Raw genomic sequence first — 72,089 nt, 5'->3', positions numbered from 1 at the left:
ACCCCCACGTCTGATGTCAGACGCGTGGGGTGTTATTTTGCTTCCAAACGGGGCCCCGGGGCCCCGTTTGAGAGTAAAATTGGCCCAAGCTGCATTGGTAGCACGGCTAGAGTGACTCTCCCTGCCTTTTAAAGGCAGGGAGAGCCACGCCTGGCCTTGCTGCCAATTCAGCGGGGCTGATCTTCCTTCCAAATGGGTCCACGCAGCCCTGTTTGGGAGGGAGACCTCGCCCTCCTGTGTGATGTCGGATGGGAAATGGCAAGCTGGCCCCCGGTGTCTGACGTCAGGCATGGGGGGCAGAGCCAGGGGGGAGTGATGGCAGCCGAATACAGGTCGCCACTAGCCTCCCTTCACCACCTCAGTCACTACTAATTTAGCAACCATGAACATAAGCTTGAGACCAATGAATCTGGATAGCAAGGAGTTTTGAATAATCTGAAGAAATTCCATTTCTGTATCACCAAATTACAATTCACAATTATGTGCCATGAGCAGATGTAACTTCATGTATGCACATCTATCTGTCATGGCAATGGAGAGGGAGAGAACCTAAGCAGAATGGTTAAAACAACAAAAGAGTAATACTGTCTACTTCTTCACATTTATATGTACAATGACCCAATTTTACAGATCATGAGCATACTTATGGAAGTTTAGCAAACAATTACAGGCTCTCAGCATCATTTACAGCTGAACCATAATTAGAAGTCCTCCCATTTTTTTCCTTCTTAAGAAATAACATTAATTGCTGCTATATCAAAAGCAACTTCAGTGGACACTGCCAAACATATCACCACAACATGTTTTATAAGAACCAGGACTAATCTATATATTTTGGACACAATCCTGCATATCTTGATGCACCTATAATTCCCAAGGAAACATTTTTAACATGCAGTATCAGCGGGGAAATGCTTGAGTAACAAGCAGAAGGTTGCCGGTTCGAATCCCCACTTGTACTACATTGGGCAGCAGCAATATAGGAAGATGCTGAAAGGCATTATCTCATACCGTATGGGAGGAGGCAATGGTAAACCCCTCCTGTATTCTACCAAAGAAAACCACAGGGCTCTGTGGGCGTCAGGAGTAGAAATCGACTTGACGGCACACTATCACAGACATTGGGTTTCAATATTCACAACTTTTAAATGGAATTAATTGTAAAAGGAATAGTAGGTACTGTATGTATATATTTTACAGGTACTGTATAATATGTAAATATTATATAGAATATTATATTTTCTTTATTTAGCAGGGGGAGAGTAACTGGCCCTATCCACCCCCAGCACAGTACCTCCAGTGACTATTGCTGGTATCTATCTTAAGTTTCTTTTTAGATTGTGAGCCCTTTGGGGACAGGGTTCCATATTGTTTGTTTGTTATTTCTCTGTGTAAACCACCCTGAGCCATTTTTGGAAGGGCAGTGTAGAAATAAAATAATAATAATAATAATAATAATAATAATACAACATGGATTTTGGCTTAAACACCTAACAAGCCTTCATAAACAACTATCAAAACAGTTCAATCACATTTTGCAAGGAGGTGATATTGAACAATGGCTAACAACTGGGAAACTCATCTCATTATGAAAGACCCAGCAAAAGGTGCAGTTCCAAGTAATTATAGACAGATAACCTGTCTGCCAACCATGTTCAAATTATTAACTGGAATAATAGCAGATGAAGTGATGCAACACTTATTAACTAACAAACAGCTTCTAGTTGAACAGAAAGGAAATTGCCCGAACACCAGAGGCACAAAAGACCAGCTGCTGATTGACAAAATGATTTTAGAAAATTGCAAGAGGAGAAAAACCAATCTAAGTGTTGCATGGATTGACTACAAGAAAGCCTTCGATTCATTGCCTCACACATGGATACTAAAATGTTTAGAAACAACTGATGTCAGCAAAAACATTCAGATATTTATTTAAAAAAGCAATGAGCATGTGGAGTACACAGTTAACAATCAATGGTGAGACACTTGGACAGGTTAGCATTAGAAGAGGCATTTTCCAAGGGTACTCACTATCCCCTCTGTTGTTTGTAATCGCCATGACCCCACTTTCACAAATACTCAACAAAACAGGCCTCAGATACCAAACATCTAAAACATCAAGTAAAATCAACCATCTGCTGTACATGGACGATCTAAAGTTGTATAGAAAGTCCCAGTCAGAAATTGAATCACGGCTAAACACTGTCCGTATATTCAGTAGCAATATAGCAATGGAGTTTGGACTAGACAAGGGTGCTGCATTAATAATGAACAGAGTAAAAATAACAAAAACAGAAGGAATAGAACTGCCGAATGGAAGCAAGGTCAAGAACCTGGAAGAGAAAGAACCTTACAAATTCTTGGACATTCTCCAGGCTGATAACATTGCACACACTGAAGTTAAAGGAAAAATTGGAAGTGAATATATCAGGAGAGTTAGAAAAATCCTCAAGTCCAAACTCAATGGTGGGAACACCATACAAGCCATCAACACTTGGGCTATACCTGTTATCAGATACACTGCAGGAATAATAGACTGGACCCAGGCAGAGCTAGAGATGCTAGATCGTAAGACCAGGAAAATCATGACCAACAATCATGCTCTGCACCCCCGCAGTGATGTCGATAGGCTATACCTCCCTCGCAGCTCAGGTGGAAGAGGAATGCTGCAAGTCTATCAAACAGTAGAGGAGGAGAAAAGAGGCCTTGAAGAATATATCAAGGACAGTGAAGAAGATGCACTTCAAATGGTCAATAATGCGAAACTATTCAACACCAATGAAAGAAAGCAGGCCTACAAGAAAGAACAAGTCAAGAACCGAGCAGAAAAATGGAAAAATAAGCCCCTGCATGGTCAATATTTGCACAATATAAGTGGAAAATCAGACATCACCAAGACCTGGCAATGGCTTAAGAATGGCACCTTGAAGAAAGAAACAGAGGGTTTAATACTGGCTGCACAAGAACAGGCAATAAGAGCAAAAGTAGAAAAATCCACCACAAACAGCAAGTGCCGCCTTTGTAAAGAAGCAGATGAAACAGTGGACCACCTGATCAGCTGTTGTAAAAAGATCGCACAGACTGACTACAAACAAAGGCATGACAAGGTAGCAGGGATGATACACTGGAACATCTGCAAAAAATACAAGCTACCTGTAGCCAAGAATTGGTGGGACCATAAAATTGAAAAAGTTGAAGAAAATGAAGATGTAAAAATATTATGGGACTTCCGACTACAAACAGACAAACATCTGCCACACAATACACCAGATATAACTGTAGCTGAGTAGAAAGAAAAACAAGTCAAAATAATCGATATAGCAATACCAGGGGATAGCAGAATAGAAGAAGAAAAAATAGAAAAGATCACCAAATACAAAGATCTACAAATTGAAATTGAAAGGCTGTGGCAGAAAAAGACCAAAATAATCCCAGTGGTAATTGGCGCCCTGGGTGCAGTTCCAAAAGACCTTGAAGAGCACCTCAACACCATAGGGGCCACAGAAATCACCATCAGCCAATTACAAAAAGCAACTTTACTGGGAACAGCCTACATTCTGCGACGATATCTATAATAACTGCAACCACATTGATAATAAAATTCAGTCATCCCAGGTCCTTGGGAAGGACTCGATGCCTGGATAAAACAAACCAGTCAATAACACCTGTCTGACTGTGTAAACAAGAAATAATAATAATAAATACAAATTATTATTTTTAAATGAGCATTTTATATTATGAGTGACTGTTAAGGATGATGTCAGAGCAAAACATTCTTTTGTATGTAAAATAGCATCAGCTTGAAGTCATATCATGTGTTCTGAACTCACTAAATTTGGACAGCTTATAACTCAGTTAGGCAGCCTTATACTTCTCTAATGTGGAATGGAATATAGGTCGAGAAATCCATACTATAAAGAATCTGGTTGCTTTCTTATAAAATCACCATTTTTTTTGCAGAGGGGAATTCTAGTGCACTCCTGAAAGAAACACAGTACTTTATAATGCAATGCAAAGCAATAATTCCCATGGCTCCATAAAATATAGCTCAGTTCTTTAACCTATACCATAACTTAGAGGATTATAGGATAGTTTTCAGAAGTATAAAAGGGTAGATGGAGATTGATGTTGTTGAGGGAAATATACTTTGTGCAAAAAATGGGCAATCAGGCTTTCAGCCAGGAAAGTAGATCTAGGACCCGGAGAATTCCAAATAAGTCAGAGAATTCTATCTAATGAACTCTACAAGCTGCACTCCAACAATGCTCTACCTGCTGTTTTCAGCTGTTTGTGAAGGCTATGGAATTGCTCTACCTCTTCATATGTAATATGAGACATTTCTCTTTGGAAATGTTCCCTTGTATAAATAAGTATACTCTCAAAAGGCCGGGAGGCAGATATTTTTATCTTAACTACATTCATTATGACTTGGGTCTCTCTGTGTTTCTGAGTGTTCCTTCAGTAGCAAACAGAAACTAGTCCTTTTGTTTATTTTAATAAGAATTGCTTAGTCTATTTTAATAGCAGCCAGCCAGAAACTATCGGAAATAAATTTCTTTTTGTATACCTACAGCTATGTGAGTATTTTAAACAACATTTTTGAATGTAGTTAATATTTAAAACAATCTGCCTCCGTATCTTTTTGAGAATGTACTTATTTGTGCAAGGCAACATGTTCTAAGAAAACATGTTATGTATGAAGAATAATACCATTTAGTCACCCAGGCGGGTGATCTGTGCTGAGAGAAAGACGGGAAAGTGTGATCCTGCTTATTCTCTTGGGCCTCTTTGTGGCTTTTGGTACCATTGTTCATGGCGTCCTTCTGGACTGTCTGGTTAATTGTGGACTCCGTTTTTTCCATTCTCATCTGACAAACTGATTCCAGAAGGTAGACATGGAGGCTGTTGCTCTGAGCCATAGCATTTATGCCACAGGGTTCTTCATGACTTTATTTTGCCCCCAATGTTTTTCAACATTTACATGAAACCATTGAGAGAGATCATTTATAGATTTGCAGTGAAATGCCATCGGTATACTTATGACACCCAACTCTATTTCTTCTCTTCATCAGAGTCAGGTGAAACTGTGAAAGTGAAGGATGGGTGCCTCTAGAGTCAGGAATGCACAGCATAGGGCTAATAAACTGAAGCTTAGTTCTGTTGTTGGCTGAATCCCAAGAAGGTGGTGCTCTGGATGGGTTGCATTCCTCAAGGATCACATTTTCAGTTTAAGAGTGCTGTTACGTACAGCTCAAGTTGTGTCAGTGACATGAAGCACTTTTCAACAACTTAGGCTGGTGGAATCCTTACTGGATTCCCCTTTACATGTATACCCCTCGAACCAGTTTGCGAGCAGGCTCGGGGGGCTTGATGGTCAGAATGGACAGGGGCCAGCTTGATTGTGCCCGAGCCCAAGCCTCCTGGTTCAGTTCGAATTCAAACTGAACTGGGATTTCCAGTTTTGCACACATCGCTAATAGATAACATTTAACTAGTATTAAAACAGTTTTACTGAATTCCCAATCATTTCTGAGTTAACCTATAACTCACAACTAACCTATAGGAATTAAGCCTATAAACCTATATTATTATTATTATTTATTATTATTATTAATTCGATTATTAATTAATTTGATTATTATTAATTCAATATGTGGCTGTAAATCAGAATATCATAAATACCTCTTATTCCTGTATGAACCTGTCCACACTTTGAAATCTCCCATGAGGCTTTTGAAGGCACACTTTGAAATCCGCTGTGAGCTTATTTTATTTTATTTTATTTTATTTTATCACATTTCTATACCACCCAAAACTTATGTCTCTGGGCAGTTTACAAGAAGTAAACAAAAAATTAAAACATTAGTTAAAATAAATGACAACATCAACAAAAAAAACCCTTAAAACAGTAGTTAAAACAAAATAAATGACATAGTAAAAGTTAAAACATTACAACAATTTAAAATTTTAAAACAACATTTTAAAACAATGATAAAACTGTTAAAACAATATTTAATTAAAAGCCTTGGTGAACAGGTGTGTCATTAAAGACTTTTTAAAAGGTGTCAGAGATGGGGAGGCTCTTATTTCAGTAGGGAGCGTGTTCCAAATCCTGGGGCAGCAGAGGAGAAGGCCCGTCCCTGAGTAGCCACCAGACGAGCCGGTGGCAACTGCAGACGGACCTCTCCTGATTATCTCCATGGGTCGTGGGGTTCATAACGAAGAAGATGTTCACTTAAATACCCAGGGCCCAAGCCGTTCAGGGCTTTATAGGTTATAAACAGCACTTTGTATTTTGCCTGGAAACTTATCGGCAGCCAGTGTAGATCTTTAAACACAGGGGTAATATGGTCTCTTTGAGATGACCCAGAGACCAATCTGGGTGCCACATTCTGAACCAGCTGTAGTTTGTGGACTACACAAAAGGGCAGCCTCACATAGAGCATGTTACAGTAGTCCAGACTCGAAGTTCCCAACATATGTACGACTGTTCTGAGGTTGTTTATCTCAAGAGATGGATGCAGCTGGCATATCAGCCGAAGCTGATAGAAGGCACCTCTGGCCACTGCCTCAACCTAGGAGACCAGGGAGAGGCTTGGATCCAGAAGTACCCCCAGACTGCGTACCTGTTCCTTCTGGGGAAGTGTAACCCCATCCAGAACAGGCAGATCAAACTTATCTCCCGAGTTTTGACTTCGCACAATGAGTACCTCCATCTTATCTGGATTCAGTCTCAGTTTGTTATCCCTCATCCAGCCCATTACCTCCTCCAGACAGGCATTTAGGGAGGTTATGCCCCCTCCCGATGATGTTGACATGGAGAAGTAGATTTGGGTGTCATCAGCATACTGATAGCACCCTGCACCAAATCTCCGGATGATCTCTCCCAGCGGTTTCATGTGGATGTTAAACAACATTGGAAACAATACAGAGTCCTGAGGGACACCATACAAAAGTCCAGATTCCGGAGAACAACAGTCTCCAAGGGACACCATTTGGAATCTGCCCGAGAGGCAGAAGCGGAACCACCACAAAGCAGTGACTTAGACTCCCAACCCCTTCAGACGTTCCAGAAGGATACTATGGTCGATAGTAACGAAAGCCGCCAAGAGGTCCAAAAGGACCAACAGAGTCACACTTTCTCTGTCAATTCCCAATTGGAGATCATCCATCAGGCCAACCAAGACAGTCTCCACCCCATAGCCTGCCCAAAAGCCAGTTTGAAATGGATCTAGATAATCAGTTTCCTCCAAGACTGTCTGGAGCTGGGAGGCCATCATCCTCTCAATTATCTTGTCCAGCCACGGAAGGTTGTAAACAGGCCTCCGATGGGTCCAATGTAGGCTTATTCAAAAGCGGTCTAATAATTGCCTCCTTAAGGCAAGGAGGCATCCTGCCTTCCCTCAAAGATGCATTTATAATCTTTACCGGGCCTTCTACAACAACTCCCCTAACAGATAGTATAAGCCATGTCGGGCAAGGGTCAAGAGAACAGGTGGTAGGCTGCACCGTTCCAATCAGCTTGTCCACATCCTCAGGAGTCACAAACTGGAACTGATCCAACTTAACCACACAAGAGGAGTCACTGGGCACCTCCACATCAGACACTGAAGTAATTGTGGAGATGGAATCTAAGTTGGCCCAAATACGAGAGATTTTTCGAACAAAGAATTCATTGAACACATCACAGCGGGAAATCGATGGTTCCAGATTCTGATTCAAGGGAGGAGAATATACATAAGAACATAAGAACAGCCCTGCTGGATCAGGCCCAAGGCAAATCTAGTCCAGTATCCTGTTTCACACAGTGGCCCACCAGATGCCACTGGAAGCCTACATCAGGAGTTGAGGGCATGCCCTCTCTCCTGCTGTTCCTCCCCTGCAACTGGTACCCAGAGGCATCCCGCCTTTGAGGCTAGAAGTGGCCTGTAGCCCTCGGACTAGTAGCTGTTGATAGACCTCTCCTCCATGAAGTTGTCCAAACCCCTCTTAAAGCCATCCAGGCTGTTGGCTGTCACCACATCTTGTGGCAGAGAATTCCACAAGTTGATCATGCTTTGTGTAAAAAAAAAAAAAAAAAGCCTCCGTTTGTTGGTCCTAGATTTCCTGGCAATCAATTTCATGGGATGACCCCTGGTTCTAGTATTATGTGAGAGGGAGAAGGATTTCTCTCTATTCACTTCCTCCACTCCATGCATGATTTTATAGACCTCTATCATGTCTCTCAGCAGTCGTCTTTTTTCTAAACTAAGCAGCCCCAGGTGTTGTAGCCTTGCCTCATAAGAAAGGTTCTCTAGGCCCCTGATCATCTTGGTTGCCCTCTTCTGCACCTTTTCCAGTTCTACAATGTCCTTTTTTAGATGTGGTGACCAGAATTGTATGCAGTACTCCAAGTGTGGCTGCACCATAGTTTTGTATAAGGGTATTATAATATTAGCAGTTTTATTTTCAATCCCCTTCCTAATGATCCCTAGCATGGAATTGACCCTTTTCACTGCTGCCACACATTGAATTGACACTTTTTCAATGAGCTGTTCACCACGACCCCAAGATCCCTCTCTTGATTAGTCACTGACTGCTCAGATCCCATCAACGTATACTTGAAGTTGCAGTTTTTCGTCCCATCGTGTATCATGCCAAAGGTTTGTGAGGCAAGATTTACCTTTGCGGAAGCCATGCTGGTTCTCTTCCAGTAGGGCTTGTTCTTCCATGTGCTTTCCAATTTTATCCTTGAGGATGCTTTCCATCAATTTGCCTGGAACGGACGTTAAGCTAACTGGCCTGTAATTTCCTGGATCACTCCTGGATCCCTTTTGGAAATTGGTGTTACATTTGCTACTCTCCAGTCCTCTGGCACAGAGCCCGATTGCAGGGATAAGTTATATATTTTAGCAAGGAGGTCAGCAATTTCACAATTGATAGTTCTTTGAGGACTCTTGTATGGATGCCATCCGGCCCTGGAGATTTGCTAGTTTTCAGTTCTTCCAGACAGTTTAGAACATAATCTCTTGTTACTGCTGTCTGACTCAGTTCTTTAGCCTCCATTCCTAAAAAGCCTGTTTCAGGAACAGGTATATGCTCAGTATCCTCTGCCATTAAGACAGACGCAAAGAACTCATTTAGTTTCTCTGCAACCTCCATATCCTCTTTAATAATCCCTTTCACTCCCTCATTATCCAAAGGTCCAACCACCTCCCTGGCAGGTTTCCTGCATCTGATGTATTTAAAGAAGTTTTTGTAATTCCCCTTGCTGCTTTTAGCTAAATGTTCCTCAAACTCTCTTTTCGCCTCCCTTATTGTCATCCTGTATTTCTTTTGCCAGAGCTTGTGCTCCTTTCTGTTCTCCTCATTTGGGCAGGCCTTCCAATATCTGAAGGAAGTCTTCTTCCCTTTTATGGCTTCCTTGACATTACCTGTTATCCATGCTAGCAACCTCCTGGACTTAGTGGTACCTTTCCTCCTTTTGGGTATGCAATCTAACTGGGCTTCTAGTATTGTGATTTTGTGTAAACTCCATGCATTCTGGAGCGAAGTGACTCTCCTGATTTTCCCTTTCAGCTTTCTTTTCACCATACTCCTCATTTTGGAGAAGTTTCCTCTTCTGAAATTCAAAGTGTCTGTGTTAGACTTCCTTGGTAATTCTCTCCCCACATGTATGCTGAATTTGATCGCATTATGGTCACTGTTCCCTAAAGGGTTGATGGCACTGCCATCACGCACCAGGTCTGGGGTGCCACTCAGGATTAAGTCCAAGGTCACCTTCTCTCTGGTTGGTTCAAAGACCAACTGTTCTAGGGCACAGTCATTCAGCGTACCTAGAAATCTGACCTCTTTGTCATTACCTGACTGTGAATTTACCCAGACTATGGGGCACATACTAGCCCTCTCAGAACGCTAAACAGCTCTGCCAGATGTGAGCTTGCAGATGCAATACGGGCAGAAAAGAATCGCTTCATTGCCACATGTATCGCATGAATATAGATCTTCAAATGCACTCTATGTTGTAATCTGTCAGATTTGAGTCGAGTCTTTCTCCACTTGTGCTTCAGTCATCTACCTCACCGCTACAGCCCTCGTAGTTCTTCCATATACCAAGGGGCCAATTTTGAAGCAGGTTGGAAAGGATTCTTAGGAGCGATCATGTCTACTGCCCCGGTGAGTTTGCTGTTTCAGTTTCCCACCAGGGCATCAACAGGATCGCCGGCAGAGCCAACACTAAATCCCTCCAAGACTTTTTAAAATCCTATTGGATCCAATAATCTTCCCAGGTGGACCATCCTAATAGGTCCCTCACCCCTGTGAAGGTGGGAAGTGACTGTAAGTCCAACCTTAACCAGATGGTAGTCCGTCGATGACAATGGGGAAATCACAGGAGTTCCCACCCACAGAACAACACCATGATCAGAGTGAAAGACTAAATCAAGCATGTGACCTGCAATGTGTGTTGGTCCCGAGACCACTTGAGATAGGCCCATCATTGTCATGGCCGCTATGAACTCCTAAGCCACCCTGGACAACTTGGTCCCGAAATGAACACTGAAGTCCCCCAGCGCCACAAGCCTGGGGGATTGCAACACCAAGCCGGAGATCAAGTCTGTCAGCTCAGTTAGGGACTCCATTGAGCAGTGGGGTGATCAGTACAGCAACAGAAATTCCAGTCTCTTCCTGGTCTCCAAACTTAAGCACACACATTCGATATGGTCCGACACCTCCCTGCCCACAGTCCCTCACCTGCTCCTCAACAGAGTACCCTGGAGGGAGAAGCTGGGACCAGACCAGGACCCCAGCCTCCCCCAGCCAGGTCTCTGTAATGTATTACCAGGTTGTCACCTTCATCCAGAATGAAATCATGGATAGTTTCTGGTTTGTTCTGGACTGACCTGGCATTACAGAGGAGCAAGACGGGGCTCTGTGGGTGGTTAGCATTGCTTTCCATGGTCAAAGAGCTGGCAGGACAGCCAGAAGGGGAGACAGCAATTAAGTTTTTGATTTCCTTTCCCCTGCAATGGCCCACTAACCTGCCAATGTTACTTCTTCTGTTCCCTACTTTCACTGGAATTGCTGCCCCACAGTCAGTGGACATGCCCCCTGTCTCCCCATCTCCAGGTAAGCCTAGACAATCAATCACACCCAGTACTAATTAAAACAGATGCCCCACTATTAAATGCCCCCCCATACAAATACCTGGACCAGGAGGTCTGGCCCTCACTGTCCCCTGAAGTGGCTGCCCCAAAAGGGCAACCCCTTTGGTGGTGACCCCTTTGGTGGTGGGCCCACCACCACTGGCAGCAGTCTAAATAGCCCTGAGCAGCAAGCTCCAGCAGATGGAACCCAGGAAACTGCCAAGTCTCCCCCTGTGAGCCCCAGTCCTGCAAAGCCTCACCACAGTCCAGCAGCCTGTCCTGGGGGGCAGATAGTAAGGGGGGGGCAGAACCAGAAGGAGACAGGGGTCTGCCTGGGGGCAGATGTTTCTCCTTCTCTCTCTTCTCTCCTGCAGGCTTCTGGAAATTGAGCTATGAAACTGAGCTATGGGCAGAAGTCACTAGGGAGCACAAGTCCACAGCCTGGATTTTCCACAGCCAGGGACACATACGAGGCCACAGGTAACTAGGGAAAATGGTGCCTAGGGCAAGCACTGAAATTGTGCCCCCCCCCCCCATGCTAATGTTGTCATCTGAGCTAGATACTGAGCTTTAATACTGAGCTAGATGTACCTATGGTCTGACCCAGTATATGGCAGCGTCCTATGTTTCTATGTGGGCCTACCAAGACTGGGGGCAGAGCAGAGACACTCTTATCCCTAGACTTCAGGGCCAAAGTCCAGGACTTTCACACCTCCTGGGGATGCCCACATTTTCTTTAGTGTGTCCTGAGTGGTGTGATTGCCACACCATGGCGCTGGCCCATGATGTGCCGGGTGGCCAAGCACAATTGTGAACTGCACTGGGTGATTTAGAGACAGAGGGAGGAGTGGGGAAATAAATATGTGGGACTAGGACTGATTCTCACAATCAGCTCCATAGAGCTCACTAATCCTGACTGACTATTTAACCAGGATCCTTACAGTTGTGAAGATGCAGCCAGAGTTACATTTTACTGGTATAGCAGATCATCATACAATATATATGTTTAACCAAAAGAGCAAACACCCTCTTTGCTTTTAAATCAGTGGAAGGCTGGACTTTTGCAGAATAGAATGTTACAAGCACGTCTCACTACAAGCATTTTTATTTATTATATTTATTTTTACATTTTATATCCCGCTCTTCCTCCAAGAAGCCCAAAGCGGTGTACTACATATTTAAGTTTCTCCTTACAACAACCCTGTGAAGTAGGTTAGACTGAGAGAGAAGGGACTGGCCCAGAGTCACCCAGCTAGTATCATGGCTGAATGGGGATTTGAACTCGGGTCTCCCTGGTCCTAGTCCAGCACTCTAACCACTATACCACGCTGGCTCTTTGTGAAATAGTGGAAGGTCTGCAGCATGGATTCTTAGTTGGCTAGGTCTGATTTTAACAACTGAAACCTCCAATATTCTCCCATTTGTTCTGGTACATCATTGTTTTACTTCTGATTACAAGCATACATATATATTGAGTCATGATGCTTATTTTTTGTTTTGTTCATGTATTTATGCTTTGTTTTATGTTATGAATTCAAAGTTAGAAAAACGATAAAAGGGCCATTTTAGAGAAGATATGCACTGCCTAAGTTGCAAATCCTGCTTTTTTGAGATTCCCTGCAATTGAATAAAACTATAATATACACCTTTGCTATTTAAATTGGTTGGAGATTATTTATGTCAATAAAAAATGAAATGGCATTTCAGATGCAACATTGGTTGCCTAAGACCACTCAGATTTAACTAATCTTCATCACAATAAAATCACATTGGCAAAGAGAACAATTAAAACTAAAATCCATGACTAAAAACAAACCACTTTGGTATTGTTTTTAATGAAAGGCGGTATATAAATTTAACAATAAACAATAAAAGTCACCATTTTGTAGGAAGTCACAAAGGGAATGGTATAATTATGGTCACCATTGTTCCTAATGTGGACTACATCAGCTGCCTGATTTTTGTTTGCTTTAATCAAAACTTGATTCCTCAAAGACTGGACATTCAGTTATTTATCACTCCCTCTCTGCTACACACACACTTTTAATCAGCTGCAAGGATTTATTTATGATATTTAGAGGGCGTCAGAATATCAACAGAAAAATGTAACATTCACTTGGCATTGAATCCCTGCAGTTTAATCTATTTGTTGGAAGCTGTTAAAGCAGAGAGCCACCATGCCCTCGCTAGGCTTACATGTGAAGACAACCTGAAACACCCACAAAGTTTGCTCACTGTGGGCAGAGTTTGATGCAAGGAAATGGGAGCCCGTATTCTGCAGATCCAGCTTAAAACATTGTGTTTGTATAACTGGCTCTAGGGAAACTGGCTCACCAGGGGGCAGGCTTCGGCTCTTCTGGCATGGCGAGCCAAGAGAAAAAGAACCTCTCTCTCTTGCCAGGGAAGAAAAGAAAGGCAGGCTCTCTGCAGCCGCCACCGCACCTCTTTGCAACTTTACAACAATACAGAGTTAAGTGCAGAGAAGTGCAAAGGGTGCGTGCCGGGTGGATGGGGGGGGGGAGGGAATCATGGCCATCTGTGGGATTTGCGAGTGAGTGACCAAGGAAGGATATGCAATGTTAGGAGAGCAATTTGTGTACTGCTGAGGACAGGCAAATATGCACAACACCAACCAGTTTTAAAAGGGGGAAAACAAACTCCAAACACTGTCATACAGTATTAAGCAAGTCCACATAAGACTCCCTCCACGCCAACAGTGATTACTCTTTACTCAGCTGCCTACCCGCCCCCTGGCCCCTGACCACTCAGCCCGTCTCACTCTCAGGAATCATGGAAAACATCCATTTTGAGAGTGGTTGCGCGCCCACCCTCCCACAGCTTGGAGCAAGCACGTGGTGTGTAAAAAGGAAATTTAAAAAGAGAAGACACTCATGCTGCGCACACACACACCTTGGAATTGCTTCTTTAGGCTTGTCTTCTCTTGTGAGTGAGAAGCGACAGCGGGAGAAGCAAGGCTGGGCTCGCGCCGCCGCTCCCTCGATCCTCCCGACCTCCGCAGCTCGAAGCAGAGCAAAGCAGGCAGCACAGTAGCAAACAACCAGACGCACTCTCGCCAGCAGCCTCCCCTCGCGAGTCTTGAGTTGAGACAGTGTGAAGCATGCAGTGCACGTGGGGCACATCACATGACATGACATTGCTCTGGCTGTGAAATCTTGCACAAGCACAAGTGTGGCGGTGGGGGGGAGATCCATTTGACCAATGGCAGCAGAGCAGGGTGTAGTCAGCGCACCGGTGGCCGGGTAGGTGCCTGGTGGTCAGAGCAGAGGCGAGGTGCCGCCCGAGGTCTGCTGAAGCTAGGATTTTGTGGGGGAGGGGGGCAGTGGCATTTTTGGCACCCTCCTTGAGTGGCGCCTAGGGCACGTGCCCTGCCTGCCCCCCCAGGTTATGCATCCGCGAGGCCATGCCAAGTGGATAGTCAGGAGCCAGGAGGGTCAAGACAGGAGCCAAGAGCCAATAACACACCAGAGGTCAAACCAGATTAATGGTCAGGAGCCAAGAGCCAGGAAAACACCACAGGGCAAACTGCATAGTCATCAGAAGGTCAGCTTAGAGCCAGGAGTCAGGAAGGCACGCAAAGTAATCAGACAAAGTAATCAGAAACCACAGGGTCAGACAGAAGCAGCAAGTCAGAAGGAAGCCAAGGACCACACAAAGGAAACCATCAGGAGCAAGACAGCATAAGAGAACCTTGATACTAAGGCAAAGCCTTCTCTCAACCAGGAAGCCATTTATACTTCCTACTAGAGAGAAATGCCAGTGCAAAGGAAGCCTGTCTGAAGCCTGTCAAGGGCTTCAAAAGCCTAGAGGTCTGCTGTAATGTAGCAGTCTGACACAAGTAGCAGCATCACATATGGCCACAGGGCAGGCAGAGCATTTGCTTTAAGCTGTAATTTTAATTTGTTATATCTTCCATGCATTTTTAAAAAGATGATGATGATGATGATGATGATGATGAAAGCATCATCATCATCATCTGCTACAGTGTTGTTTTAGCTGGTTTAGATCTTGCTATTTTATCTGATGCTGTCTTTAGCTAATTTACAACTGATTATTTTATTAACAATATACAAGTATTATTACTGTTTTATTCTTATGGTAAGCCACCTTTAATTATCCGGGGGAGATGGGGTATACATTATTAAATAAGAGAAGAAGTTATCTTTACAAGCCATCTTTACAAACCAATTGCCTTGATTTATTCTTCTGTTTCTCTTATTGGTACATAATACCTGCTGCAGATATTTTCCCATGAGGAACTTATTTTTAAAAAAACATTCAGATACTATCATTTCTCATGATGTTACATTTGTAATGAATGCTTATTGGCTTGATCAAATACTCTGTCAACAAACTGGTGCCACAGGACTAGAAAAAATGCCTTAAAGGCCCCAAAGAAGAAATCTCGATGGCTCATTGTCTATCCACCTACACTGCTCTTTTTCAAGGTTAATAATCAGATTAAGTACAGACATAGCATCAGCCCTCTAGAAGGTCTCCATGTCTTGCTGAGATTTGGATATTTATTTATTGCTTTCAGCAGTCACCCTAGATCCCTCTCTTAGCAGAGTACACAGAAAAACAAACTACAAAATACAGAAGACTCAAATTATGAGGTTGTTCACACAACCAGGTGGGCAGGGTGGTGGGTGGATTGCGAAAGGCTGGCCAAACTCACCTTCCTGCTGGATGATGGCTTCAAAGTTGCTGAGATTCGCAAAAAAAAAATCTCAATCAATAAATAAATTGTATCACCCCATAGGGAACAATGGGAAACTTGAATCACCCTATTGTTCCCCATGGGTAGTTCACAGGGATTCCAAAGTAGATTGGGTGGTAGGACATGGCCCAAACTACCTACCACCCAACCCACAAAACAATCGGGCTATCAGGCAATTTTTAAATGATTTTTCAATTTTATCTGGGTTAGTAAGACAAGTGTCTGTGTCTGGATAACACACCATGTCCTTAGATTGGTGCTGGGCCCCAGCTGACAGCCTGAAACATGGGTTGGGGGCACCTGTCCTTATCTCATCATCGGCCATGGTGGTGGATTGAATGTGTGTCTGCATTGAATGGGGTGATTCAAGTTCCCTATTGTTCTCTATGGGAGAAACAAGAGTGACACATTTTTGCAACCCTGCCTTGCAAAACAAAACAAAACAAAACAAAAAACCAGCACTACAGAACAGAAGTACACACAGTTTCTACCAACACAGAACACCACATTTTGCCAAACACACAGTCCAAATATGGACAAAAAAGAAACACTGACCCAGAAATCACTGACCCAGAATCAACTACCAGCCACAGTGCCTGAGGCATACTTCAGTAACATCACAAGTTGCTCTCTCAAACAGAATTATAATTCCTTACAACAGCTGCCACAGCAGCACCCTTAGCAGCCATCAACTAAACTCAACTAGAACAACGTCTTCAGCTAGGGGTGTGCATGGAACCATCTGGCCCGGTTTGTTTCTAGGCTGGACCGGCCTCGAACAGAACCGGGCCAGTTCAGTCCGGCCCCCCATCGAACCCCCCACCCCAGTCCAGTCCTGGACCAGTCCGCGAATTTTTTGGTTTTTTTGTTTTAAATTAAAGTAGCTTTTAAGTACCTTTAGCCCCTTAGAGAGGCTTGCAGAAGCTGCAGTGGGGGGTCCACGTGGGTTCCCTCTCTCCCCACCGGCCTTCCTCATCACTGCCATGGCCCGCTGCAGCTGGGTAACTGAGCATTTTTGGCCCTTTCGGGCCTCCATATGAGCTTGCGGCTGCCATTTTGGCGGCTGCCACGCATGTGCCAATGCCCTCTGTGAGGCCACGCTCGCAGAGGGCATTGATGCATGTGCGGCAGCCACCAAAATGGGGTTCGCACGCTCGTACAGAAGCCTGAAAGGGCTGAAAATGCTCAGTTACCTGACCATGGCGGGCCACGGCGGTGATGAGGAAGGCTGGTGCGGGGAGAGGGAACCCGTCCAGACCCCCCCCCATGGCTTCAGCAAGCCCCCCGAAGGGTCTAAAAGTACTTAAAAGCTAATTTATTTATTTATTTTAATTCGCAGACTGGCCAGACCGGACCTGGTGGTCTGGTTCTGGTCCAACGGAACTGGGATGGTGGTGGTTTGGTTTGACCCTGAACCCCTGCACCAGACTGCCGCACCGGTCCACACATCCCTATCTTCAGCCATATTTTGACTGAACTTGCAATGCAAAATGCAGATTGCAGAGCTCAGCAGGCCAGTCCAGAGCTATGAGTGATTCACAACTTACTCTCAAGGTCAGACATGGAGATCATCTCTTACCATGATGAGAAGTCTTCTTTCTTCTCTTCTTCTCCCGTGTAAGTGTACACCCCTGCCTGCCTGACTACCTGTGTCTGGCCATGGTGTTAGCATGCGTGCATGTCTGTAGCGTGTCAGGTTTTGGGTTGGCCAGGGTGAGGTGAGCTGCCAGTAGTGTTGCAGTGGGTGGGGGTGACCATGAGTCACTCATCCTCCATGGCCAGCTAGGCATAGCCTAGCAAGGGGAGACCAACTGCTCCACCTGTCATGCCCTCACCCATGGAAAGTGAAGAGAAGGGGGAAGTTGGCAACCCTCCATCAGAGGAAGAAGAGCTCAACAGTTGGGCTCCAGGAGATGGCTGAGACAGGCCAAGATGAAGCTTCAGCTCCAGAGGGGCTGCTGGAAGCAAAAGAGATGGGACGGGGGTGAAAAATCAGATCCTGAGCTGGAATAACCATTTACCCCTCAAGAGTGAAGGCATGCCAAATGCCGCCACTAGCTACAGCCATTGAGGCGAAGTCAGCATCTTTTTAACAGACGAGATAGACTCTGAAATCTCCAACGGCTGGCTGGGGAAGGAGAGCCATTAGCCAAGCACTATAAATTAGCCAGCAGACAATGTCCAAGCTGTGGGAAAGCAACACATAGCTTGAGCTTGTTGCAGACCAGCCTTCGGCTGCTTGGATTTCCCAGCTCCTTGTTCGGACCTTTGAGACCCTGACTTCTGCTACTTGAAACCTGATTCCTGAGCCAGACATCGGTCTGCTTCACCTCACCTTAAGACCTCCCTTGGACACGTCATGGACCTTGGGCTCAGGACTCTTGGAATCCAGGTGAACATGATTCTTGTTAGTGAGTTGTTTCTCTTGTGCTTTGTTTCAGACGCAGGAGGATCCCTGAGCTACCGGCTTCTTTGACGGTGACCTTGGACCAGCTGGACGAGCTCATGACACCACCATCTCAGCACCCAAGCAAGAGCAATGGGGTGTCATTATGGCCCCGGCCATGAAGACACCCTCTCACGCTAGATGCTGGCTGGCAGGTATGAGAGGAACTGTCCAGCCAAGTCCAGCCAGTCTTAGTGACACATTGCAAAACTGGATTGGCTCCAGCTCATGGTCTGCCACCAGCTCCTGCAAGTACTGCAGCACACACTACTCAGCATCACTGCATGACTTGGTGGTCTATTCCCGTACCCCAGGCAAGGCACCAAGGAATTCCTCCATGATGGTAGTACTGCTGCCAGGGGTGGAATGCACTGTAGCAGTAGGTGCTCCAGCCCCCTCCTCCTGGTTGCGCCCCAGCCTCCTCTCTTCTGCTCCCCTAATCTCTGCAACCAGGATGTCCCTCCACCTGGGCAGCTGGTCAGAATGACTGAATTGCCCTTCATCCTTGGATCACGTAGGGAGGACAAAACATGTTTTGCTGATTTACTCAAGGGTGCCCTGAGCTGATCCACCACTCCAGTCCTCAGCTGACCTGCCAAGGCGATTCCTTCCTCACTGGTCAGCATGGTCTGGAGCTCACCCATCATCTTCATGAGAAGAGGAGAGGTGGGCAAAGCCTGGCTCAGTGTTGCAGTCTCAACATGCAAACTGTAAGTGTCGATGTAGAACAACTCAAGTGCCAAGACAACCTCATAAAGCAGTGCCCAATGGGTGGAAGCTACAAACCAGATTTCAAAGAAATTGGGGAAAGGGATGATTTTTAACATTTTTTTGAAGTTGGCATGACTTTGTGGCAGATTCAGGGCAGAAAAGGGGTTCCAGGGGCAGAAGAGTGGAGTGGATGATAGTGCCCCAGTGGGTGCCTACTACCACCCAGATTTCAAAGAAATTGGCTAAGCGGGCTTGCTGCCAAGATGTTGCCAGGAGCCACATGGTTCCCATTGTTGCACACGGACAGCAGAAACCGGGCTGGGCTCCATTAGCCTGGATCCTACTTCTCATGAGAATAGCTTCTCTGTCTCTCAACTCACTGCTGGGCCAGGCAGGGAGACAGACCTAGACCACAGTCTCTCTGTCCTCCTCAGTGGTGCTGTGCTGCTGCAGTCTCTCTCTGTCTCTGTCAGAGTTCTCTCTTCTTCTGAGGCACGAAAGCACTGGATCTCTCTGCCTCCAAGCAGCCCCTTATATACATTTTGAAACTTCCTCCTTTGGCCTCCCCTTCCCTGCTCCCTCCCCCCAGCCAATAGGTGCACAGGTGCCCATGCCAACACTTAATTTGAAAGACAACAAGCTAACCAAGCAGCAAGGAGATCTCATGCCAATTGGAAGCCAGTGCCAGGAGACCAATCAGCGATTGAAAAACATGGAGACAAAATGGCATCCGCTAAGCAAATTGCTAGCGAATCAATTCGCACTAATTGGGGATTATTTGATTCACAGTTGTATCAGCTCCTTTATTTAAGGGGCAATTTGATTTGTGAATGAATCAATGAAAATACCCCCAATTTATGATGAATTGATTTGTTAGCAAATTGAATTTCACACCCCTACTCTAAATACTTTGCCATTTCACTTCTTGGGGCCAATGTTTCAATGTGCTGATTTCCACATGCCTATGTCTGGTATCTCCAAAGCAGTGAGACATCTAGCAAAAAGTGGCTTCAACCCTATTTATTATACTAGAAGTGCAGCATGCTCTTTTAAAAATGTATTCAGGCCAAATCAAGAGCACTTCCTTATTAAATGTTCCAATGATTTTTCACAAGATTCTGGCTGACATACAGAACAAGGAGCACCAGTGTAGAGAGAGAGAGAGAGAACAGTCTGGCAGAACTTCCCAACTAACTGCAGCAGTGCAACACAGAAGGGATAATTTTTAACACCCTTCCCTTCCCCCCAGAAAGCCCTCTGTGTCACCCAAAAAAATGTCCCCAAGGGCTGCAGAACCCTCAGGGATATTTTTGGTTGGCACAAAAGGTTTTCTGGTGAAGGGGATGGTATCAAAAATGATCCCTTCTTTGATGCTAGTTGGGGGATTCTGTTAGGCTGCTTTCTTGCTATACTGGTGCATCCCTGCTCTGTATGTTAGCCTCTATTCCATATCATAAATCTGTGGCTATAGAGTAAAATTCACTTGCTGCTTTTTGCAAAGAAGCCTTGCAGTTGTGCCAAGAAATACAACATTTCTTAATGTCTCCATGATTATAAACCTTATTTTTCTAAAGGAATATCATCAACTTACAAAGCCTAATTAGTATCTATAAAAGTACTTTCTGTCACTAATTGATTTCCTAACATCCCAGTCTATTGAGAGTATTTAATGAACTTCTGAGAAGACAGTGATAACACATCGGATAAGACAGCATGGATCCCTTCTCACATGAGCAGGCCAGTTGCATCAAATGCTAAGTGAGGACATAAGTGGCTAATGGTAACATATGAATTTCCCCTTAGCTATCATCCAAACATCGCTAGAAGTCACTCAAATACACAGCTTCTTTCAATTAAATTTCAATTTCCTAACCCGTGTTTCAGTAAGGAAGTAGTATTTTTAGTTTAATTACAGCTGCCAAGAATGAAGGAGAAAACACTGCTTTCCATTACTTCATTTTTCTTTTGCCTTTTTATGCACCATAGCTGTCTTGACCACTTAATTAAATTCTAAAGCCTATTGGCTGACAACCTGCGGTCAAACCTTAATGGCAAGATAAGAATTTTCAAGTTTGGTCCCCTCTTTTCTGTAGTAAGAGACTGCCAAAGTGCTTCCTTTCTTCCATTTGCCACATGCCATAATCAGATGATCTGAAAGAGTGAAAGAGGAAATGTTTCTGTTAACTTTGCTTTTCAAAATAATTGAGGGTTTTTAAAACTGAATGACATAGAGAGTTTGTTCACACCTCAAATACAATCACGGATTTAAAAAAAGAAAGAAAGAAAGCAACCCCTTGCTTGCTTCTGAATCTACCATGCCTGCTGCTGTGGAATGGCAAAAAATAAAAAATAAAAAATGAAAGGAACAATACTGGGGCATACAGGCACCTCTTAAAATAACCCTACCCATTGTAGTCCACCAAGTCAAACACAGCCCACCAACCATAAATGATGTCCTACCAGGGCTGGAGATGCTGCTGAATTCTGCCATAGTGGTAAAAGTACAATTTTGTCTGAAGTGAAACACCTAAATGGGCTGGAATCTTGTAAGAGACCTTCTGTATGTTTCACTCATTGCAGTACCAGGATATCAAGGGGAACCTGGTCAGAAGATCCACTGGCTTTTCAGCTAACAAATTCAGATCCACCTAATTTTCTGGAGGCCAGGACAGGCTTATTGTTTATTCTCTTCTAACAGATGAAATAAAATGCAATCTAACAAGCTTCATAAGATCATATAAATTCTAGAATAAATTCTATCCAAATGTCAATTAGGTGAACTTGCCAGCAGCCTCCAATATTCATATAGGAGAAGACAAAGCAGCCATCATCCTGACTAAGGAAGGACTCCCACAACAAATGCACAGTGCACACTCTAGGGGGAAGGGTGATTTTCATTGTTCTCTCCTTCCCTCTGAAGCTGACTGTGACTCCCCAAAAATATGTCCCTGAAGGCTGTGCAACTGTCAGGGTCACATTTTCAGAGATTACAGCCTGATTCAGAAAGATGTGATGAGTGACTGACATTACCCCACCCCAGAGCTCTTACTGTATGGAGCAATGTTGCACCAGTCTTTTGTTAGCCTTGATGTTGGCCATTGCCATGAGATAAATGGAGAAACTGCTCTGGATTATTTGAATTCCTAGCATTTGTCTAGTTCAGCTGTTGCATTAAGTATGATGAGAATCCACTACAACTTTTAATTTTTCTCTCCAGACCTTTATGTATAGCCGGGGTGCTTGGCTAGCCAGTGTACCTGGCTTGGGGGATGGGGGAGAAGGAGGAGGAAGGGATGTGGACCAAACAAATAAATGTGTAGAATGCTCCAGATGGCGGGAACCATTCAAAAGGAGAGAGGAGGGAGGCTGGTAACAGTTAGGAGACCAATGATCACTTTGAAGAGGGGGGGAAACAGAGAGAGAAGCAAAGAGAAGGAAAGGAAGAGAGAAAAGAAGAGGAGAGGAAGAAAGGAAACGAGTAGTAAAGGAAAGAGAAGATGGGAGAGGAGGAAGATAAGGAGAAGCCAGGAGAAACAACAGAAAGCAGTGAGTCTTTCTTCCTGTTTATTACTGAGGACATCTGGGCTGGTCATAATGTGTCTTAAAGTGAACACCTTTAACAGAGACAAGAGTCATCATATCACTGTTAATGCTTATAACCCAAATTTCATAGCAAACTGGGGAATGCTTATAATTTTAATGTACATTTCCTTATTATCTCCCATTTATTCGAGTTACCTCCCTTATTATTGCCCTATATGCTTTATTTTAATGCATTAATTTAACTAATAAATTTATTTATATTATTGTTTGTATTCAGTTTGTTTCTATATTGTATTACCTTATATTGAGACCAGAGAAATTATAAATGAGCAGGGCCTAGGAGAAATATTTATTCCCCCACTCCCTGATTACAGAACTAAATAGGCTCATTCTTCAAAAAAGGGCTACATTACGTTTTAACATTTTAAGCATTTATTAGTAGAATTTGTACCTTGCCTTTCTAATCTAAGACAGATACATTAAGGTGGCTTACATATAAAATGAATAAAAAGATAATTCTTTTTATATGCTTTTCTTGAACATACAATCAGAACATATAATAGCAAGTTCAAATGCAAAACCCATTGAGATGGTTTTCCGTCTACAAGCACATGTGCTTGCTTGTGAAGATGCCTATTCAAGTGTCTTGCTGCAGCTATTCAAGTATGCTGAACAGCAGGAGTCTGCCAGTTAAGACTGAAGTGTCATTGGAGAGCTTTATGCTGTCACGTGAACGCATTACCTACTGAAGCAGGTTCCTTTCCCATTACTCTCCTATGAACTAAACATAGACTGGACATTTAAAGAACGGCAACGCCAAGAAGTGCACATAGAGAAGGGAATCTCCCAGTGGTGTACGGAGGGTGGCGGCAACCCCTTCCCAGCCTGCTGGCGGCAGCCCTCATCACCCTCGCCACGCCGCCTGTGGCTGATGTCAGATGCAGGAGGTGTGGTCACGCTAGCCGTGCGTCCCATTTGGAAGGAAAATTCCGGCCAGCACTGCCTTCACAGTGTGTCTGGGATGGCTTCTCCCTGCTTGCAAAAGCTTCTCCTTGCCAGGCTGGGAGCCCAGAGCTGGTTGAAACCTCTTAAAACTGGAGCTGCAAAAAACCTCTTAAAAACAGAGCCTCTCCTGTTTGCTAGCATGGCCACCACCCAGTGTCTGGTGTTAGATGCAAGGGGTGTGGCGGTGGTGTGAGGCACAGCCCCAGAGTGGCCTAGGTTCTTTGAACCCCCCTGTGCAATGGTGGCTCCACCCCTGGCATCTCCAAAATGTGGAGGCTCTTCCTGGGCACAAGCATCTTCTAGTGACCTCAGAATTGATTGCACAGATTTATGGTGTTTTTGGTTAATCCATTCCTTGATCCAGGTCAGCTTCTGAATGGTGCTTTAGTTACTTTTATTCCAGTCCTGGACCTGGAGTAGAAGCGGGGCTAACAAATAGCCAGCAACAAGAGCACAGAAAAGCAGTCTGCACTTGCCTCTGTACATAATAACAATTTCAGTAAACAATTACTATTCCTGATTCCACTCCATTGCCTTGTCCTTGCATACCACAACTCTTTCTCTTGGATTCTACACTGGCGAGGAAGTTTCTGCACCCTTTTCACTGCTCTGCCCCCCGCCCCCCGCCCTTGAGCTCAGCATTATTCTATCTGCAGGCAGATCCAAGCACTTCTCTCGATTGTTGCAGAGCTCCCAGTCACTGACACACAAGGTAGAAGGCATGAAGCACAAGAATATAGAAGGATTATATGTTCTGACAAGTGTGTGTCAGATGAAAAAGAAGAAAATAGGAATTAATGATGCATATCTATAAGAAAAGGAAGGGCAAGATTCAGTGGCAGATTGTCTGCTTTGAATGCACAAAGTTCCAGGTGTAATATCTGGCATATTGAGTTAGAAGGATCTCAGGTGCCTTTGAAGAAGCATTGCTTGATGGACCAATAGATTGACACAGTAGGAGGAGGAGATTCATATGTTCAAATACGGTGCTTTGGTTTTTTGGACCTCCTTAGTAATAGCAGCATCCAATTAACCATGTCTGAAAACCATGAGAACAGAAATATTAGTTGCTGTGACACAGCATTCCTACCGCTAGCTACTTCCTACCGGTTCGAGAGTGCCATTATGACTTTCTGCAACTGAGAACATCTGCAACTTGTGTTAATCTTGGATAACTGCAGGAGCAGCGAGGATTCTTGTTGGGTAACTTTTAAAAGATGGGGGTGCACACACTGCATTTCACAAGAATTCCTATCAGAAGACAGAATGTCGAAATGGTAACATGCACATCTGCCTAGGAAAGAAGATGGGCCTCCAAAGAAGATCTTAAGGTCTGGTTCAGGACACATGGGGCAAGGTGTTCTCTCAGGCAATCTGGCCCCAAGCTGTTTAGTGCTTTAAAGGTTAAAACCAGCACTTTGGATTGGGCCCAGAAATGGACTGGGAGCCAGTGCAGTTGATGAAGCACTGGCATAATATGATCAAAATGCCCAGGCCCACTTTATTATAATAATAAGAGCCCTGCTGAATCAGGCCTATCCAGTCCCACATCCAAGGGCTATCCAGTCCCACATCCTATTCTCACAGTAGCCAACCAAATGCCTCTTGGGACTTAAAGCAAGAAATAAAGCAATGATGCTCCTATCATTGCTCCCCTGCAACTGGTATCATTCTGGAGGAATCTTGCCTCTGAACGGGTAGGTTGCATATAGCCATCAAGACTAGTAGTTATTGATAGACCTGTCCTCCATGCATTTATCTAAGCCGCTTTTAAAGCCATCTAAGCTAGTGATCATCACCACATCTTGTGACAGGGAATTCCATAGATTAATTATGCACTGTGTGAAGAAGTACTTCCTAAATTTCATGACATGTCCATCCTTAATAGCATGCCTATATCCAAAGCCAGTGGTCTGAAAAGGTCAACTTGGATTTTTTAAAAAAATTGGAAAAGGGCTGAACAAACCCCTTGTGATGTTTTCAAGGATGGTCTGCTGTCATTAAGCCATTGCTTCAATTTAATTGAAAAGTGTCTTGTAAAAAAAAAAAAAAAAAAAAGACTGCCTTCAGAATTTGTTCAGAGTGTTTGCCTGTCCTGAGTCAAAAAAAGAAAGAAAGAAACACCATAAAACTCTACACAAGGGTAGGGGGAATAATCCTTGCAATTGCTTATTGAGTGTTATTTTGCTTTGACATATCCAAGGGTCATGCACACAGCCTTCCAATCACTCTGGGTCAAATCTCATTTCTGTTTTGGTAAAACATATAGAGTGTGACTTTGCTGCATGTTGCAACCTGTCCGACACCTGCACTTCGTCAGGCATCTCAATGAAAGAACAAGCCCCGAGAATGCTTCAACAACGCTTCTGCCATGTATTATTTCCACCATTCCACAAAAGCATCCATTTCTTCCTGCTCAATATGGGAGGAATAAAGGCTCCTTAGGCAGAATGGGAAACAGCAAGAGCAATATTCACATATTCTTGAGATTTGCTCCATGCAGAAGAAAACAGCTCACCTCTCCTTCCCCCCAAATAAAACATTTAATTATCATGCTGTATCTTCAGCAGCACCTAATACTTCTATTTAGTGGATAATATGCATGCAGTGGCTGGGGCGGGGCGGGGGGTTAAATCAAGATTTTTTAAAAAATAAACAAATCCCAGTAGGTCTATGGAGATCTGCTTGCATTCTAAACATGCTAGCACTTGCTTTCTCGCTCCTTCCCACCCATCACACACTCAAGTAATGGAGAGAGATAATGAGAGGAGGAATGGGCAGCTCTTCCCCATTTGGGAGACTAATGAGGCTCTTCATTTGGTCTCATTATAAATGTGCCACCTCTGGCACTGGTCTTTGGTTCAGCTCCTGGTTACATCAGCAGCAATTTCCAGGCACACTGATGCATTACTAACATCTTCAGAAGCCAGATCTCTTTTCTTTGCCCTCCCCCATGTTGTTGCGCTAGCCAAGGCCTTCCACTTTGCATTTTGAGCCCCCCCCCTCCGAATGGCACACCAGTTTCGGTAGAAAGTAATGAGACTATTAATTAGAGTCTCTCTAACAGAGGGCAGTTCTGCCTGGGTGTTGTCTATGTCTGCCTCTCTCTTTGTTCCAGACATTTTCAGTGAGATTAATTCCTGTTTACTCAGATTAAACAAGAAGAATATCTCCAGCTGAGCAAGATAATAAATGCTAGTCTAAATAACCTGGTTCCACCCCACCCACCACCCACACCTTATGAGGCACCTATAGTGTGAAGATTTGATTTCTTTTTTGTCTGTTCTGGGCATTCGAACTACCTGAAAGGTGACCCTCACCTTAAATTTCTATTAATGGGAGGCACAAAAAGAGAAAGAATTGGGGAGCTAAACAGGAAATATTAAACTGATATAATGTTTGTCTTTTGTTAAGGCTTTTAAATGAGGTTAAGGGAGCGAGCCAGCACTGGAACATTGATGGGAGCCTGCCCATTGCTGGGAGGAGCCCATAATGCACCATGCATTCATGAGGTGCATTGTGGGATTTCCAGGGGTGGGATGATGTGCCCTGACCCCTGCGTTACAGGCCTCCAAACAGGTTCGAACACTGGGGGGTGGGGTGAGTGGGTTTCAAAGTTTGAAGGCGGGGGTGTCTCACTTTAAGGGCGGGGGAGGGTACACTTACCCCTCCCTCCGCTTTCCCCCCGCCAGCGCCCGGTATTTTACAAGTCCTACAGGGTGGCAGTGTACTTCCCTGCTGTCCCATTTGCTCTTCAGCCAGAAGTGGCTGGAAGTCGCTGGCGTGCATGCGCCCACTGGGTGCTCCCTCCCCTGCCCTTAAAGTGAAACACACCCTGCCATCGAGCCACCCGCACCTGGTTCCATGCACATCCCTGCTCTGCGTTGCTCATGGCAGCCTCAGACTGTCTGTGTGTGTGGTTTGCACACCCAGCAACTCCATGTTTGTCTGCAGGGAAGGAGAGCTTCTGCTGCCTTCCCTGCCTCCCGCCCTCAAGTCTTCTCACTCAGTTGTAAGATAGAGCTCAATTACTAATATTCTAACTTATGATGCATCCATACTTGGAGGGGCTATCGAGGCATGACAGCACTCCTTGCTCAATGTCCCCCTGTATGAGTTCAGTTGTGCATGCGTCTTCAGACTCTTTTCGTAACTGTGGTTTCTAACATTTTAGCACTTACATTAGCACTTACATTTATATACCGCTCTATAGCCGGAGCTCTCTAAGCAGTTTACAATGATTTAGCATATTGCCCCCAACATTCTGGGTACTCATTTTACCGACCTCGGGAGGATGGAAGGCTGAGTCAACCTTGAGCCCCTGGTCAGGATCGAACTTGTAACCTTCTGGTTACAGGGCGGCAGTTTTACCACTGCGCCACCAGGGGCTCATGGAAGACTCATGGAAGTCATGGTTCCATTTTATCAGCTAATAGGGATTTCCTTCCTTCCTTCCTTCCTTCCTTCCTTCCTTCCTTCCTTCCTTCCTTCCTTCCACTAAATTATAGTGAAACTGGGAGCCTAGTCCTCTCACGCTCTCACACTCATCTTGCGGGGTCTAGCTTGCTGCCATGTTTTTCGGACTGTGTGCAGACACTGCCAATTTAAGCCACCTAAAACAGAGCTGCACTGCATAAATGTTGTTTGCCTATCCCCTTCTCCTCGGATTTGCTGTTCTCCATGTCAAGCAACACTCCACTTGTCCATGAAACTAACCCTATATTGCATTGCCAAGCTAGCAGCTATTTCAACACCAAGGATTCTTGCTAGGAGTCTTGTCTTCTAAAACTCAGTGGTCCCATTTGTCTCAATTGCACCGTTGGAATGTATTGTTTTTCTGAAGGTAACATTTCTTGCAGGTGAATCTGCTCTATCAAATTCCCCACATAAATGATTTATTTTGCTAATTCTCTAATCAGATTGTACATTTTAATTTCTACCTAATGAATGTCAGATGTTTTGCATTAAAAGCATGTTTCCCTCATTTGCATCACTCATGCGCCTATGTACAGTTTAGCCATTCCAAAGACCCTTTAGCTAGGGATGTGCACGGAACCAGTTCAGCGCTCCTTTTGTGGAGCACCGAACTAGTTCCGTCAACTGGCATTTCTCTCCCCAAAAGTGTGGGTGAGGGGCTGAACAGGTCCACAACGAGGAATGCTGCAGGCCCGTGGCCATGCTTTTTGGGAGAGCATCGGTGGGGGGAAAGTGGCAGGGCAGGGATGGGTAGGTAGGAGGCACCCTCCCTGCCCTTTAAAGTAACCCCCTGTCCTGGGAGTACATGGTACTGGTTCCGTGCACATCCCTACCCTTAGCAGGACACGGGCGTCTAGCCCATGTGTTGTTGTAATCATTCGCTCGCCCCATTCAGTCCACACTATTCATACTTTTATAAATACCCACCAGGTTTTCCCCACATCTTTTTTTTCAAAATTAACAGGTCCCGATTCTCAAACATTTCATCATAAAGAAGACACTTCATTCCCCAAATCATTTTAATTGCTTACCACATGTCACCTGCTCTTCATTAGCCTTATGGGTTCACTACATATATTAATGTCATACTTAAATATATCTCCCATACTCATAATGTGTGGCACCATTAGAAGGCCTGTTTGGCTAGGCTCACAAGGTGGCATCATTCATACTATGAACACAACTTCCATTATTTGCTCAAATGTGACAGGCCTTTTTGAATTGCTGTGATCATGCAAATCATAACAGCCAATCACACATGCAATTGCCATGTGGTGGTTGCCAGTTCAAATGGCATTGTTGCACTCTGCAGAGCAGTGCAGGTTACCATGTGGATCGTATATATTGGATGTGTGATCTGAACTTCACACAGTATTCCTAGCGTGGGTGCACCAGCAATCTATGCATCAATAGATTAGCCTTTTTGCAGCAGAGACAAATGGCTGACATTCTCTGATCAGTGCTCCCTCTAACAGGGATTTCCAGATGTTGTTGACTACAATTCCCATAATCTCCAAGCCAAAGTCATTACATCTGAGGATTCTGGGAGTTGTAGTCAACAACATCTGGGAATGCCTGTTAGAGGGAACACTGATCTGATAGCAAAGCACAGTAGAAAAAGGGGCTGCAGGGTTGTGATTGGGGCTTGTGTGCAACTCCCCCCATTCCTCTACACATGTAGAGTGAAACATCCTCTAACGTTCCTCTACAAGATGGTGAAACATCCCCGCGCTGCCAAAACTCCTGAAGTGATGTAGAAGAGAGGAAACACACCGCTGACCTCGTTGATGTATTTCCTCTCTTCCAGCTCACTTCAAGAGTGCTGGCACAGTGAGGACATTTCACCCACTTGTACAATAGTGCATGAGTAGCAGGATTGGGGCAATTGTGTGAGAGCCCCAGTCAGGTCTCCACAGTCCCTCTTTATATGTGCCCTTTGGTAGTCAGTATGTGAGCCACTGATCTGATGTGTTCCCTGAGCTTTGAATTCTGATATCATAGTTATGATATAAATTCCATGCTAGGGATCCTTAGAAAGGGGATTAAAAATAAAACTGCTAATATTATAATGCCTTTATACAGAACTATGGAGCGGCCACACTTGGAGTACTGCGTACAGTTTGGGTCACCACATCTAAAGAAGGACATTGTAGAACTGGAAAAGGTGCAGAAGAGGGCAACCAAGATGATCAGGGGCCTAGAGCACCTTCCTTTGGAGGCAAGACTACAATACATGGGACTTTTTAGTTCAGAAAAAAGATGACTGCAGGGAGACATTATAGAAGTCTATAAAATCATGCATGGTGTGGAGAAAGTGGAGAAAGAAAATTTCCTCCCTCTCCCATAACAGTAGAACCAGGGGTCATCCCATGAAATTGATTGCTAGGAAATTTAGGACCCACAAACAGAATTACTTTTTCACATAACACATAATCAATGTGTGGAATTCTCTACCACAAGATGTGGTGAGAGCCAACAACCTGGATGGCTTTAAGAGGGGTCTGGATAACTTTATGGAGGAGAGGTCTATCAACAGCTACTAGTTGGAGGGCTATGGCCACCTCCAGCCTCAAAGGCAGGATGCGTCTGAGTATCAGTTGCAGGGAAGAAAGGGCATACTTGTAGGCTCCCAGTGGCATCTGTTGGGCCACGGTGTGAAACAGGATGCTGGACTAGATGGGGCTTGGGCCTGATCCAGCAGGGCTGTTCTTAAGTTCTTATGTAGTTTTTCTATAAGTGCCTAAAGTCATTTTAGACCCCTCTCCCTTGCTGTATATGTCACATCATTTATTGTCCTGTATAGTCTTGCCCTGTGTGGTCCCTTTTCTTGATAACAACATTTATTGTGCCAATGTGCATAACTTTGTATTTATTTACAAATAATCTCATCTGCCATTCAGTAACTCTGTTCAACATTTTGAAGAGATCATTGTAGAAGTCTTCTGCATGGGATATTCTTAGCAGTCATAGCCTTGGCTGCTTCACCATTCATTGCTTGACTACAGATAAATTATGAATATGTTCAGTAGCATAAGTCCCAGTTCAGATCTTTTGGAAACCCCACTTTGTTAACATTCCTTCCATTGTGGAGAAATGAAATAGAATCCTCAGCACTGCCTAATATTTTGCAAAGACAATCAGTTTCTCCTGTGTTATTTGGCTTTAGAATATCAAAGAATTTGCCGGAGACATATTTCAAGAGAGTCCTCCCTTCCATCTCTTCTCCATACTGAAATGTGCTGTTCAGACCATTCTGATAGGTTTTGTATAAAGATCAAGTGGTATTTCATTGGGATGTGCACAGAATGGAATTTGCATTCAATTCCCAGATCAGAATGGAATGCAAATGACTAGAACGTTCCGTCGGTACAACTGGTTTAGTTGGTTGTTCCAGCAGAACAAGCTCAGAAGTTCTGAGTGTTCTGAGTGCTATTTTGGAGCTGTGTTTCCCCCTTGCTGACTGGTTTTGACACTGGCTTCCAATAGGCTTGTTATCTCCTTGCTTCTTGGTTGACTTGTTTTCATCCAAAGCAATTTGATTTGTATGATAACAAGCCAACCAGGAAGCATGGAGATCACAAGCCAATCAGAAGCCAGTGCCAAAACCAGTCAGCAAGGGAAAGACACACCTCCAAAATGGCACTCAGAACACTCGGAATGTTCCGAGTCAGAATGGGGTCGTTCTTTTCTGAGCTCAAAACAAGCCCTTCATTTGAAAAGCGTTCTGTTTACAGCTTGAAACACTCAAAATGGCCCATTTCAAGTTGGAACATTTCAAGCTCAAAACGTTCTGCACATCCCTAATATTTCAAGTCACATAGGGATCATATATAAACACTTTTGGTGATGCCAGGAAAACTTATACAACTTTGCAGTTTCTGTTGGCTTCATGCAGTGTCTGTTTCAGCTTGACACTCTCACCTGTCTGTGTGTACACTTACTAGCCAAGTCATCACACTGGCACATAAGTAATTAATAGGAGATTACACATTCTAGAGACAGGAAATGCTAAAATGGCAGATAGCCACTGATCTTTACCCTTTGGCACTATTGCTTTTTTCCCTGCCTACTAAAGAAATTTTAGACTTTAAGTACTCCATTGCAATTTTAAAAAAATGTGTTGCCTTAAGTTTAACTCCTGCCTCCCCTTCAAATGAGAGCTATCCAGGCTTGTTTGCAACGTTCAATGACATGATTCACTGGAAGCATAATTGTCAACATTGGAAGCAATCCTCTCTCATGATGCTGGGGCAGATGCTTGGGGATGTGTGAGCTTCTCTTTGGTTCAGCATCTTTTCAGTTTTTTTGTGAACAATGGATCAGGCCAGAAGGTAAAATGCTCAGCTGCCCACCAGCTCAGTCAGTTGAACCTAAACTATTAGGCAGCTTCTTCCCTCTTACACCATTCATTTAAATAGAGAAATGTACAGGACTATGTAGGCCATTATCCTTACCTGGATAGCATACTATTGTCCTGCAGACCAGAGCCAATGAGGTCTGGAAAGAGGTGCAGAGGGACAAGTTGAAGCACCACAGACAGCTCCGTGGGACATGTTGATCCAACAGCAGACAGAAATAAACTGACATCATAAATGTCTCTGAGCTAAGGCTACCTTCTCAACATCACCTCTCTGCCTGGAGAGTGGGAGCCTGTAAGGGGCAACCTTCTGGATTCTGGCACTCCTCCTCTTCTCCATTTAATACTGTTTAGCTTATTTCTGGTGCTGGTATGGAGCTACAGGGCACTCTCAGGTTCTGAGGAGTTGTTGAGGCTGTTTGTGGCTCTGGCTTAGTGTTGAGGCCCAGAACTAGGCCTAGTGCTGGTCATGCCTCCACAGTTCTGACTCATTTCATATGCCAGACAGGACAGTATGTATTTGGAAGACTTTTCTCTCCCATATAAACCTGTCCCTGGCTTTAGATGATCAGGTGAGGCTCTGCTCTATGTCAGTCTCTACCAGGTATCTACCAGGACCTTTTCTTTGTAACACTCTGGTTGTGGACCGCCCCCACCACCACCCCAATGCATGCTTGCCTGGTCCATCTTTAATATTTTTAATGCCTCAAGCAAAAACGTAAACCTTCGGTGGATCTTAATTATTTCTAGTCTTAATTTATTTGCTGTTATGCTGCTGCTTGTCTGTTTTGGATTGGCTTAGTGTATGTTTTGCATGAGTTTTGTATTGTTTTATGATTAATTTTATGAAAGCCACCTTGGACACTAATTTAATGGAGCAGGATATAAATGAAATAAATTAACGAAATCAATAAACTAAACTAGCTAATAAATGGAGTTTTTCAGAGCACTATGATAGGAGACAACATAATTCCCTGAAATTTACTTTGGCTAAATCATTATATTTGGTGAAATACCTCTCAATTTATTTTCTGCAAGCACGCAGTACAGTAGCTCTTCCTAAAAGGACGCAGATGTTTTGGACTTCCTTACTGGAAACTGGTATAGTACAAAATGTTGTACTGGGGTCTTGTTCGTGCAACAGTACATCATTGCACAATGATAGGTTATAGGAAGAAACTAAATACTGTACGAGCAAATGATGAGAGAAAAACCTAAGAAGCTTTGGGTGGGCTAAGCTAAGCTTCAATTAAAACCAAATGTTGTGACATTTTCCCATCCTGTAATAAAATATACCTTTGACAACTAACTTAATATCTGGCAATAACTGCTCTGAATACTTATAAACAAGACATAAAGGATTATCCAGTCTCGGGCTACAAAATATCTTGTTTTTTTATTCAGTTTTGTCTTGGAAAGGTCATTGTAAATCCAGTGGAAGGTCTTGCTAAGGTTGGATGCTCTGTCCATAACCAGTTGGCCTGCTCCAGGTACAACTAGATGCGATGCAGGTTGGCATGATTCAGGTGCAATGAGGTGCCAGATATTTATCCTGTGGATCTCTAGCAGGGTATTCTGTTCTTTCCTAGCACCAAGGAGGAGCACAGAGATTGGATCAAGGTCACAGAGCTGAAGGAGTACTTTTTAATCTTTCCCCCATAGGTATTGTATCATTTCTCCTGGGAGCCAGAGAGCTTCAGCAGGGAGATTCTAGCCTTCAATCTTCAACACACTAACGAGGGAGAAAACTTAGAGTGGGACATTCTTCTGTAAAAACATTCATAGGACTATGCCGTGTACATAGTGTAGTACATAGTGCTAAAAGTTATTTATATATATATATATATCGAGAGAGAGAGAGAGAGAAAGAGAGAGAGAGAGAGAGAGAGAGAGAGAGAGAGAGACTTAGCATGATTTCCCCTGCCCTTATGGCTGCTATATTCTTTCTTTCTTTTAATCATGGGAAATTCTTATGATGAATTTTTTGTGTCATGTCTAATTTGGCCAAGCAGTATCAAGTCGTATTGACAGGATAGGTTACTGTCTAGCATTGACCAGATCAGAGTCTATGGCTGTTCACATGCATATACAGTACGCATTTCCCCAAAGTGTACTTCTGGTCATTTATGCCTGATGATGTATTTACACTTAACATGCTTCTGAAAGGCAGCATAACTAAAGCCACTGACTTACTGAATGCTTATCCAATGCTGCCCTCAGATTAAACTTGTTTGTGAACATGTCCACTAATATATTATAGTCTAACACAGGCAAAAGAATATAAAATGTGCTCAGGACAATGTGAACACACCAGGAGCTGGCAAATATTTAAGCAACTAGAATATTATTTTGACATTTGTCCTGCAGAAAATTCAAAGCTCTGACTCAGTCTATGCTATGTCTTAACCAGCTTGACATTAATCTAATTTTGCCAACACACCTTGATCCAGATATGATATGGGAGATTCATGATCAAGAACAGCTCCTGGTGGAAGCTTTCTTTTTTGACTCTATTATCTTTTGTATTTCTATTGTGTTTGATATTTTATGTGACAAGAACCTATTTTCCCCTAAATTCTGCATCCTGATTAGGATGTTGAACATACTGTGTAAAAATAAAAAATAAAAAATAAAGATTTGCTGTATATGCATATGTGTACATAAAACACTTCAAAGCAGGTTATATGTAATATTCTACATTTGAGGGAAAATATAAAATTAGAAGCTTGATGAGCACATCTGTCTCTCCCAGTTAGCATTTCTTGTAATTTCATTTCTACCACAATGTAAGCTGAGCATTAGACTGTTTTTGCTAGCATGGACTTCAAATCAGACTTAGACATTTAAAAAATCAGTATGGTTATTATCTGCTAGAAATCACTTTCCCCTAAGCTGCAATTCACCTTAGCAGCAGCCGCCGCCGCAGTCACGTTCCAATTGACTTGGTGTGATGAATGTTATTTACACTTCGGTTTGCAACTTTTTGTACGATCTCATAAGAGAATAAATCCACACTTCCATGGAGGGCTGTGCATGAGGAAATCTGTGGCTGTTAAGCAAAGGTGTTAGACACATATGGGAATGTATTAGTAAGGGTCACACCTATATTTCTACGATTTCCAAGTGACTGTGAGAATGTGTGTGTGACAGAGAAATAGAGCAGGACAGTGAAAAAAGAGAAATTCCATGTGATTTTGCAGTGTGGAGGAGAGTATTTTTTTAAAAGTGTAACAAATGTACAGAAGCCAAATTTCTCTTGTGGATAACCTGCATTTTGGGGGTGAGGGTGGAATATCATGGTTTCCTTGCTCTCTTCAATTGCAGTATGTTGTTATGAAAATTGTATTGTTTCCTCCAGTGAAGAGTCATAATACATTTCTGTGCTCTCCAGAATATGGCTGCATTATTGTCACTGGCACTCAATGAATAGTGTCGATAACATCAGTGGTGACATATGGCATGACTCCACCCCCTCCTGTGACCATAAGCAGCTTTCAGCTGGCAAAGAGAAGACTCAAAGTAGATCTAAACCCAGGAGCCTCAAGGCAAGAGGTGTAGAGAAGCTCCTTGTCAGAAACATGTCTGACAGCAAGTTTTCTGCCTTTGTCATAAGTTATATTGTTTGCTGACCAGGAAGGTGACAATTGAGAATGTAACCAAGGATTTCTAAGTTCAGACTTTGTCTTGCTACTTATCATTTACAGTTTCTTTGATACAGTAATCACATACATCATCACATTGTTAAAAGGCGGTAAAGAACATTAGAATAGCTGTCCCCCCACCCGCACCCGTAACAAGGCTACACCTTTTCATCACTGATGGATTGTATGTTGTCAATTGCCTTTGAATCCAAACTGTACAGAACTATTCCATATCATCTAGATAAGCACTTTATCATTATGTATTCTGTATTCGATGCTATAATTTATCAATACGTTTTTATCGTAGATACAGGATACTAAGTTAGAATTGAGTTTCTGATGAAGAGCAAGCGTCTATATGCAACATATGAATACAATACTAGACAGCGACACACTGCACCAGACAATCTACTCACTTAGCAACATTGAGTCTAATCCTGCCCTTGTGTCAGAACAGGGTTTCTTAACCTTGGGCCCCTAGAAGTTGTTGGACTACAACTCCCAGAATCCCCAGATATGGCCTTTGTGGCTGGGGATTCTGGGAATTGTAGTCCAACAGCATCTGGTGCCCCAAGGTTAAGAAACTCCGTGTTAGAACATTCTGGATGTATAATGATTTTTTTCAAATCCTCCCTTCCTTCTGAAGTATGTTTCCTGATGTATGTTTCTCAGAGTTCCCAATTCTCAAGGACATATTTTTGTGGAGGGGGAGCATTGGTGAAGTAGAGGGAAGCAGGGAGCAGGAAGATTGTTGCATCTGTGAAACATTCTAACATGAGGGCAGCATTGGTCTGGATGCTGTTCAGTGATTCATTTCAAACCAATGTTCATTTCTGACATATTGAAGCTTGAAGGAACTTGGTAAAGTCAATTGCTTGAAAAGGGGATTGGTTCATTTGAAACTGGTGTAAATAGGTAACAGCCAAGACAATAACTCAACACCTTATTAACACCTTGTCCCTGGCACCTGGTTCCATAGAGCTAAATCAAAACGGGGGTTGAAATCTAAAGCTGTGATTAAAATAGATGTGAGTTAAAGATATTAAGCACCATTGTGGGCTTGGCTGAGAAAACCTGGCCATACAATTTCCACTGAAGTCATCAAGGCTTGTAGGAATGTATCCTGTGTGATCTTTTGAACATATATGGGAATGAGGATTTTCCAACAGAACGGGTACAGCTGAAAACACAACACTATTAAAACCAACAGGTAGACGCCCTCATCAAATGGTAACTGGAAACTGACTGATTGTGGGAAGAAATGAAAAGTATAGGCCACCCACAGAAGGAGAGCTTGCACTTCAGGACTTGCCCATCTTCTTGACTAGGTTCTGTACACAGAAAAAGGTACTTACTGCAGCTAAATCTAGTCATCACTAGCAGTAGGTGCTTTGGTTCTACACCTTGCCTATGTCCTTGTTAATATAAAATATTAGAATATCTTTCCTTGATTTGGCACTTTTTTGCATAGCTTAGCCAATAGGCTTTCTAAAGGGCTTTAGCAAGGACATCAGCTCCCACCTACTGCCTGCCAATTTATCTCTTTTTAAAAAGTTGTTAAGTCCTTTGCTCTCCTTTAGGTTCAGTTGTCTGCATCTCTCTTGAAAAGATGCAAGGTAATACTCTAAAACAGGCCTGCTCAACTTAGGCCCCCCAGCTGTTTTTGGACTACAACTCCCATAATTCTCAGCCACAGCAGCCAATAGCCAGAGATTATGGGAATTGTAGGCCAACATCTGCAGGAGGGCCGAAGTTGAGCAGGCCTCCTCTAAAACAATATATTATATTAAAAAATGCAGCTGTAATCTGGTAGCATTTCTGGCAGCATCAATCTGGCCTGGAAAAACATTGACAGATGACATCCTGAAATAAGGGACAAGAAATGTACTCTAAGAGGGTGCACATAATTAAGCAGAGAAATTGGAAATAGTTCTATCTAATCGGTTTTGATAGTTCTGGTAATGGAACAATCTGAGAACAGGAGCATGGTGTTGCTATGCGCCTAGAGTGAAGGAGAAAGATTGCCTTGCCAATGAAATACTGATCTAAACCTCCAAGAAGAGGAGGGCCAGTGACTCAAGGTTGGAGCCAACAGTGCCACCTCTGACAGGAATGCCTTGCATGGTTTTGGGAGCATATGCCTCTGTCTCTCCTCCTCCTCCGGCTGGTTCCCATTTGAGAAATGGGCATAAGAAATGGTTGAATTACTACCTGAATTTAAAAACTTTGTACAAATGATTAGAATGGAAGTAGCAGAAGTAAAAGGTCCTTGAAGGGAGAGAAAGGCTGATGGAAAGCTGCTTCTATCTGAAATGTGAAAATATTTGGAAATAGCCAAAGGGTCCCTTGTAATATTACATCCATGGTGTTACAGCAGTGTGAGTTCTTCCTAGCCTGCCCCAATAAGGTCATACAACCATGGTCATATGGGAATAGCCAGCCACATAGATCCTTCACACAACAGCACTACCACTTCCTGGAAGTTCTTTGGAGAGAACCACATTGTCAACATCTCCTATATGATTCCGGACCTCCAAACTTAACAGGGCAACATCTGTTAATATGTTATCCTATATGTTAATGTTAATATGAATCCTATATGATTCCAGACCTCCAAACTTAACAGGAATCGACATCTCCTATATGATTCCAGACCTCCAAACTTAACAGGGCAAATAAGGATGCACGTTGCAACAACACCCACACCACTGATGGAACATCAGAAGGGGCCCTTAGATGTGTATCTTTGTATTATTCAGAATGACGCAGTGTGAATGTGAGGACCCACACATTGCAAATGTCCTTGCTCATTCTTCTAAATTCATATGCACTCCATTCACATCAGAACATTACATCATTACAAAGACTTGTGACTCCAGCCATACGTGCAGTGGGTGGGATCCTGATACAATACACATTTTCAAAACAAGAGGAGAAGTTCTCAGTCCTTATCTGTATATTCAGAATTCAGAAATTCAGAAATTGCATCCTAAGAGAACCCCCCCAAAATGCACCAATTCTTGACCTTTAATTCAGAAGCACACTGATGAGCTAGTGGAGACTGTTAAATAAAGATAAACATATCCCTGCTGCAATTTAGGTCAACTTTATTCAAGGTTACATGTGAACCTGAAAGAGGCTTCGTTCATTGCATGGGCTATATGCACTGCACAGGCTTGCCACATAATCTATTTCCATCCAGTGTCTGACTTATTGATCTGCTAGGATGCCAATATTCAACACAAGGCTTGTTGGTGGAATGAAGTAATCAGCCTTTATGAAAATTGATCCATAGCACTCAATGTGGGAAAACAACTCTGTGAAATAGGAAATGAGCTGGTGACCATAAAATTATGGTCAGAAATATTTTGATCTGCTATTTTTTAAAATTGTATGGATCAGTACTTTTAAATCTGCCTTCTAAGGAAGTACATGATCAGAAGCATTCTGCAAGTTTAGAAAAGTTTAAGAAGATAATGAAGAGAAATAACCTTTGGTTTGACCCTGGCATACTTGACTGCTCTGATTGTTTGTATTGCACAGTTTCTTTCTTTTTTTTAAATTATGCGTGCCTTTTAAAATCAGTGTTAGCTGTTCTGAAAGCAGGATATGAAATGCTCCAAATAAATACAGAAAAACAGTCTGCTTCAATAACTAGAGTATGACAAGCATAAGAAGCCATCATATATTCCAACTATTGGTCCATCTAGATCAGAATTGTTTAATCTGACTGAAAGAAGCTCTCCAGGGTCTTGGTCTTCTTAAGGTCTTAGGTAGAGGCTTTTACTTTATTGAAAGAAAAAGTTGCTCATATTTAAACTTGTACTTAAGCTCCTTTTAACTGGAGATGTTATGGATTGAATCTGCAATCTTGTACATGCCAAATGTTCTGCTTCAAAAATACAGGCTCTCCCCTAAAATAGATGAACAAGTAGAATATGTTGATTTCAGTCCATTGAAGTATTATTGTTTTCAGCCACCTTTGGACATAACACCAAACCAGAGGCAACCATGCCAGAGGTTCGATTTCATGGTGTGTCCAAATACATGAAACCATGGTTTTGTCACCCAACTGACCCAAGGGTTTTGACCCAAAACAGTAATCTGAACCTTCAGTTCATAGTGAGTTTCTCTGATGGCCTCAGGTTTGAAGTTGGCATCGTGTCGTCCAAATTTTGCCACCGCCGTAACCTGGGTTTTGTGCTGTAGCTGCTCCAGAAACCATAGAAAGGGCAGCTCACACCAGCCCAGAAACACATCAGCTCTATGCCTGCTGTGTTTCTTGTTGTCTGCCTCTCTGATCAGTTGCTCTGTCCTCAGCAGTCTCTGTACTCCTCCTCCTGTTGCCCGGCAACAGGGTCCCCGCGTTGCTATATCCTAAACCTAAATGCATGTAAAAGCTTGGAGATGTCTCAGACTGGTGCAGTACCATGCGTGCTGGCAAAGGAAAGTCTATTATCAAATGGATAACCCAAACTCTGAGTCAAAAGATAGCTCCTAGAATTCTTAAGTGGTTCTGTTCTATTTGGAGGGGGGGCAGCCCATTCCCCTTGGGTGCAAACATGCAATCTCAGCCATAACACATGAGAAGAACCATCCTGGGTTACACCTGGATATTGTTTACAAGGATGGTCTTGAAAGCTCAGTGTGACAACAACATGTACAATAGACACCCAGCCCTTCTCCCAAAGACCGCTCTCTCATGAAACTGACAGGCCAAAAAGACACGCATGTGGGCCAGAGGGCTGTTTCTGCCCAGCCAGGTTGCTAGATCCCTGCAAGCCCTGTGGAAGGGTACCCTGGCAACACCTTTTCCAATCCCCACAACCGCCACAAAACAGGAATCTAAGCATTCCCTCTGGCAGTCTAGTCTCCCCACAACACATAACCATGGGGTTTGGGGGTGTGTTTTTGTTTGTTTGTTTGTTTGTTTGTTTGTTTGTTTGTTTGTTTTGCACCAGGCTGTTTGAACGTGGACTATTAACTATCTTTGGTGTTTCCTTACTCTGCCCACCTGAGACCACCCAGACACATGGAGCGGCCTTGGGAGTCTGGAAGGGTTGAGTGGAGATGGGGAAGTTATGAAGTATGAGTTCTATTATTAACCAGAGTTACTGGGGGGCCCACATCAGCAGAGGCCCATAGAGTTGGGTGGTCTACCTCATGAGAGTACAGTCCAATGGAGACCCAAAGCTCATGCAACCTCTGGTCCTCTCAGTGGACTGGACCTCTCATGAGAGGGCTAATCCCTGGTTTGCAAGCTGACATGGGATAAGGAGTGTGTTGGGTCTCCCTGGACTGCTTGGCCCAGGTCTACCATTCGAAGAGCACCCTGTCACAATGGTGAAACCCCAGGATCCTTTGCCCTCCTAGGAAATCATTATGACCCCTTCCAAGAGTGGCAGAAAACTAGTGCCCCTCTGCCTACCCCAATACTATTAGTCATGTTTGTGCAAGACTGTATGGCTATGGGACCTTTGCAAGGGCAGTGGTGCAAGTGGTGAGAGGAACGGGTTTAAATGCCCTTTCACTGCCAAAGGTGGATGATTGATGCCAAAAAGGCATGATTGCACTGGGCACGCCCTCTCAGAGATAGTGGCAAATGGTTGCTGCTCTACTGATGTCCTGACGCCCACATTCTGGTGACATGAACGGTACAGAGCTTGTGGACTCAGCGGGCCAGGAAGAGCAATGGGCCAGAGGCTGCGAGACCACGGCTTGACGATCATCGGCAGGATGATTCCTGGGCTCACAGATTAACCACAGATTTGTCTACCCAAGGTTTCATGCTACATCTGAAGGCCACCTTCATTTTGAAAGGTTTATCCATTCTCCCTGCTACTGTCCATATCAGCTAAAGACAAAAAAAGAAGACGAGGTTATCGACCTCAGGTGCAACCAAGTTTGAATTGAATTTTCAAGTCTCATAAAGTTTGTTATAAGGGACTTTAAAGCCTTTAACTGGAGGTTGAATCAGGAATTTTATATATGCAAAGCATGTGCTATATCCGTGAACAAAGTCTCCTTTTCCATGCTGTATTTCCGCATATGTGCTCAGGTTTACAGATTGAACAATAAACCTTGTTCTGTCTCAGAATTCAATAAAAGTTGTGACCTTATTAAATCTCATGCCTGTGTCCTTCTTCCGCTCTTCCAGGAAGACAATCACCCTATTCCTTGCAATCTCTTAATAATATCCAGCATGCACACATATAAATATGTTTTGCCCTCCATAACAAACACCTCTACTCTGGTTCTCCACTGTCATAAAGTCCATGCTAATTTTTTTATCTCGCCCCCCTCAAAGGTGCTCAGTATGCCAATATTACTCTATTCTCCTAAAAGACTTTCACTCTGAGATTAGGCTGAGATACAGGCTAAATTGGTTTAGGTGATCTGTGATCTCTTTAGTGTCGGTCATCTTTTATAGCACCGGGGAGGCAGTGCATATTGTAATTAGGCCGATACTACAGTGGCCGTTTGCCAGCAATGTACTCATGCTACACTTAACAAAGACGAGTGCAGTACCTCTTCTTGAAATATTTATTCTTTGATGGCCAAGAACTTAATTCTAAAAGGATTACTGTAATTCTTGTGCTTTCATAGGCTTTGCCTTACTGTATTTAAAAAGAGCTTTAGAAGAAGTTATCCTCCAACATTTTGATATAGGAACTTCATGATAAACCCATTAACACACTGCTAATCCTGCAAGTAGTTCATTTTCAAACTTTGTTATGGCCTATGGGCAAACAAATACCACTGTTACCTACTGATTTCAAACTATAGTTGTTTGTAGTACTCTTATAGGGAACAGAGCAGGGGTGTTAGGTACTGAAAAGACCCAAAGATCTGGCCCACAGCCAAATTTTAAAAGTGGTAACTCTATTTAGCAGCGGGTGAGCAACTGGCCCTATCCATCCCCAGCACAGCATCCTTCCAGTGTCTGGTAGGGATGTGTGAACTGGTTCGCCTTTGCACTGGTTTGCCATTGAACTGGGCTTATGCTTATTTGAAGGCTCACCCTTGAGCCAAACAGGGCCTAATTCAGCTCAATTTTGAGCTGAACCCCCCAGGCTGGTTCAGGGGTTCTAAATGTTTTTTTAAAAATAAACTCACCACCGGGTCGTCCGGCAGCCTCCCCGAGGGGTGTGCTGTCATAGCCACAGGGTTACCACCCCCCAAAGGTTTCCCCCTCACCCCGCTGGCCTCCCCATGGTCTTCTTTGGGCCATTAAAGCCCATTTTCAGGCCTTTCAGGCCCTCTCTGGCTAGCTGTAGCCATTTTGAAGGCCAGTGCACATGCACAGCAGCTCCTCCGAATGGACAACCTGGACCTGGAGGTCAGTTGCTGTTTTTTTTAAAAAATGTTGACACTTAGAACCTAGCTCGAACTCAAGCAGAGCCAGGGAGTGTTCAGGGGTGTGCAGAACCGAACATCCTTGGTCTGGTTCAAGTCTGGTCTGGACTTAATCTGAACCAATTTTGTGTAAAACTTGGCCAACTCGTTTTGTGCAAACCCCTAGTGTCTAGCTTATGGGTTTTTTTAAAAGTCTGTGAGCCATTTGGACCCATTTTATTTTATTTTATTTTATTTTATATAAGTCAATATGTCGGCGATGCAGACATATAAGTCAACATATCAACTTATATTTTAACTTATATTAAAAATATTTTATTTTATTTAAATCTATCTAAACCATTTTTGGGACTTTTGTTGAAAAGTGGTATATAAATATATGTCATATTCTTATTAGTATATTTATAGCATTTGACACCCTAAACATTTGGAAATTTCCATTTAATCATTTTAAGTGTCTTGGGTTTTGTCCATGATACGATAGATCCTCAGTGTTGTAACAGAGTAACCTAAAACTGATGTATAAAAACTCTGAAGATTCAAGAACTTACAGCCAACTTCAAGTTTTTCAATAAGTAACCCAAAACTTAGAAAATGTCAGATGTTGAACAGATCAATTCACCTTAATATAGTTTCTGCACAGTTTCCCTGAGTGAAGGTCAAAGGAGAATAAGGGGGTGGGGGGAGGATAAATAACATATATGTGAGATAAATTTTTGAAAACTTGGCAAGCAGTTTACCTGTGAGTAGAATGATCTAACAATTGATAAAAGGCCCTCTGCATTCCTTCCCATGCCATGAAGTAGGGATGTGCACAGAATGTGATTTGGAATCCGAATTGTACCACATCCTTTTTAAATGGGAGGATTCTACATCCCCTTGAATACAGAGGAGAGCAGGTTCATACCTGCTCTTCCGGCAGTCACTGCCATTTCCTTAAGCACGGCACTCCCCCGGCTATCAGCGCACACTGATGGCATTCTCTCCCAGCTACCCCTGCTTGACACTGGCATTTACATGGCCTCCATGCATACACGACAGCCATTTGCATGGTTGGCAACCATGCTTACCACGCAAATGGCCACTGTGCATGCGCAGAGGCCATGTGTGTGCCGGCACTGTGCAGGGGGAGCTGGAGAGAGTGCTGCCAGCATGCGCTGCTAGCTGGAGGAAGCGCCGCACATAAGGAAATGGCGGTGAGTGCCAGAGGAGCAGGTATGGAGCTTCTCTCCTGAGTATTAAAGAGGATGTGGAATCCTCCCATTTAAAAGGGATGTGGCACGATTTGGATTCCAAATTACATTTCAGGCATATCCCTACCATGAAGGCAAAGTCAGAAGCAAAAGGATAAAAGGTAGGAACCCACATGGCATCTCCTCTTCATATAATAATTGCCGATTTTTCTGGAAGAGGAACCGGTAGAGGAAAGGAGCCACAGCATTATGTTCTGCCAGTGTCCTGAGGATTCTGACACTGTTGTCATCGTCATGGCGGAGGAAGCAGTCATGCTGAAGCAGCTCCTGTGTGGTAAAGTTAATATCAAGCCCAAAGGTATACATACCTAATGTAATGCAAAAGACTTCATCTTAGGATACTTTTAATACTTTGACATCCTGTCTGTGAGGGCAGCACACACTCTGGCAAAGTAGGAAATGAATCCTAAGACTTAGACACTATCTGTATTTTAGCAGCTTCCTAATCAGGTGCCTGAAAAACAGGGCAATCCAAACAGACAAATCACAAGTGCCATACAGATGGCTCTGATTAACTGATATTCTTGGCTGATATACAGTACTCTTGCAACCAAGAAAGAGCAGCATACAGAAAGCAATGAGGATAGCAATTTTCTTATTTCCTATATTTTCAGCTCCCACAGAATTGGCCCAGGATCAGACCAATAGGATAAACAAAGAGCATGAAGGCATTTTGCTTTCTGGGCAAATTCACCCATTGTGGATCTTATTTGTGTAAAAATACTTTTAATTAGACTGCATCAATGAAAATGTCTTTTTAAAAATTATTGGATAAAACTACTGAAGAGACTTCCACTCCTGACTTTCTGATAAAGAAGAACTTATAAGCTGAATCAATAATGTACCTATCGTATGTCTGATAATTAAAGGGGTACTTTACAAAATTTTCTATCAGTGTTCATTATTTTGTGCAATGATCTTGTTCTTGTCTATATGCATGTGTGAAGGGCTGATGTCATAATCCACTTAATTAGTCTGTTTTCACACTCATTGGTATCATTTCATTTCTCCTGCTCATAACTTCTCAGTTTTCCAGTCAATGTGCATAAAATTTCCAAGCAATTTGCCAAACTGCAAAAGGATAATATCTGCCAATTTTCATATAGATGTCACTAAGTGGACACATTCTACAGAATAGTGGAAAAGGCACACCTGTCAGAAGCTTGCCATTTATTTCTTCAAGGGAACGAGCTCCATAATTCTGCAGTTGTCTAAGATTTCTCCCTTGAACAAACCCACAAATATTTAAGGAAAAAACAAGAAATAGTAGGTTTTTAAGGAGAAGGAGTGTTGTACTTGTTTTTCTAAGGAAAATTTTCCAAGGCAAAGAGCACAAATAGTAAAGTGTTGATCAATCGGAAAGCAAATCTATCAATTGGAAAGCAAATCTATCAATTGACCAAAAGCAAATCAATTGACTGAAAGCAAATTAATCAATTGAAGTAAATCGATCAGTTGATCAGCAAATCGATCAATTGATCAATTGAAAGCAAATCGATCAATTGGAAACCAAATGAATGAACTGCTTTAGATAAAGCCAAGCTAAGACTTCTGCCCAAACAAGTTGCCAACATGCTGGGGAGGGCAGAAAAATTTGGGGAGGGAGTGGATGGATCTAGAGAGCAAGGGTGCACTTGTCTGAAACGACCCTAAATGCAATATCACAAATTCAGAATAATATGAAGTTATAAGAAAAATGGGTGGTGGGAGAGTATAGATAAGCAGAAATTCATATAGAATAAGGGAGGTGGGGTGGGGGACACAGCTCAACCCCAAAGACACAAAGAATAATGCCAGAATTAAACAATCATAAATCATAGCAGTAAAAGAAAATATCTGTTTCTTGCACAAGGCAAAAATCTGCAAATGACAGACAAGCAATGCAATCCTATGGATGCCTACTCATTAGTTGATGCAATGTGCAGTTGGAATGGGAATAACTGTGGTAGCACTGCTTGTGCAACTGTTCTTTCTTAATAACATTCAGGCTGCCTGTGTGTCTGCAGCAGCCCCAGCATGAAGTATTCTGGTGACAGAATGCTGCTCATCATGTTGGCCACAGTGATAGTACCTCCAGATAAGTGTGCTGAGACTTGGAGAACAGTTATGGTATGAAAAGATTTTTTAAAAAAACTGAATATATATTTTGCAAAAAGCAAGCACCAATAACAATCTACAACATTTCTCTCATGCCCTCCCTTTCCAGTCTTATTTCTCCCTCATAATGCAACCCAGACACAAAGAACGAAGAGAGCATGTGTGCTCCCACTATTTATTTTTCTGAGCATCCCTCAGTTGCCATCGTGTCACTATGAATGTATGAGTCTCAGGGAGCAGCATCAGTTTATTGACACTCTGGCAATAATGTTTCGAACGAGAAAATTCTCTCTGAATTTTGGGGTTTTCAGGGTTCCCCATGGAAAAACTAAAATTATCTCCAAATTTCAGGAGAGATTTTGGATATCTCCTTGCTTCCAAGGAGAATTTTCTCAGATGGTATATCCACATTGCTAGAATTGGAGGCTTTTGGGAAGTCTATGGGAGGAGCTCTGGTCTTGTGGTAGCAAGCATGAATTGTCCCCTTTGCTAAGCAGGATCCACCCTGATTTGCCTTTGAATGGGAGACATGTGTGAACACTGTAAGATATTCCTGGGGCTGCTCTGGGAAGAGCATCTGCATGCTTGCATGCAGAAGGTTCCAAGTTCCGTCCCTGGCAACTCCAAAATAGGGTTGAGAGAGTTTCCTTCTTGCAGCCTTGGAGAAGCTGCTGCCAGTCTGTGTAGACAATACTGAGCAAGATGGATTAATGTCTGACTCAGTATAAGGCAGCTACCTATGATCCTATGTGTACTGTCAATGTCCTTCCTCCACTCTCTCTTCCTTTTCCTCTGTGGCACGAATTGAAAGTGAAGCAAATTCTATAAGACCCTAAAGCCAAAATGGGTTGCTGCTCCCTTTAAACTAGTTCACGGCCAATTGTTCTGAGCTTGGTCAATTCAAAACATAACTAAATGCTCCTGCTTATTATGGTTTACTGTTTGTCCTGAAACAAATGCACACATTTATAGATATTTAACATCCATATATGATAATTATAGTATCTATAGGATTCTGTAGAGCAGGGGAAGGCAACCTCCCTGAGCCTTTGGAAGGGCGGTATAAAAAATTTAATAATAAACAAACAAACAAACAAACAAACAAACCTTGGCTCTCCAGCTGTTATTGAACATTAAATTGTGGCTGGGGTTGATGGGAGTTGCAGTTCAACAATAGCTGAGAGCCAAGATTGCCTACCCCTGCTATTGACTGATTGATTAAACGCCATCAAGTCAGTCGACTCTTAGCAACCACATAGAATGATTGGCTCCAGGATGATCTGTCTTCAACTTGGTCTTTAAGGTCTCTCAGTGGTACATCATTGCTGTCGTAATCAAGTCCATCCTGCTGCTGGTCATCCTCTTCTCTTTCCTTCAACTTTTCCCAACATTTTGGACTTCTCAAGAGAGCTGGCTTTTCGCATAATGTGTTCGAAGTATGATAGTTTGAACATGGTCATTTGTGCCTCAAGTGAAAATTCTAGATTTGTTCTGTGATCCATTTGATTTGTTCTGTGATCCATTTGTTTATTTCCTGGCTGTCTATGGGATCCTCAAAAGTCTTCTCCAGCACCAGAGTTCAAGAGTGTCAATCCTTTCTCTATCTTCCTTCTTCAAAGTCCAGCTCTCACATCCATAGCTATACCCCTTCTATAGAGTATCATTTAATGAATCCAGTAAAGACTAAGCAAGTTAGGCCTTAACAGTTAGGCCCAGAAGATATTATTCCAGTCTTTCTTACATCCCTTCAAAAGAAGAGATTTCATAGCTTGTTTGGCAATGTGTCCTCTTTCCAAACTGTCCTTAGAGCTCAACTATTCTTATATATAAAAGCAGCCTGGCTTCATTCCAGCCACAATGTGCTTAACTTTAGCAACAGCAATACTTTAGCAATGACAGAAGATCAGCTAAAACCAAAGAGGGCAACTGACATGCTGTGAGTCATTGGTGGCTAATTCAGTTTCAAGAAGATCTCAAAAGTAATGAGAGCAGTGTTGGTGGGCTCCAGCAGTTTTTCACCTTCCTGGGCTGGCTAGAATTTTCCTTTACATCATTGTTGGATTGGTAGTCCATAAAAATTCACTGGAGGTCCAGAAGTGAACCTGGAGCCTGCCAAATGCCCCATTCCTGTTTTAAGTGAATAAAGCATTTTAATTGTGTGATCAGATTGGAACCCCACTGTTTAACAATTTGTGGAAATAAGCCAATTAATTTATATATGCTAATTGGTTCTTTAATTGCTTTATATATAGATGGAGGTTTTCAATTTCATCTCATGTAATACACCTTTTCTCTTGCTCCTCTATTTAGTGCATACTGCTGACTTTGCAGTAAGTTCAAAGACAATTTTTTAAAAAATAGATACCTGGAACCTTATTCTTCTAGCCCAAATAATTATTATTCAGTGAAATAATTTCAAAATTAAGAACAGAGTTATACAACTCCAGCAATACTTGAAAATTCAATAGCACAGGAATTTGAACTCTAAATAAAACCAAGATTTATGTACAGAAGCTGAACATTTCAGAGGAGACAGTCATTAATTTCCATTGAATTTAAATGGACAATTGTTTAAACATTAGTGGAGGAGTCAGGAGATCATCTGTTCAATCACTTAGTGGCCTTGAGAAATCCACCTTTTAGTCTGTTTGTTCTTTTTTACTGTGTTAGTAATGTGAATTAAATTGCACACTCTCTCTTCTACTGACATTTGCACTGTATGAATTAACTAATACAAACAGAGTGCTTTGTAGAGCTAAAAAAGAAGTGTTACACATCTTAAAGAAACTGTAGGAGAAGTTCAAAGCACTGTAGTAAAACTGAAGTTAGGATTATGAATGTTAGCTGGTCAACTCTGTTCTTAGGCAGGTCACTGATTAATAGCCCAGGAGACCAGAGGATGGTTCTAAATGCGGTGTTAATGCCCTGAAAATGATATCCATAATACTGTGCATCAAGAGGGCCAAAGGTATACATCTTACAACTGATGGGAGGGGCTAATGTGAGTCTCCTCCTTCTTTCCACTCCCCTATCCCAGGACGGGCATGAGAGTGCTCAGTGAAAAGAAACAACAGTTTTCAGGAAGTTTTTGTGTGAACAGACAATTCTGAATAATCTGGAATGGAGAAGCTGATCAAAGAGCACCTTAGGGTACAGGGCTGCTCTTTGGGAATTGGATGTAAACTATTGCTGACCTGTAGGAGTGCTCTGCTATTTCAGCTTCATCTAATGTTCAATCAGTATATTTGTAAATAAAACAAATATTACAAAGACAATGGAGGAAGTGGGGTTTGGTTAGGCAAATGGTGGGTATTTGTTTGTATTCTATATAAAGTTGAAACACAAAAATATTTTATTACACTGAAAGCTGAAAAAATTATCTTCTTCATCTTGTGTGGGGAAAAATATCGATTTTTTCTCCCTAACAAGATGCTAAAAGCCTCCAGTGAACTCTCCTCCAGGGGAAGCCAATATCTAAAGAGCACTGCACCCCTGGAATTTCTCACCAATTGGAGAAGTGGGGAGTGAGTGAGTGCATATCAGTATTCATTTTAAAACTACTCAAGCAATGTAATGCAATGCCTTATACATGGGACTAACTTTGAAGAATGTTCAGAAACTTCAGTTAGTTCAAATAATGCTGTAATATTCTTAAATAGAACCAGTTGGTGGGAACATATATCATTGATCCTTAAACATCTTCACTGGTTACCATGAAGGTTCAATTTTCAATACAAAGTACTGCTGCTTACCCTTGAAGCTTTACCTTGCTTCAGACCTGGGCAATGGATACTTGAAAGAACATCTACTCCCAGTCAAACTGCTCATATATTCCGGCTTACTTTGGAAGCATCCCAGAACTTTCTCTGCAGAAGAAACTCACTTAGCACCTACTCTGATGTCTGTTTCATGCGAGAGCAAATATCCTTTGATTTTTCCCAGGCTTGTAAGGAGTTTGTTTTATTGCTGCTGAGGATTCCCTCAACACCACAGGGGCGTAACTAGGGGAGAGGAGGCCTGTGTTCACCGCTTTCCCCGGTGGCTCCTTGGAGTGAGGGAGATAATGAAGAAAATAAGGAAGTGTGGAGCTGGTGGACCCTCAGGAGCTGGGGGGCCTGGGTTATTTGAATCAATCATCTCAATTATAGCTACACCCCTGCCATGCCACCATGTTTCATTCTTATGTCAAGGAAATATTCATACTGAAGGACGGTGCACAAATGCATTAATTAAGTAAATAAGTGGTGTGTGGTTTTCCTATGCTATGTTCCTACTACTACAGGGAGTGTGGAAGAGAATTTAGGAATATAGGAAGCTGCCTTCTACCAAGTCAGACCACTGGTCTGTCTAGCTCAGTATTGTCTACACAGACTGCCAGTGGCTTCTCCAAGGTTACAGGCAGGAGTCTCTCTGCCCTGTTTTGGAGATGTCATTTGGAGGGAACTTGTAACCTTCTGCCTGCAAACATGCAGGTGCTCTTCCCAGAGCGGCCACATCCCCTAAGGGGAACCTCTTACAGTGCTCACATGTAGTCAGGAACATAGGAAGCTGCCATATACTGAGTCAGACCATTGGTCTATCTAGCTCAGTATTGTTTTCACAGACAGACATGGGCTTCTCCAAGGTTGCGGGCCGGAATCTCTCCCAACCCTATCTTGGAGAAGCCAGGGAGGGAACTTGAAACCTTCTGCTCTTCCCAGAGTGGTTCTGTCCCCTGAGGGGAATATCTTACAGTGCTCACACTTCTAGTCCCTGCTTAGCAAAGGGGACAAGTCATGTTTGCTACCACAAGACCAGCTCTGAGGAGGGTTGAACAAGGGGGTTAACAAGATAAACTTGTTGGAGAACCAGTGTAGTATATCGGATAAGTTGAATATGGGGCCCAGCGCACTGACTGTTCTTGGACAAGTCTTTTAATTTAAACTGCTTCACAGAACTAATGGCCTACCTGATGAGGACAATCACTCAAAGTAGTCCCATTGAAATTAAGAGAATAAGTTAGGCCTAGCTTGTCCTTTTAATTTAGGTGGCCCCCAGGATGTGCAGCATAAATGGAGGCATAATGCTGCACAGCAGGGTTGTTGCAGACTTCAAAGCAGAGTCAGGGTTGTTAAGAGGAACTGGCAGTTTTACAAGCAGTGCTACTGCAGATCTCCCCGTTGTTCCAAATGGGGAAATCTACAGTAGCGCTGCATGTGCAACTACCGGTTCTTAACAGCCCTGATCATGCCTTTAAAGTCCACAGGAGCCCCACAGTTCAGCATTACACCTCTTAGTGCTGTGCATCGTGTGTGCCATTGGCACTACTTTGAGTAATTTCCCTCATCCTGTGTCAGCCACTCTCACGTTAAAATGAAGTAAGTTCATGTGTGTTTCCCAGGGTTGCATGGAGGCAAGGGTTGAGTATGTGGTAAATAAATGTTTAACATTTAGATTTGGAGGGTACATGATTCTATTTGAATCTTAGAAATTATATATTTACTCCTGAGAAACCCTATTGAATTTAATGCAGTTCTGCTGACGAGAGAGTATTTCAAATTATATAGTCCAATACATATTTACTAATGTTGCCTGTGGGACATTATAATGTTGCCAGCAAGCCACACAGTGAATAACTAAATGAATCAAGACATAGTTCAGTGGTGACAAGAGGTAAACCTTCAAATTACTTTGTGATGCTGGTTCACACCCTCAGTCTCCATAAACTCCACGGAATTTTGGTTCAACATATTCGGGTATCCTGTAATATATCACAAAGTAATTCAAAGTTAATGCATGCCACCACAGCAGGTGATTAAGCATATGAAATGAACCTTTGCTTGGAGAGCTTTTTAATGGGAATTCACACGTTATAAATACATTGTGGTTAACAACATATTCACTTGGCTGTTTGTGTAATAAATAATCCATTCGTTAGGAGGGAGTGCTTTGTACATTACAGGAGATGTTATTTTCCTTGCTGTAAAAGTCTGGTATTTTTGTTTCTTTATTGTTAATCACTCGTGTGTACCCATAGTATTTCCAACACTGGGTGGCTTAAATTTATTACTGATCCCAGAGGCATCCGAAGTCAAAGCTGTGGTGTAGGTGGTCTTTTCAGGGCTGAGATCAGTTGGAGATGATCAAAGAGCTCTTGCAAGCCAGCCCATAAGGGCTATTTTTCAGAAAATTGTTGTCACCTACTACTACTACTACTACTACTACTACTACTACTATACCACTTTTCAACAAAAATTTCCAAAGTGGTTCAGATAGATAGATAGATAGAAAGAAAGATATCGTTCCCTGTCCCCAAAGGGCTCACAGTCTAAAAAGAAACATAAGGTAGATACCAACAGCAGCCACAGAAGGGATGCTGTGCTGGGCTTGGATAGGACCTGTTGCTTTCCCCCTGCTAAATTTTAGAGAATCACCACTTAAAAGGTGCCTCTTTGCTCAGTTAGCAAGGGTCCGTCTACCCTTTTTCAATTATATCAACACCTCAGAATCATCATACATATGCCCTGAAAGGTTAAATCTATCTTTATCCTCTGATGTCTTAGAATATGCTGTAAATTTCTGATTACATTCTTGCTCCAGGTTCACTGGGAGCCAGCATGGTGTAGTGGCTAGAGTGCTGGATTAGGACCGGGGAGACCTGAGTTCAAATCCCCATTCAGTCGTGATACTAGCTGGATGACTTTGGGCCAGTCACTTCTCTCTCAGACTAACCTACTTCACTGGGTTGTTGTGAGGAGAAACCTAAGTATGTAGTACACCGCTCTGGGCTCCTTGGAGGAAGAGCAGGATATAAAATGTAAAAATAAACAAATAAATAAATCACTCAGCATGAGATTCTGTTCTCTCTGGTGTCTTCATTTTGACTGTAAATACATCTCCATAACTTATGATGCATGGAGCTGTTTTTATTTTCAGTTTTTTGTGCTTATAAAATGTAATATTACACTTGTGTTTGTATTACACAAAGCCAGGTCCTGGGTAGGGCTTTGGGGTTTGAATGTGGCTCACTGATGGCCTGAACCCCTGGACAGTGCCTGGATTGGTTAGCCTCTGACACCATCAGTGGCGCCATTCTCGCTGGACCTTGGGACATAAGTTCAAGTGGTGTACCCCATGAGGGTCCCTTGCCTCCTAGCACTTCTGACACTTCTGGAACTTGAGTCTTGGCTGGCTGGCAGCAGTGGTGGCCTGCTACAACTTGCAGTTGGCCAGGGATGTGGGGCTGAGAACTGGAGCTAGTTGCTGCTGCGTTTCTTCCTCCCCCACCATGGCGGCGGCACCACCCACAACAGGACTGCTCTAGTCATATACTGAGGAAGTAAGCAGCCCAACAGAATTCCCCAATTTCCCAGCATGATCTTTTTTTGTTACACTGTTGTGCTAAACTCTAGCACAACTTATTGGCACTCCCTAGATGAAAGGATAGGGCTATGCAGCTATAAACTGCTCAGCCACAAAGGGGGACTCTCCCTCAGCCATTTGGAGGCAGAAACTAGAGGTGTGCATGAATCAGATTTCATGATTCAATTCAAGGTTGAATTGAATAGCAAAATCCTCAAATTGATTTGTCAAAAACAAGGCTTTTTCAGCTGTCTCAACAAATCCACCTCAAATCACTCAAATCAATGTGAGTTATTTGAGTGCCATTTTAAAGCACGTTTTTCTGGGGAGAGCTGGAAAAACAGACCTCAAAATGTCACTGCTTTTCTGGGGAGAGCTGGTCTACCAATATGGGGGTCGGTGGGTAGACCAGCCTTCCACTCTGGACTTCATGCCTTGGAGAACTGGTCTACCCAGTAGACAAGTCCTCCACAGTGGGCAGACATTCCAAGTCTGAAGTGGAGAGCTGGTCTACCCACCCACCCCAATTGGTAGACCAGCTCTCCCTGGCAAAACAACACCATTTTGAGGCCCATTTTCCAGTTCTCCCCAGAAAATTGGGCCTCAAAATTTTGTTTGAATTGATTCAAGTTGAATTGAGGTGATTCTATTCTACCTTGAATCAGGCCCTTTATTTTAAGGGCAATTCAATTTGAAGTCAAATTACTCAAATTACCCCAATTTGACTTGAATCAATTTAAGGTTGAATTGATCTGCAAATCTCTAGTAAAGACTTCACCTTTCTCGTTCTGGAGAAAGGCAGTTCCTCTTCGAATGTCACACCAGGCTTCAGAGACATCTAGAAAGCAGGAAAATGTCTTGTTGCTTTCCAAATGTTTCCAAAGCAAGAATGACAGGAGTAGGCCTTCATCTTGTCTTCTCACTATATTACTCTATAAAATGCCATGTACATTGTTGTAAATATAACAACAATTCCCAGGATTCACAGAAAAGAGAATCCCCAGGAAAGCCATTGAGATTACATAAGAAGAAAAACTAGATTTATTCAGTACCATAACTATGTTTACCACTGGAGTCAAGGCTTGAAGAATTATGCATATTTTACTTGTGATAAACACCCCATACTGCCCAGTTCGGATCCTCACAGTCATTTGCATATGGCCTCAAATGGTTTTTTAATTAAAGATATAGATTGCTATGGTGCAGGAGGACTACTTTTTGAAACGAGTGAGTGTTTGTAGTGTGACCTGAAATAACAATCATATACACCTAACATAGTACAAGTGCAACATACGATACTGTATGTGCCCTGTGACTACATTTGTATAGTGTATTTCCCCTTTTGCTCTCCAGCTAATGTTATCCAAAGCATATTTTAGTGGGAGAAAAATGTATTCTCTCTTACAAATATTCATGCATTTGCTAAAAAATGCATTTTTGATAAATGTCATTATGTACTCAAATCAGTCAAGGTCTGTACCCTTTAAAAGAGAACACCACAATGATTCCTGGGTGACTTGGTATTTGAGGTAGCAGTGTAAACATGCAGCTTTATCAGGCACAGATTTAATCTCAGGTGACTCAGTGAGAAAACAACATAAGGAAATGCTGGAGCTGAATCCTAGAGAAGAGGGGAAGAAGAAAAACATTTAGCTTGCACGTTTGTGGAAAATATTTGATGAAAAGAGATTTCTGTTTTAATAATATGTAACTAAAGATTTACTAACATTTCTGTACCCAAATACTTTATGGGGAAGCCAGTGTTAGGGATACTAAAGCTGTAATGAAAAGTGCTGTGACTGAACTGTATTGGTGACCTCAGTGTTTTCATTCTGTGTTTCCTACAGCAATTTGGCCCTCAGGGTGCTTTATGTGTTTCACAGCGACAAGTGCATGGTTTCCATTATGTGCACTTGGAGAGGATAGTGGTGTGCGGATAGCTTTAAGGACTGGGGAGGGTGCTTTTAATCCTCCCCCCCTCCCCGCTGCATTTTCCCCATGTTGCGCTCGCTCATACTCAAATTGTGCACATGCAAAGTACACTTCCAGCTACTTCCAGTATGACGTACACTGGGGCGGCAAGGAGGTACGCTGCCACTCTGTGGGACTGATTTCAATGACAGCACTGACGGGGAAATGTGGTAGAGGGGTGGTAAGAGCATCCTCCCCAGTCCTCAAAGCTATCCCCTACAGACCTTCGAATCGGCTGAACTGCCGGACCTTCAAACCAGTTTGGAGGTCCATAAAAGGGCCTCTGAACCAGTTCGTACACATCCCTAGCAGAGGAGAGCCGCATCACAAATCATTATGCAAATCATCTAAGCATTGTTAAACATGGGTTTCCTACATACCCACACTGAGCTCACACACAATTTAACCCAGTGAGGAAAGCCCAGCCCGGGTTAGGCTGTGCTTGAGAACTGTCTGGATCAGGTCCGATCCTGGCTAGGCAGCACCACCTAGCCCAGCTTTCTAACCTGGCTTTTCGCCTGAGTTAAAGGTGCGAGCATGCCCTTAACCTGGACTCCAGGATCATATATTCACTCAGGCTGAGTTCAGCCCCAGTGGACACAGAGAGTGGCCTAGAGCACCTGCCTAGAGCACCTGTCTCCTGAGGGAATCCTCCAATGCACCATGCATGCATCATGGTGCACTGTGGGATATATGGAGGCCGGGACACATTGTCCTGGCTTCCAGAGCTCCATGCTGTGCCATGTAGAGCGGATAGTCTGGGAGCGTGATTCGTGCTCCCAGCAACATTTCAGCGATCATCTGGAGGGAAGGTGAGTCTGACCAGTCTTCCTGCCTGCTCTCTCCCCTGCCCACCTGATTGTGTGAATGGCCCCAAGAGGGTTGGGAACAATGACCCTCTGAAGAAACTCCAATGTTGTAGGAGAGGGGCAATATATTTACAACATTCTCCCTCCAAATACACACAGACTGGCTAGTTTCAGGTGGAGGAAGGAAGCAATGTAGAGTTGGAGAACTCTACATTGCTTCCTTCTTCCTCCTTTCTCTCTCATCAGACACAATAGGCCTTTAATTCATATAATACATTATGCAGCCTAATCCCACAGAAGTGGTTTGTTCTGCCTTTCCTAAGATAATGTGTGAAGCAGTTAACATTTTGGAAGCTTCTCTACTGTCTCTGAGTTTGTAGAAGTCCAGGGGTACAGCACTTGCTTAACCGCCCCACCCCACCCCGCCGCCGGTGATAGCGTAAACAACTACAATACAGCAGATATACATTTGCTAATTCAGAGGCTTACTGACACTTAGTGAGAATGGTGAGGGATGAATATCTGGAAAGTTTACAAGAATATGTAAGTATCAAGAAGCTATGCTGCTCTTGACTGTAGTGTTACTGAGTTTAAAGCTTGTTAAATTTAATCCCAACACCATCTTAGGGTACCAAAGTGTTTCGCTATCCTGCCTCATCTGCAACAGCTGAGTGATCCTTCAAGTTTCATGAGGGAACTGAACATCTCATACAGATGTACCCTGGGATCAGCTCTTCTCAATCAGATTGCTTGTTTACAGGTCCATAAGGACATCAACATTGACTGTTACAGTAAAGGAAAATTGTGCAGAAACTGAGGACTCAGTGTTACTTCGCAATTTTGCAGATACCAGTCCAGGGCTTGTATTTTGTTCATTGTGGTCATTTACAACTGTAATGATGCAATTTTGCAGATACCAGTCCAGGGCTTGTATTTTGTTCATTGAGGTCATTTACAACTGTAAAGATGCAATCAGGTTCTCCATTTGCTTATGCCTTTAAAGGATGATCTGAGTGCTCATGTGATAAAGCAGAGAAGTAAGCCATATTCAGTCATTATTCAAACTGGGTTCTGCATGCCCAGGTACACAGGAACAGGAGTACACTAGGTACCCCCCTCTCCCACCATTCTTTCTGATTCAGCATTTGCCTTAAAGAGGCAAATGCACTGGGACAGTGGCAGCTGTACTGACCCCTCAATTGGCTGCCATGCATTCGCATCAGCCAGCTGAGTGGTGGGGATGGGGCACATGGTTCATTGGTTCCGTGGGATGTCAGGCAGCAATGGTGGAAGCTTTTACCTGGACTTAAAGGTATACTTTTCCTTCAGTTCCACTCCAGCCCAACCTCCACCAGCCACCACTGACCTGGAGAGAGGTTCTCTCGGTGATCTGCAATGTTTGGTGGCCAACAGTCATCTGTCAGGAGAGAGAGAAAGCATGTGCTTTCTGACACCATCACTGGAGGATTTGCAGACAGGGCTTCTACCCTGAATCTCATTCAGAAGAGTGTGTGTGTGTTCACACACCAGTCAAACTTACCCCAAAGTCCCTTCGAGATCCTTGGACCCACTCCACATACAAATCGGGCTTTGTCTTGCGACTTCTAGCTTATCTCAATGTATTTCTGGGTTTTCAGCTACTTTTTCTGAAAACGCCAGAGCAAATAGGAAGAGGGCCTGATGTAGAATCCTTAGCATAAGAGGGATACTCTCTTTAGAAATGTAGATATAGCTCTTGAGTAATCTCTCCTCCCCACTGCTGCCATTGGCTAGAAAGAAAACATGGAGGCATGAGATGTGAACTTGCAAAAACAAAAACCAAGAGCAGAGGGGAGGGGCTGCTTCCCTCAATGCCGCAAGTGTAATTTGAAGTGGCTTCGCTCAACATTTACCCCACAGCATGAAGCCATGTGTGAATAACTCCCAGGAGCAGGAGCGGCATCCCCTATTGGAATGGGATAGGGGCTCACAGAGGAGAGGGACTTGGCTACAGCAATTAGAAATTAGAACTCTCATTCCCCCTAAGAGTTCTCCTGTGGTGCTTGTGATTGTCCTCCCCTTTCTAAATCAAGTCCCGGGGCAGTTCACTCATCATTATTTCTGAGTAGATAGGGTCCATTAAACAATACTGTCACCTAATCGGCTTGAATGCCACTAGGTGTCTGTTCCTTTCTCACCACACTGCCAACAGCCACTGTAGAATGCATGCCTCCCAAATCTATGACACATTAAGCTGGACACAGCTACAGGTGCTCAACAACCTCACCAGATTTTGCAGTCCATTTCGGCCACAAAAACAAGATACTTTCCAAGATCCTGGAGAGAAATCATGCATGGCTTGTGAGATGTGTTCAGTTGATGAGTCACAAATTGTTGTAGTCCTAACTTCTGCAATGGCTGTTAATCTTGCTAAGACATAGCCTCACAGGGGCATTTGGCTATGCAATGATACAGTAGTGTAATAAACACACAAGACTGCTATACCTTCAGTGCAGAAGCAGAGGATTTGTACAGGCACTTTATTGTTTAAATGGGCACATTCCCTCATACAGGCCTGACATAAACAAAATATTCCCTGTAAGGCTTAACATGAAATGAGCAAATACTCTTAATTCAACTGCAGGGCTCATTACAATTCTACAATAAATCATAGATTGTTTTTTAATTAATAACTAATGCCTTGCTAATCTTCAAAATATCCAAAAAAAAAATAAAGCAGTGCCAACAATGTAACTGACACTCCCTCAAGGAGTAGAATATAATATTTGAAATGAATATGTCCCTGTGCCACTCCTGACTGTACATAACACTTGTGCAACATCCCTAGAATAATGAAGAATTTAAGAAATTAACAAAACAGAATGGACAACTACTGTTTGGGCAAACAGTTGCTGGGAGAAATCAGGAAAGAGAAAGACACCGGGAAGGATCACTTAATACTTTCTTCCTAATCTAGCCTGTTGTGAAAAGGCTAGTGTAACTGTGCATGTTCTCCTGGTCCATTCAGGTCAAAACTGTTTATTTCATTGGGAATGGTATTAAAATGCTTGAATACCCTAAAATGCTTGAAGTTGCATCCGCAATAGCCTTCTCCAAATGTTATAAACCATATGTCAGAGCACTGCTCATGAGTGGAAAAGCAGGGAGGAAGTCCCGCCCCCTGCCGTCACCCCCCCCCCACCCGCTCAACGACCAGCCCTACCTAGTGCTGCCCTACCTGTATAGGGTTCATCATGAAAACAACCACATCATTTAACAATACTTTATGCTACATTAGCTTCTGTAATCATATGAAGGTTGTGGCTTCAGTGATTGCTTACTAGGGTCCACTTCCCCCCTCTGTTTGTATTCTCAGTAAAAAGACAAAACAAAACAGCAAGCAGCCACAGCAGACACGCAATCTATTAAATGAGGTTAAGGAAGCTGTCACTCCCTTAACCTCATTTAACTAGGAGGCTACTTTGGTGGGTTTGCTGCCATATAACTGGGATCGGGCATGATTCTGGCAGTTCACACAAGCATGCAAAACTAGGCTGGGCTCCCTTAGCCTGATTTTGCACGCTCATGTGAATAGCCACAATGACTGCTTCTGCTACCCCTGTAGAGTCCTAGGCATGTGGTTTCTGGAGCTCAGGAAAGGTCCCAGCCAAAGACAAAATTCCACAGTGTGGTTTCCAATGTCCATAGCACAAATGTTGGAACCACTGAAACAGTGCTGTACTGATGTTCCTGTGTCAGTACTGGCTTCTTGTAGCATAATTCTAAGCACACTTCAAAGCACAGATTTTAACCTTCAATGCCCCAAACAGCTTATGCCTCACACCCCTTTGAGACTGCTTCCTTTCATATGACTGTATCATAATCTCTATAGAGAGCTTTGGATAGCTCTTTGGTAGCATCCACCTAACTCAAATATGCAAGATTAGCATAAGGTGCAGCCCTTCCTGACTGCTTTCCCTTCTTCTTTGTCTAACTGTTGCCCAGGAGGAGGAGGAGGAGAGAGGAGGAGGAGGAGATAGAAGTGAGCTACCCAGCTGCCTGCCTGCCTTCCACAGAAAAGTAAGAAAGAGCCTGGAAGAACTGGGAAGTGAGTGGGTGGCAAGGGTGAACAACTTCTGATTCTCTGCTCTCAGCTACTCTGCTACATGTCTGCACAACTGTGACCATCAGCTTTGACAGCAGTCACAACTCCCCCCCACCAAAAAAAACCCACCCACAAACTGGCAGGGGGGTGCATATCCAGCTTGGTTCAGGAACCAAATCTCCATTTATAACATTGTTTCCTATGGAAAAATACATACTGAGTTTAAGATGTTGTGACATAAGATATAGGTTTCAGGAATCAATTGTGTCATACGTCTGAGGACTGCCTGTACTTTTCCCTTAGAACGAAATATAAAACCAAAAAATATACAACATGTAAATGAATAAAATAATTTCTTTATTCCCAGGGCCCAAGTGATTTAAAACTTTAGCCATAACTTTGAATAGGCTCAGAAACACACTGGAAACCAACTGAGATCATACCAGCCCAGTTACATGCTCTAAGTAGGTCCCCTTCAGCAACCTGGCAGAAGCACTCTGCACTGGCTGCAGTTACATATAAGCTTTAGTTGTTTATTTTTTAAAAAATGTATATCCTACTTTCTTATCAAATTGAAAGAGACCGATAGAGAAACTTAAAACCACAATATAAAGCATTAAAAAAAACCAGTAAAAGAGCATTAAGTCAGATCAGAAATTAATTAATGGAAGACAAGCAAACACAATGAAATATCAACTGAAACAGAATGTACTTAACAAAGCTGATGACATCCCAGCAGGGATGAAGGCAGCCAAATCTCCCAAAGAAAGGCACACCCCGGGGCTGGAAGTGTCACCAAAAAGGCTGTCTCTTGCGTCAACATCAGCTGAATCCCTCAAGACGAGGGACATGCAAGATGGCCTCTCTTCAAGTTTCCTGGGTAGACTATTCACATGGGGGAAAGCAGTTCTTCATATTTCCTGGCCCCAAACCATCTTTCAAAATCAAAACCAGCACCTTCAATCAGAGATGGCTCATAAGTAAGGGGTGGAGGGACTGTGCCTCACCTCCCTCCCACCAAACAAACAAGCAAAAAAACAAGCTACCAGAGAAACTCAAACTAGTAAAGGCAGCCAACAAATTGTGGGTTAAAAATACACTTCCTGGAGCGTTCCCAGATGGTGATTTTACGTTGCTTAACCACAGAAGAGCAAGTGTGTGTTCCTATATCGGCCAGTTTTAAGTCAAAGTCCCTGTGAGCTATCGGAAGCACTCCATACACAATTCGGGATTTTTGTTGCTCCTTGGAGCTTAGCCCAATTTATGTCTGGAGTTAAAAAAAACCATTTTTTGCATCAGTTTTTTAGACAAATTTGAAGTATACATAGCTTGCAGTACTTCACCCCTATTAACTCCACGATAAAGCCTGCTGTGTGGGAGCTCATGGTGCCTTTGGGGGCTGTATTTTCTACCTATTTTTAGTTCCTGAAGTTGTTGATGCCAGGCTGGCGCCCCCTAGGAATCAGACTGGCTGGAACAGCTTGATTAGCAGGCTGTTCCAGCCAATAAGACCAAGGAAGGAAGCAACAGGCAAGGAGGAGGGGCTGGAGGAGTTGCTGGCTGCCTTTACTGGTATGTTTGAGTTTCTCGGGGTGGTGTGGGGTGGGGGAACAAGTCCTGAGTTTCTCTACCTTGAGTTCTCTTTTATGCCCCTCCTTCTCCTTTCCACCTGCCTCTTTTTCTGCTCTCTGCTTCGTGGTTTTAGTCTTTTGCATTTTGGCCCCTGCCTTCTCTCCCCCACCCCTTTCTGCCTTTTGGCCCCTGCTTTCTCCCCCATCCTTTTTGCCATTTGGCCTCTGCCTTCTCTCCCATTTCTGGTTTCTGTTGCCTCCCCACTTTCTGGTTTCTTCCTTTTGCCCTGCTTTCGGCTTCCCCCTGTGTCTGATTTATTCTTTTTGTCCCTGCATTTCTGCCTTCCTCCATGTCAGCGGGCTTTCCCCCCACCAGCATGGAGGAAAACATGGTAGAGGAGAAGCTCCTGCCTTGGTGAGTAGGCTCTCCTCCGGCCCCCTAGCCCTAGTGCCCAACAGCCACCACTGCCTTCAATCACTCCCAGAAACACACACACTGGTAACCTCTGAAGCTGGTGCAAAACAGGTGTGATGTGTCTGAGAGTCTTGTATTATTCAAGCCCACTGCGGCTGCATTCCGGACGAACTGAAATTTCTGAAGGATCTTCAAGTGCAGCCCCACACAGAAAGCATTGCAGTATTTCAAAGGCAGCACCCAGGGGCGTACTAAGGTTGGAGTGGGCCTGGAGACAAGACACCTCTTGTCTCCAGACACCTAAAAATGGGCACCTCACAGTATATTTATATACCACCTTTCAACAGTGGCAACAGCCACTGCAGGGATGATGTTCTGGCGAAGGAAAGGCCCAGTTGCTCTCTTCCTGCTAAATAAAGAGAATCACCACATATTTCTTTACACATCCCCCCTTCTGTATCTGAAACCATGAAGGACTAGTGAAAAGAGGATCTGGGGGTCAAGAGAGTGTCTGGGGGGGAGTAAAAATGGCATGAGATCTTTGCTCAGAGTTGCCCTTTTTCTTAAATTAAAAGTGGGTCTTTCTTATTTAAACAGGCAACAACAGCCCCTTTTGAATGGCAGCAAAAGGCAGTCTGAAGCTCAGAGGTGGGCGGGGGTGGGGGGTGGGGGCTTTTAAAACATGTTGGTTGCTTATGCTTAGTTTTTGAATTTGAACCAGGTTTATTGCACCCAGCCCAGTGATCTGAGTAAAGAACACATGCCTCTGAATTCAGAAATGAATAAAAATATAAATCTGATCCAGAGATTGTCAAACTGGGTCCCCAGTTATTGTTGGACCTACAACTCCCATCATCCACAGCAACAATGGCCTTCGAGCTGGTGGGAGGTGTGAGTTGTAATCCAACAACATCTGTGGACCCCAATTTGACAACTGGATAATTTAATGGATTAAGTAGATCTAATTCCTTGTAGAAGCTTTAGGCCATAGTGAGTATGTATATGGTTCTTCCTCTTATGAGATCTCCTTTGTTTAGTATGGTGAAAACCCCTCCATCAGCGCACGTGTCTCCCCTCCCCTCCCCTCCACACGTTGCATTTAACTCGTGTTTTCTCGCTTGCACTCTTTCCTCTCCTCTGCTGCTTTTTTGCCCCACTCCCCGAAACTGTGTTATGGGTAATCTCCCAGTATGGGGTCAGGGGGGTTCTCTAAGCTTATTTGGGGGATTTGAGCAGGGAAGCTTCAGCTCTTGCCTCGGTTCATTCCTGCAGCTTTGAGATTCCTGCCTGCACCCTTGGAGAAGCTTCTGCCTGCCAGTCTGTGTGTAGACTATACCGAGCTAGATGGACCAATGGTCTGACTCGGCATAAAGCAGTTCTCTATGCTCCTAATGTCATTTTACTGTTGTGAGGAGCTTTTGTAAGTCGCTTCAAGAGCCAATAGGAGCAATTTTAGGCCATGCCTGTTAATTAACAGAATTATTTTTAAATGTACAAAAAATGAGGAGGCTGAGTTGACAGGTATTGGTATTGTGCTTCCCAACATTCATATATCTGAAGCTGCACACCCTTTTACAGTATGTGCAAGACTAAGGAATAACTGTCCTCAGATAACCCCTTATCCTGTATCTCTGCATGACTCACTTTTACATGCCCCTTCTTGGATCAGGCATACACACACACAGGAAGTATTGAATGCACAAACCTTTTTTTTACCTTCTCCCCCATCCTCAACATTCCACCATTTGCAGAATCTTGCCTGTTACCTCTGGTGTTGAGGAGGCTTGTAGCCACCTCCTCGTCCTCCATCCACCTCCACCCGTCTGTTTTTGTGGCCCACTCCCCCCGACAGTTCCCATCCATCGCCACACTGAGCCCTGCAAGCCGGGCAGCACACATGCTGCTGCCGGAGGAGGAAGCCTGGCGGGGGGTGGGGGGGGCAGCAGCATGTCTGCCCCCAGACTTGCCAGGCATAGCAGAAACAATGGATCCTTTAATGGATGTTGGCAGCTGAAGAGCCTAGGCCCTTGAGTCAGGGGAGGGATGGCGATTTTTCACTAATTAGAGAGCTTAAAAAGTGGCAAGAAGAGTAAACAAGATTGAGAAATGGATTGGATTGTCTGGAGAGGGGGAAGTAGGCAAGGGATAGGAATGTAAATAGGAAGGACTAAAGGCTGGGAAAGGTGGGTGAGGAATATGCAGCTGAATAGTGAACAGAAAAGGGGTCGGACAGATAAACACAGAATGGGAAAGTGACAGAGATGCAAGACAGCTAAACAAATGGCAAGACAGACAGAAAACAGTAACAAGGGAAATGAAATCCAGCAGCCAAGAGGCATAGCAAGATGAGTAAGCTAGGTGAATGGAGAAGGAAAGAGGTGGAAACCTTCAACAAATATCCAGCTAGAGATGTAGTTCCAACTAGATGTAGTTAGGTTATTTATGTGCTTCCTTCCTGGGGCAGAACTAAATGACAAGAAAAGGGACACAACACATGAAGATGGGATTGGTTTCTCTCCCTTCCCTTCTCATGATCAAAAGGAAGTTTTCTGAGGAACAAAAGTCCCAAGCGCAGCCCAATTCCATGCTGCTCTTGTGTCCTGCATTGCTCAGAAACAATGATATCAATAGGCATTCCTTTCCTCTCAAGAACTTGTGCATAGGCAGGCAGGCGGCTTCTGACCCGCCTCGCCCCGCCCCCGACCGGAAGAGAGAGGGCAAGCATGCGCAGCTGCTCAGGTCTTGCCTTGAAGGCAAGGGAAAAGCACACACACACCCCTCACCGTCCTTGGGGCACTAAGGCTGCTGGCCACTGCACGGCTGCCCAAGCAGGCAGCTGCAATTGGGTGTGCATGGCTGGCCTCTGGGGGGCCGTTTTGAGTCAGTGGGCCAGCAGACAACTCTCTCCCCTTGCCTAAGGGATGGTACACCCCTGGCAGCACCATGTCGTGTGCTGCAGTAATCTAGTCTGTATGTGACAGATCTGCATGGGTGACAGATCTAAAATAGATCTTCTTGGATCTATTTTATCCAAGAAGAGCTAGAACTGATGTATTAGCCAAAGCTCTGATAAAATACTCATGGCCATAATTGTAAACTGGCCATGCAGAAGCAAAGTAGAGTCCTAAAGGACCCCCAGACTAAAAACCTGCTTCTTCAGAGGCAGTGCCACTAGTGCACTCCTGCAAGCTCTTAAAGGGACAGAACCCTTAGTCCTAGATTCCTTATGTTGACCTTATGCCAGCCAAAAGACAAAACACCTTTGGATTATACTGGTTTAAAGGATTCATATTGTGGGCAATACAAATTAGGCCAAATCCGCTATGCAGTTTATAGCTGGCAGCAAAAAGGAAATATTGGAAAGTATAACTCTGAAATGTATGTCTATTAGAAGTGCCATTTTACAATAAAAATGTAGTCCCTTTTAAAAAGGACAAAAGGGATTTCTTCCATGAGGTAATTGCTATGAATCTAGCTTCACACACATCTTACCTGTATTTCATGAACACTGGGCTTGCTTTAAATCCTTCAGAGAAAACAAAATATCTGAGGAATATTAATTCTCTGGAGAATAGGCAAGTGAAAGGAAGGGACAGGTAAGCTGAAATGTGGTGGACTTCAGAAAAAAGATGACAGAGAAATCAAAGGCGGGGGGGGGGAATGAAATACTTTGGGAAACTGATAGGAGTGTCAGAGAAGAGAAGGAAAGCCAAAGGAACTGGATGCTGCCAAAATACCTAGTCTTCCAGCACTGACTTTCTCTCTCTCTCTCTTTACTAAAATAAGACTTTTGGAAGTGTGGATATTCTTTTATGGTACATAACCAATGTATCCTTCTGCACACTCCTTAACATTGTATTATACACATTCACCGCACACCCACACATAGGCCAAGCAACATTCTTCCACATGAGTGCTGTGCCACTCTAGCTTATGGTGTTTGGCATGACTACACCATTTTTTCTTCAGTTTTGCCAATGTCTGGTGTCTTCAAGCAGTTTGTGGCTACTATAGTGTTACTGTTGGTTCTCAAATTCTTGCATGCAAAAATATGTCAAAAGTTCATTTCCAGTATGACCACACATGTACTGTGTCCCACACACAATGCATGTAACATATTCTAAGACTGCTTCTCTGAATCTTGATTTGGTTCTTCCTTCAGGAAACTGTGATGTATGCCATTGGCACTGTCTTATGTTAAAGCAAAAACATAAAGCTCTTCGTAAAGTTTATAACAGTGAAGCTCTCGACAGTAAAGCTTATAACCATAAGTTTTAGCTGTTCTCTATATTTCCCAATTTCCCTTTCCCTATATTTCCGTCCTGGACCTGAGCATGAGCTCACAAGGCATGACAGGGCATCTGGAGCATCTTGAGTCATGCTGGAGCTGCAGGACTTCAGAGGACTCCAAATGAGCATCTTGGTCTAGCAGAGTCCCAGTTCCTCTCATATGCTGTGGCTACCTGTCACAGGCTTCACCCCTTTGACTGAGGAGTAGAGATCTTGGGAGATAGAGCTTTGCGGCCTGTAGCTGAACACTCCCCTACCTCTCAATTGCTTCTTGCATGGTGCACTTCATGCACTGCTGGCTTGTAGATGTAAACTTGTGAGGTTTGGGGAGCAACAGGTGCTTGCTCTGGTGTGGGTCAGTCCCTTGGAGCAGTTGGGTTTAGGAGGAACTGTCTCTGGGGATCTAGATTTTGGGGTTTGGGGCTCTAGGCTTCCAGACTAGGCTCAGTGTTGGAGATTGGGTTGTGCTCATCTGTGGTTTCAACCAGCTTCTCCCCCTTCAGGTCTGAGTCCTGGCTGCTGTTGAGGATGGGGCCATAAAATTATGGGGGAAAGTTTGGTATGAGTACTAGTGATTCTACCAGGATCACTAATAAAGTTTTTTTCTTTCCGGAGGGTTTCAGCTCTTGGGCTGGCTCTGGATAGTGCTCAGCTTGACTTCTGAGGTTTTCTTTGGTTCCAGTATTATACTTCTTATGGGTGTGTGTGTGTGTGTGTGTGCGCGCGTGTGTGTAGTACTGTTGGCTCCTATATTAATCTTAAGTTCCACTAGAATCAGCCAAGAGAGGCCAGTCTTCCTTTCTTCTCAAATCTTAATGAATCTGAGCTGTCTTTGGCCTCTTTCACGCTGTCTAAAGATCTTAAAGGAGTCATAGGTTTATGTGGTTTCCTTTGGCTTAAGAAGGTAGCAAGTAGGCCAAGATATTTGTGGCTCTTAAGTCCTACACATCAGGCAGTTCTGGGTGGCTTCTCAAAATGTTCTGCTGGATAGCTGCCTCCACTAATGGCCACAGTCCTCTTGATCCTGACAGATTTACATCACTGAGATATTATCCAGTCCTTAGACCTCACCTTCTGAAGTGAAAATGGGAATTCACCTGACAAAAGAAAAAGCAGACAATGTAAAATATTCTTTTTTTGCTTTTTCTCAGCCATTTATATGTGCATGTATTATTCCCTCTGAATTTGTGGATTTTTTAAATTTTAAAAATATGATTTTGTGTGATTTTTGCCTCAGTTTATTTATTTATTATTTATTCAATTTTTATACCTTCTCTCCAAAATTGTTCAGTTTGGCCTTGCATGACTGCCTTAGCCAGAAACTGTTGGATGACATAAGCTCACCTCAGGCTCTGGTGCAGGGAAGTGCACAGGGAGCACCAAGTACTAGCCCCATTGTCACCATGGGCACTACCCTGCCATACATTGTTGCCACCCTTCTTCCGCCCACAAGAGCACCTTGTTCATTTCCCCCTCCTCATTTCCTGGAGTGCACCTCTTCTTTCTCCCCTCACGACTTGTGCTAGGTCTGCGCCTGCCACCATCACTTGGCTGGGTAGCATAGTCTGAGAGTGTTTGTGTGTCACTGCCACTGCCTTGGCAGCATGGCCTGCGACAGCTGAGCACTCACCCACCAATGGGTAAGGCGCCATATTGTCCTTTACTTCAGGCAGATAAATGTCTTGGACCACCCCTGCTTGGCATGCCGGTACTATGCACAGCCCAAAACCATACATTTCTCCATGTGCATACATAATAGTCCAGTTCTCTTAACACACAATGAGCCCCTTCTGACGACCAGTGAGAAAGGGTTACCTGGTTTGTGGGGAGGAAGCCCAAAAGAGCTCAATTCCCCACAGATGATCAATCTGACATCCATGGGTGGGCGGATCACCCGCCCACCCGAGCACAGGCTGCTGGTAGTTCCAAGGAGCGGGGTGTCAGGACACGTTGCCCCACCCCTGAGATCCAATAATGCACATCACGAGTGCACAGTGCATTATAGGGGATCCACCTCCCCTCTCCGAGACCACCAGCCACAGCTGACACACAATTTAAAAAATGGGGTTAGGAGAGTGCTTGCTCTCCTAACCCAGTTTTGAAGAGTGACTTCATAGGCGGTTTTGCCGCCATGGCTTCATAGGTGGGTTTACCACCATCAGGCTTGATCCCAGCTGTTCACATGCACATGCAAAACCAGGCTGGGCTCCCTTAGCCCAATTTTACATGCGTGTGTGAATTTCTGCGTTCTAGTCCCAAGACATTGACCATAATATGCTGCCTCTCAAAACCTCTGTTTTAGCCAGAATGTTCTGCTTAATAAAATTAATTATCTTCTCTGTGAGCAGTGGTGTTGCTAAGCCTCCAAAGGATCCAGGGCTAGGCCTAGGCTGTCACAGCACCATAGGCATTGTGACATTTTATTTACCTTTAAGGTTCCTCTGGGAGTCTGGGGTGGGGGGTGGTCTTTGTTGCTATCACTGCTGCCCTCGATGGTGGCAGTGGAACTAAGCAGCACACTGCTGCCGGTGTGTGAAAAACCAGCTGGGAAGTGGTGGGTGTGCACCTGCAGTCACTTCCCTGCTCTCCTGGGAGGAGAGCTCGACTTGTGGTGATTGCTTGACTGACTGACTGACTGACTGATTGATTAAATGCTGTCAAGTCAGTGTTGACTCTTAGGGACCACATACATATATTCTCTCCAGGATGATCTGTCTTCAACTTGGTGTTTAAGGTCTCTCAGTGGTTCATTCATTGCTGTCATAATCGAGTCCATCCACCTTGCTGCTGGTCATCCTCTTCTTCTCTTTCCTCGTCTTGTGGTAGCAAGCATGAATTATCCCCTTTGCTAAGCAGGGTCCACCCTAGTTTGCATTTGAATAGGAAACTACATATGAGCACTGTAAAATATTTCCCTGAGGGGATGGGGCCACTATGAAAGTGCATCTGTATGCTTGCATTCAGAAGGTTCCAAGTTCTCTCCCTGGCATCTCCAAGATAGGGCTGAGAGAGACCTTTCGTACAACCTTGGAGAAGCCACTGCCAATCTGTGTAGATGATACTGAGCTAGATGGACCCATGGACTTGGTATATGGCAGGTTCCCATGTTCCTATGTCACCATCTTTGCAGCAAGAGTGGCGGAGGAACAAGGTGAGGGAGAAGTGAGGCGGTGGTGTGATCTGGGGCACACACACCCCCAATCATTGGGAACCTGTGCCCCCGGGACCCCCTGATGATGCCCCTATTTGTCAGTCTGGACAACTCTGGTTCACTTTGGCATACAAGGCTGGGCCCTATTACCGAACGTGGCCACAAGTTTTGTGCCTCAAAGGCCAGTTTAGTGGGAGCATTCCAGCCTGCTTCCATGGGCTATGGATTAACCCTTATATTGCTAAGCCTTTTGTGAATTAGTGTCACAGTGTGCACCTTAGATATGCTGGCCCAGATACTGCACAGCGAGCCATCAATACACCAGGGGTATGCTCGCTGCATCTGAGCCACTCTGCCACTCACCTGCACTGCTTCCGATGGTGAGGCTGCTCTGTGGCTACTACAGAGTGCATCATTGCATTTCTGATGCTATTCTCATCATTAAAATGGGAGCAGCATCAGAAATGCAGTGACACACTTCTTAGTAGCCCCAGAGGCTACTCCCAGCATTCCTAATGGGAGCAGCATTAGAAGTGTGATGACGCAATCCTTAATAGCCATGGAGCAGCTTCACAATTGGAAGCAGCGTGGGTGGACTGTAGAGTAGTTTGGAAGCAGCGAGTCGCCCTTCTCTTGGGTCGGTGGCTCACTGTGCCATATGGGAGCCACTATGTGAGATCCACACATAACCCTTTCCCCAAGCACGTATATTGAGGTCAGGTGCCAATTACCCAACCACAGATACGAGAAACCATGGATAACAAATCCTCATGTAACGAGGTCCTCCTGTACTGTTCCACAGAACAAATAATTAAGTTATGAAAGTAACTTCCACCAAGGATTTGTGATGGCCACACATTTAGGTGGCTTTTTTAAAAGAATTGGACAAATTCAGGGATAATGGACTTATCAACAGCTATTAGCTGTGATAGCTAAGTTGAACATCCAAGTCCAGAGGCTGTATATCTCTGAATGCCGAGTACTGGAGAGAAACAACAGGAGAGAACTGCTGGCTTCATACAATACTTTGGCCCACAACTTCGCTTTTAAGCTTCCTAGAGGCATCTGGCTTGCCACAGTTAGAAACAGGAAGCTGGACTCGAAGGAGTTTTAGTCTGAAGCCACAGAGCTCTGCTTATGTTCCTTTTGATAAGAGGGTGTAACAAACCAAGGATATGTTCTTTTGGTGTGACCAAATGAATGGAGACAGAGCAGGAATGTGAGTTGAACTGAATTAAAAATGTCTTCCAAATGGTATCCCACATTCTAGCATCATACATTTCTCTTGTTTCACTGCTCCTCGATTCAGTATCTGAGGACAGGAATATTTTAGACATCAGCAGGCCATCTGGAACGGCTTGTTATCTGAATCCTGCTATTCTGTTCTGTTCCTTTCCAGTGTTTTCCCTGACTTGAAGAATGCATCAGGATGTTTGCTTTAGTTAAATCCAACCCTGGGGAATAGGTCCTACAGCCACCCCTAAATCTCAGCCTCAACTTCCTGTTCAAGTTGCAGGGTGTTTTGGCAGCAAGCAACTGAACTGCCTTTCTTCCATCTCCTAACTCTTCCAGAAAATCATTGCATCCCAGCTGTTGACTGGTGGATTGTTGCCAAGTGAGTCATTTGACACTTTATTGTCCTCTTAGGCCTGGGCTACTTGTTAAGGAAAGGGGTGCTGCACCCCAGGCAATCAAGACTTTATTTGGTTCT

At 43.6% G+C, this 72,089-nt stretch overlaps 1 long non-coding RNA gene across 1 annotated transcript; it reads right to left on the bottom strand.

Annotated features, from left to right (window-relative positions):
• Window positions 1-34,039: 34,039 nt before the first annotated feature.
• Window positions 34,040-62,397, bottom strand: LOC128349978 (uncharacterized). Its single transcript, XR_008319100.1, has 3 exons — window positions 62,295-62,397; window positions 35,303-35,448; window positions 34,040-34,131 (listed from the first exon to the last, which is right to left on the bottom strand). It is a non-coding gene; the product is annotated as an uncharacterized LOC128349978 (long non-coding RNA).
• Window positions 62,398-72,089: the final 9,692 nt, after the last annotated feature.

This window comes from Hemicordylus capensis, chromosome 3 (genome assembly GCF_027244095.1).
Source record: "Hemicordylus capensis ecotype Gifberg chromosome 3, rHemCap1.1.pri, whole genome shotgun sequence".
NCBI lineage: Eukaryota > Metazoa > Chordata > Lepidosauria > Squamata > Cordylidae > Hemicordylus > Hemicordylus capensis.
Note: the sequence above shows the minus strand (reverse complement) of the source record. Positions and strands in the feature narration are given on the sequence as shown.